Consider the following 70328-nt stretch of genomic DNA (forward strand, 5'->3'; position numbering starts at 1 on the left):
GGATTCGAACCGGCGATCCCCGTGTTGGTACGCCACCCGGACGCCAACGTTATCAAGGGTTTGAGCGTCTCATATGGCCTGGGTGGGTCATATAAATAGAGATAATAAAACAGTGATCCCCACAGACAGAGCTGGAGTACACATTTGATCATTTTGTGTATTGTCTTATATATTGATAATGTACTGACTTCTTCTTCTTCTCTCTCTCGCTTTCTCTCTTCTGGCATTCAGATAGAGTGGTTATCCCTCTCTCCGACAGAAACCGAGCCCAGGGTCCTGCCACAGCAGGGGTCTCTCACCAGCCACCGGCAGAACAGCGACGGGACGTTTTCTCTGTCGTCTCACCTCAGCCTCACACCGTCCACCTTCCCCCCGGACACCACCGTCATGTGCCGGGTGGCCCACCCTGCGCTGTCCGCACCCATCTCGGTCAGCCTGGTGGTGGAAAAACCCCAGTCACGTATGTGCCGTGTTACCTATCTGTATATTGCCGGTTGTGAAAACGTTGCATTTCTTTCCCCCCCCCCCCTTATTCTCCCCAGTCGTATCTGGCCAGTTACCCCACTCTTCCGAGCTGTCCCGGTCGGTTTGGACCGTGGTCCGGGAGAGGTTTCCCAGTAATACTGGTTCAGATCAAACCGAAAAGTCTGAACGTGTATAATGTTCTGTATTGAACCTTCGTTTCAATATCACGACGACAGAGGCGACTCTAGAATCACGCTTACGTTTTATTGTCTTCTTATCTAGTTACAACTTATTCTCTTGACCTGTAGTGTAGCGCCCCCTAGAAGCCCGACGTTCCACTACACAAGGTAGGCGTGGAAGAGCCCTGAGTTGTACGTTGGCTAACTAACCCTGCCGTGTGCTCTCCTCAACAGCTTCCTATTGGATGTTTCTGGGCTTCCTCATCGTCACGGTACTGTTTTTCTACCAGGTCATGAGCTAAGATTCATAACCGACTTCCCTGGAATCCACCGCTGATACGCGTTACCCCCTCGAGGAAAGTAGACCGCTGGAAACTCAGGTGGAGGATTAACGAGAGAGAAGACGCGCACTGAAGTGAATTAAGTCTGTTCTGTCCAACGTGTTTGTGTCCATGTATAAACAGGCCGACAGATAGCCAACGTGAAGAATCCCAAAGAAATACAGAGTCCCGGTCCAAGTTGAGGAACTTTACTGAAGAACTTTGAGAATTCGACCTTTTTTTGTAAAACTGTATAGGGGGGCAATACAGATAAAGAATGTTTCAATAAACATTGCATAAATTATAAAATGTTATCACATGTCTGTGACATAGCTACATAACACATGTAAATAACTGCACATGACTGCATGTAAATAATAATTGTAGGCTACATAACTGCATGTAAATAGCTGTACGTAACCTAGGAATTACGAAATCACACATGACTTATGAACCAATTGTAAATAATGTACGTATAACATAGATCAGTATGCTCTAATATAGGCGGAATACGGGCAGACAGAATAACGTGACATTTCTACCACGGAGCTGACACGGCTAACTAGCAACCGAAAGCCTGGCTGGCTAACTAGCTAACAGAAAATGGGAGAAGCTAACGTTACACATAGCTATTTTCTTGTTAACATGAATACAACGACGTTCTTATGACGGACATCATCAATCACTTAAATAATGTCGCAACTGAACTTACAGACGATGCTCTCCAAGGCACAAACGTAGATAGAAGCAATAAACACAGGAGCTGGGCAAACATATGAAACTCCGCATGGAAAGCTGGACCGTAACTGTTACCATGACTACCAGGCAGGAAACTATTTCCTGAATTTAAGTCACGTGAGGAAGGCTAGGGGGAGCAAATAAACTTCAAAATAAAAGTACTCTTCTCACGTTCTAATAAAGTAACGTCACAAAGTCTGTTACTGGAATTTCAAGCCACGCATTTTGTTTTCTTTATTCCTAATAAACTCTTCTTTTTTGTATCTGTACTGGTGGTTCATTTAGCATACAGTGTAACGTGCATGGATAAGTAGACACGTTGGTCCTTGACTAACGGCTTGGACCCTTTAGTCGACTGGTTAACGTTGTCGCTTGCGGAGCGGGAGACACGGGTTCGCGTCCCGGCCGTGGCGACGGTCTCCCGGACTGCCCCCCCGAATTCGCTACAATACGAAAGTCCCTTCTGTTGGGTACCCACGAGGATTAGCCATCCCCCAATATTTATACCCACTTATCCTGGTCAGGGTCACGCGGGTTGCTGCAGCCTCTCCCAGCATGCACAAGGTAGGAGGCAGGATCAGCCCCCCCCCCGGACCAGGCGCCGGTCCATCGCACTCGAATTCACAGCCAAGGGCGTTTTGGGCCGCGTTCAGATTGCAGAAAAGTGTGGGCAGAATCTGGGTCATAGTTCCTCTTTTTCTGCTGCTGATGCCTTTCCCACCTGTAAGGTGGACACTCTCAGAGGTAAAATGGTAAGTTCTGCCTCATACGCCTCTTTCAGTACCTGCAAAGACTCACCCATCACGTGGGAACCCTTTTACTACGTCACAACTTAACTTTCATACTCTTACTTCGTTGGTTTATGCAGCTACTCACTGAGCCAGTTACACGGGGGGCGGGGGGGGGTGATTAGGTGGCCAGATGGAGAACAGCGGGGTATAAATACCTGGAGGACTTCAAACGTTTTGCTCCTGAATTCTGATAAAACTGATTTGGCTCAGTTTTAGGTCTACAGTTGACCAGAGGGCCACAGTCAGAAATGTTGGTGTTGCACTGAACTATTATTATTATTATTATTATTTCTTTTTAGATTTTGCCCCCTTTTTCCTCCCCAATTGTACTTGGCCAATTACCCCACTCTTCCTAGCCGTCCCGGTCGCTGCTCCACCCCCTCTCCTGATCCGGGGAGGGCTGCAGACTACCACACGCCTCCTCCGATACACGTGGAGTCCCCAGCCGCTTCTTTTCACTTGACAGTGAGGAGTTTCGCCAGGGGTACATAGCACGTGGGAGGATCACGCTCCCCCCCACCCCCGAACAGGCGCCCCGACCGACCAGAGGAGGCGCTAGTGCAGCGACCAGGACACATACGCACATCCGGCTTCCCACCCGCAGACATGGCAAGTTGTGTCTGTAGGGACGCCCAACCAAGCCGGAGGTAACACAGGGATTCGAACCAGCGATCCCCGTGTTGGAAGGCAACGGAATAGACCGCCACGCCCCCCGGACGCCCGTGACAGCTGTAGTTCTGTCCTCTCTGACTTGCCCCACTAAATGCCTCCAGCTTGCCCAGGATACCGCTGGCAGAACTCTAACCAGAACAGTACGTCACATCACGCCCAGGATACCGCTGCCAGAACTCTAACCAGAACTAGAACATTACGTCACATCACGCCCATTTTAATCGCTGCTCACTGGTTGTCCATACAAGCCAGAGCGGACTTCCGGGTCCCCACCTCGATTCACAAAGTCTTCAGCGGACAAGCCCCCGGCTGTCCGTCAGCTCTCATCACACCCCACAGACGCGCGCGCTCCCCGTGTCCATCCGCCTCTGGTTATTCAGTCAACGTGCGCATGAGCACGCTAAACTCTGGGGTTTCGGACCGGGTTGGCGGGTGCCGGGCCCAATAAACCCGCTGCCCCCTCATGTTGACACGGGACAGCGCTTGCATTAATCGTTTTATTGTTTTAAATAATCCACAAACATTTTGGGGAGGACGCCGTTCTGCACTGTGCTACTGACATACGATGTGCACGTGGGAATGTGCACATGCGCATTGCATGTCACGCATGTCACTTGCATGCTGAGGGGGAGCACGTGTTGAAGACTCACATGTGCACATTTTATGTTTCTAGTACACTGAAGTTGGGCATCTGGCCCAGAACGTTGGCTCGCCCGCGGTGCGGGAGACCCGGGTTCGCGTCCCAGCTGAGGCGGTTCGCAGCTGCCCCCTGGAGTCGCTACAGTATACCGCTTTGGGGGTTTTCTGTTTGTTGTTGTTTTTTTTTTACAACAGACCAAAGAAGTCTTTAAAATGTGTCGTCAGTGGTGCCATGGCTCTCAGGGGGATCTGGAACAACTTCACCAGCCTCCAAAATAATGTCTCCATCCATCCGTCCATTATCTGAACCGCTTATCCTGCTCTCAGGATGCTGGAGCCTATCCCAGCAGTCACTGGGCGGCAGGCGGGGAGACACCCTGGACAGGCTGCCAGGCCATCACACAGGGCCCACACACACACACACACACCTAGGGGCAATTAAGTATGACCAATTCACCTGACCTACAGGTCTTTGGACTGTGGGAGGAACCGGAGCACCCGGAGGAAACCCACACAGACACGGGGAGAACATGCAAACGCCACACAGGACGACCCGGGACGACCCACCAAGGTTGGCCTACCCCGGGGCTCGAACCCAGGACTCAAATGTCTCATTTGTAATAAATTCAGTATGTAATAACACACGTGGCACATGGCTCTATCCATGATTTCTTTATTAGCATCAGCAAAAGTGGTAAGCATGCATTTTAGAGTTCTCATAATCTAGTTGCATCTCTCTCTCATATCATCTCTCTCATATCGTCTCTCTCATATCGTCTCTCCCATCATCCCTGTCTGCAGGATCATGTCGCACAAGCCTTTTACCAAATGACACTGTTGCACAACATCATCAGATCATTTTAATTTGCCCGCTCTCTTTGTTCACATCAGCAACACACACGTAAGGTTTAAAATCTCGTCAACTCTTGAAATCAGCTTCATGAGACATAAATCCACTGGTTCATCAACATCCATCACCCCCCATAAAAGTTAAAAACAACTTAAAAACATCTCTTTTTTTTTTTCTTCAGGAGCATAATCTGACAGAGGTGTACTGTGATTTTGCCCATACACACATCTACACGGTTTAGTTGAAACAGTATAAGTATTGCAGCAGTTCTTCTCAGTCTGAGCAGGGTTTTCTTTTCTTTTTTTCCCCCGTAAGCGAGTGAGTTTAACAAAATTTTGGCAAACACTTGAATATCATTGCATTGCATATGCAGTAGTTACCGGGTAAGAGATACGATATACACAAGGTCCGTTAAACCACTAAAAGGAAGGAAATGTACAGTCGGCAGTTGGTCTCAGAAATGGCAGATACACAGGTCACACAAATAGGCAAAACTATGGACACCGCTCGCCATGCAGGTTAGAAACAAACACCGCCTTTGGGCTCTTACCTTACCGTAAAGTGACAGCGAGTGAGTCTGTTTTCTGTCTGAGTGGGGATGGCGGATGGAGGGAGGAGGGAGGAGGGAGGGAGGGAGGGTGGGGGGTCAAGCAGGTGGATGTGGGGTTTCCTAGTCGTATTCACACTCCCACCCTCCTGCTCTTGACGGGACTCTACCGAGGTACACGCAACAAACGAACGGACAGCAACCGAGCCCGGGGCCTCCTCCGCCCGTGTGAGACGTGACGTCACACATCCGCCCCCCCCCCCCCGTCCGCGGCTGCGGACGGGTCCGAGTCGGGCGTTTCGAGGGGGGGGGCCCTTCTCCGGGTCAGAGGGGTCAGCTCGCTGCGTGGAGGTTGTCTGTTGGCCACTCGACTCGTCCGCTTTTCTCCTGGTCGTGCGCGACGGCACGCCGCCGGGCCTGTGGGGACACGCCTGTCTGCGTGTGGTACTACAACGCTGTGCAGAAAGTGAGCACAGGTACACAACGACACAGCTCACGACTCGGGGGTTTGTGTACCTTTCTTCTTTTCTAGCACTACATTAGGTCTCCAACCGTCTCCGCGGGGTTAAAACGTCACATTGGTCTCACTGTTCCCAGTACATGTCAGTACTCAGTACATGTCAGTACTCAGTACATGTCAGTACTCAGTACATGCCAGTACTCAGTACATGTCAGTACTCAGTACATGCCAGTACTCAGTACATGTCAGTACCCAGTACATGTCAGTACTCAGTACATGTCACTACCCAGTACATGTCAGTACTCAGTACATGCCAGTACTCAGTACATGTCAGTACTCAGTACATGTCAGTACTCAGTACATGCCAGTACTCAGTCCATGTCAGTACTCAGTATATGTCACTACCCAGTACATGCCAGTACTCAGTACATGTCACTACTCAGTACATGTCAATACTCAGTACATGTCACTACTCAGTACATGTCAGTACTCAGTACATGTCAGTACTCAGTACATGTCACTGCTCAGTACATGCCAGTACTCAGTACATGTCAGTACTCAGTCCATGTCAGTACTCAGTACATGTCAGTACTCAGTACATGTCACTACTCAAGTACATGCCAGTACTCAGTACATGCCAGTACTCAGTACATGTCACTACTCAGTACATGCCAGTACTCAGTACATGCCAGTACTCAGTACATGTCAGTACTCAGTCCATGTCAGTACTCAGTACATGTCACTACTCAGTACATGCCAGTACTTAGTGCATACCAGTACTCAGTCCATGTCAGTACTCAGTACATGTCAGTACTCAGTACATGTCACTACTCAAGTACATGCCAGTACTCAGTACATGCCAGTACTCAGTACATGTCACTACTCAGTACATGCCAGTACTCAGTACATGTCAGTACTCAGTACATGTCACTACTCAGTACATGCCAGTACTCAGTACATGTCAGTACTCAGTCCATGTCAGTACTCAGTACATGTCACTACTCAGTACATGCCAGTACTTAGTGCATACCAGTACTCAGTCCATGTCAGTACTCAGTACATGTCAGTACTCAGTACATGTCAGTACTCAGTCCATGTCAGTACTCAGTCCATGTCAATACTCAGTACATGCCAGTACTCAGTCCATGTCAGTACTCAGTCCATGTCAGTACTCAGTACATGTCAGTACTCAGTACATGTCAGTACTCAGCCCTGCAGAAATACCAGACTAAGTGAAACGAGTGTAAGCACAAGAGGAAAAGAAGCGAGTACCTTTAAAGGTCCCCCACCTAATCCTGGGGGAACAGCTATTGGCTACAATGCTCTGGATTACAAACACACACACACACACACACACACACACACACACACACACACACACACACACACACACACACACACACACACACACATTACCATAATCCTAATCTAATCACGACCTCGTATTAGTAAATAGTAAGTAAGGATGGTAGCAGTAGTGACAGGAGTTGGGTTTTTTTTTCTTGTTTTTTTTACTTCGGCATGTCAGTTATCAATTTACAAATGGGGGGGGGCGCCCTGAAAAAGGGTAAAATGAGCAAGCCTCGGTGTATCTGGGATGGACGGGACTGCCCTCTCCTCTCGTCTCCCCCTCGCTCGGCTACACGTTCGCTACCTCTCTTGCTGTGCCTCCTCGCCCCCGCTCGTGTTCATCCCCTGCAGCTGAGTAACGCTCTCCTTTCAGCCGGCTCCAGCCCTGGTCCTACACCACCAGCGTTTTTCTTCTCTCTCTCTACCTCCCTCCCTCTCCCTCCCCCCTCTCCCCCCCCCTCTCTCTCTCTCCCTCCCTCTCTCTGTGTCTGTCTTCACATCCTGCAACCCACGTCAATAATGCATGAGATGCAGTTAGGAGCGAGTGAGCGGGACTCCACAGTGGATGAGGGAGGAGGCGACGGAGGAGCGAGGCGAGGGAGTTGCGGAGAGAGCGGAGGTGCCCGTGCACGCCACCGTCATGTGTGAGTGTAGGATGGGTTTGATGGAAGACCGCGTGAAGAGAGGGAAGGAGAGGTCGAGACAAAAAAGAAAAGAAGGGGGTTGGGGGTGGCGCTTGGATTTGTGTCTTTTTTTTTCTTCTTCTTCTTCTTCTTCTTCTTCTTCTTCTCTCCCCTCTCACGTATCTTTCTTAAGTCAATATCCTTCTGTGACGTCCGGAGGGGGGGGGGATCAGTGGAAGAAGTACACTGAGAGAGAAAGAGAGGGTCGTTAGTCCAACACGGCAAAAACGAACACAGCAACATGCAGGTGAGCCTCTCCTCCCTGCCAGCCAGCGCCTCCTCCGTGTTGGTATTCGGTTGGAGAACTGCTCGTGTGAGCACGGCATCAATAATTCACGGCAGCAACTTGCATCAGGGAGGCCGAGGTGGGCTCGTTGGAGCAGCGGAGCAGAGATCATGCGAGCCTTTCCCTTTATCTGCCAACGTCCATAAATAATAAAGGTCAAAATGTCGAATAAAAACCGAGGCTCGTTTCTCCTGTGGAATTTCTTTATATTTCTTAAATAAAACTCCTTTTTTTTAATCCCCCCCCCCCTCAACCCAGTTGTACCTGGCCAATCACCCCACCCTTCTGAGCCGTCCCAGTTGCTGCTCCACCCCCCTCTGCCGATCCCGAGAGGGCTGCAGACTACCACATGCCTCCTCCGATACACGTGGAGTCGCCAGCCGCTTCTTTTCACCGCATGGGAAGATCACGCTATTCCTCCCAGTTCCACCCCCCCCCCCAAACAGGCGCCTTGACTGACCAGAGGAGGCGCTAGTGTAGCGACCAGGACACATACCCGCATCTGGCTTCCCGGCCAATTGTGCCTGTAGGGACGCCCGTCCAAGCCGGAGGTTAACACGGGGATTCGAACCGGCATCCCCGTGTTGGTAGGCCACGGAGTAGACCGCTACGCTACCCGGATGCCGAAATAAGACGTGATGGGCTGCTTACAGTGACCCATTCATTGAACATCATGAGCGGTCCGTGGGGCCCCCGCTGTTTCAACCACATCTGGGTTCTCATTCATCAATTGTTCGTACCTAGAAATTTGTTCTTACACACCCACGGGATTTTTTTTAGCCCTGACAGGTAGCAGCAAAGCCTCGTGGTTATCTGTAGTTCCTTCCCCCTGACATCTATTGTCTGCCTCTTGCGACGAGCAATCACTCAGGCTTGCAAAGACATCAGCGTTAGCCAACTGGTGTCTAGATTCGGGGGTTAGCCAGGGTCTACACTGGTCTGTCACACAAACCTCGGGGCTAAAATATCCCATGGGTGTGCAAGACCAAGTCTGTAGGTACGAACAATTGATGAATGAGGCCCCTGGTCCCTGTGGTGACATCTGCTGCCCATGGCTCCTCACACGGTAGCATCACTTAAAGGTACGCTATGCAGAGTGGGCAGAGTAGCGGCGCTTATTTGCTGCGAGCGGCGCTTCCACGACTTTCAATAAAGAGCGCAAGGCTGCGGCGGCATACAGTCAAGGATGGCTCAACGCCAAATCAGGGTTTTTTTTTTGTATTAATCCATTCAAAACTACCGAAGTCAAGGCAAACTTAGTGCTTTTCCTTCCTTAGTGAGCGAGAGCCCTCTTTGTTTGTTACCGACAGTATTACAAGACCAAATATGCATGTGATATGTGAGATGTCCGGTCGCACCAGAACAGCTGAAGCTCTGGCAACACAACTATCTGTTGTATTAAATCCCTAGTGGGATGCAATTTGTGTGATGGCCTGGCGGCCTGTCCAGGGTGTCTCCCCGCCTGCCGCCCAGTGACTGCTGGGATGGGCTCCAGCATCCCCGCGACTCTGAGAGCAGGATAAGCGGTTCGGATACTAATGGATGGGATGCAGTTCGTTTTGTATGAACTAATATAAGTTCATATATGGTAGCAGACAAAAAAAATAGACATTTTCGGTGTCGAGGCTTTATTACTGTATGCCGCTGCACAAGTGCCACTTGCAGCCAACAAGCACGGCTACTGCCAAACTTGCATAGTGAAGTTGTTGAGTTCTAGCAAAGTACACAATGACTGTTTCTTTTTCACCTTCATAATAATCTCATTTATGAATTGCAACAAATTCACTGATTTACCAATCGTTTGATACAGCGGTTTTCAACCAGGTCCTCAAGGTACCAGCAGTACTGCTGGTTTTCTCTTCTGCCGGGTATCTAATTACATTCATCTGTTGTTCCAGGTGTAAAATCTCCCATATACTGGAGGCTGGAAAAACCTGAACAACAGATGAATGACCTGGCAGAGGAGAAAACCAGCAGCCAGCGGTGGTGGTACTCAAGGGCCTGATTGAGAAAACCTGAACATTTTGATATTTGCATTACAATATGTAAAAAGCAGTAACTTCTACTCACGGAATATTATTCCAACCACGATCACTCCGATGATACCCATCATAATCATCATCTGAAAGGAGAAGACATTTACTTCTACAACACTCCCCGTTGTACTAGGAGTCCATTCATAAGACAGGGGAGGGAGGTGTGCTTCCAGACCATACCTCAGCAGCATGCACACACATGCTACGTGTCTGTTCAACACAGAAACCCACAACAACCCAGCTGCCAAAGGAATGTCCACACGGGCATGACTAACAAGTAGTAGGCAAATGCAATGCAGATGAAGTCACTGATCTCCTGTTTTGTATATGTCGTGCTACAGCTAGGTGATCCCTTTGGTAATTTCCAATCTGTGGTGCAGATTCTGCTGCCGCGTTGGTTTCTGCTCCCTTTTTGTGCCCGTGTTCCCTGAAGCCTCGCTGCACTCCTTCGCAGCAGCTCATTAACAGATTAGTTGTGTGGAGAGCAGGACGGCGGCGTTCCTGGCACAGACGCTGTGTGTTTGCTTCAGTGCACCTCGGCTTGGCACAGGCGGTGGGTGTGCTGATGCGCCAGAGTTGTGGATTGGATTCATGCTTGGCATTTCACATCATCTATATTAGCTGTACTGTCTCCATGCACTGCACCATATATATGGACTGCCGCTGTGTTCATTCTGATGAGTCACATCCAGCTTTGATTCACTTCTCTTTATTTTTTGGCTGTGTTATTGTAACCCAACTGACTACGCTTACCTTGCAGTTCTTCCACCAGTACTTGTTCTTCAGCTTGGCTGCACAGCTCTCAAACTGGGAGGCTCCGGCCTGGAGGGCATCTGCCCTGTCATCCAGCTCTGAGAGCTTCTGATCCCTCTCCAGTACCTTGTCCACATTCACCCTCATGATGTCCACCACCTAGTCCACAAAGGTACAAAGACAGTGGGGGGAGGGGGGGCATGGACAGTTGGAAGTGTTGGGTAGTGCAGAGGAAGAGGGGAAGCATGGGTAAGAGGACAGCAACAGAGACACTGGTTCTGAAGTACAGCGAACCGAAGCTAACTTCCAAAGCTCCGTATAGGGTGTTTCGTAGTAGATAAAAGACTGATCAAGTAGTTGGTATCCATTCGTTACTGGCAGCAGAGCTTATAAGAAGATCTGAACTGTCCGCTTCGCAATATAAAGACAACAAGGCGGTGTAATTGTTGTGAAGTGCTACCCTGTGCAGGAAAACATGACGGAAGCAACGTATTGGGCAAAAAATTAGCAGCACAAAATGCTGTTGCTTGTCCCAGTTTAGTGCATTAAGGATCCCTGGGTTTGTTTTAATACTCATGAGGATTTATCTTTTGGAGGGCGATCTAGCCCAGACAGCAGACCAACAACTGCAAAACCATGTTGAAATCACCCAGGACACAGACGAACGCAAAATACAGAGGACAACAGTACACCCGGCTTAGGAAAAGCAGCTGCACTCTTTAATTGCCCGTCCCATCAGTGTGCAGGCTTTTCTGCACAGGTCTACCCTGGTGTGGCGTGGTCCAGCTCACCTCTTCCACCTGGGCCTGTGTTTGTTGTAGCCTGCGGTTGCTGGTGGTGTTAGGTGGGGCAGGGGGTCCGCCGGCTGGAGCACCATCTGCACCGGGGGCTCCAGGAGCGCCTGGGGCTCCAGCTGGGGCGGCAGCATCCGGGGCAGACCTGGGGGAGGAGGAGAAGGGAGAGGAGGGATAGCGTTGTGGGATAGATGGGCAAAGGTGGACCTTTTTTTTCCCTTTTCTTTCAGTGATAAATTAACACATTCACGTCTGAGCAGAAGAGAGCTTATACACGTAAGGGTCTGTAAGAAACCTTCTCCGACGAAGGACGTTTAATCAGCAGTTTCCGAGCAAAGACGAGGACGATTCATCAGCAGTGTCGGTCATTGCACAGCGGAAGAAAGAAAAAAAAACCTGTCCATGCAAGGAGGGGGGAGGAGGTAGTGGGAAGAATGAGAGAAAAAGAAAATCAGAAAGAGAGAAAAAGTGAAAGAAGGGAGAATAACAGGGCAGGTCAGAGGGATGGGGTAAAGGAGGAGGATGGAGGGAATCAGCAGCAGGCCTACCAGTGTGTCAGTGGGATGGACGAAGGATACTGGGAGAAGAGATTTGGGGTGACGGGCAGGGGAAAAGGGGGCCAAAACTTAGAAGAAAATGGCGAGTTTGCATGAAAGCCGAAAAGAGGGAAAGCGACACAGCTGGACAGACGCGTGATGGAGGAAAGGAGCGGGGGTTCGGTGAAGAAAGGGTTAATAGAGAGAGAGGGGGGGGGTTAACGGGTTAAAGCAGACTCGGATGAAGAAGATAAGCAGCTGGTTTACACTTTCACTCAGTGATGAACAATTCTTCCCCCAGAGTTAGAAATGAAGCGATCCGGGTAATGAATACAACGCGGGCCCTTTGCGCTTTAGACGAGTAATTGGATTGGCCTAAGCTCAGCTGTCAATCATCTGGCCAAAGCGTTTATTTACTGACTCAGAAGCCCTCACGTGACGGCACTAGCTCAAAATCTGTTCGCTCGTTTTTTTATATATCTATATATTCAGGTACGTTCACTGCAATGTATATTAATATCAATGGAAACTAAATTTAACCTTGAAAACAGCAGCGGAGAACAGCCTCATGCAACATTTAGTGTTATTTGGCGATGCTGTGACGGGGGGTGGGGGTGGGGGGGGATATCACTTGCGTCAGCAAAAACCCATCCAAGATGAAATAAACCAGTTTCTAAACCGCTCGCCGGAGGAAGATACACGAAGACCACATTCACTTGCCGAGACAGAAACTCAATTCATAACGAGAAGCGGGAAAAGCAGTTTCCCGCGTAACAATTAACAAGGGAGAGAAACAGAAAAGCCGCATTAATACTCACATCTTCTATGCAGCTGTTACGAACTGACTCACGGACGGAGGGAGAGGAGGAGGAGGAGGAGGAGGGGTGACGGGGTGCGCGAGAGGAGGAGGGGGGGAGGGTCTGATGTCAAAAAAAAAGAAGCAAGATCGCAAAAAAAAGGGAGAGGAATTTATCGGGCTGGGGTCCGAACGGAGTCCCGGTTTCTGTGGCGCGAGGGAAGGGCTCAGAGCGCGAGCGGCACCGCGGGTCCTCCAAGCAAGTGCCGCAGTAGCGGCTGCGCACGCCGGGTAATACGATTCACCCGCAGAGCCCGCGAGGCAGAGCGCGGGGGAGTCGTTCAATTTGGGGGGGAAAGCACTCCCGGCGTGTAATCCGTCCAAGAGAGGGGGCGGCGGCGAGAGGGGGGGGGCGAGGCGAGTCAGAGGATGCTCAATTCGGCTGCGAGACTGCGATGCCGCTCCGAGGGATGCAGGAGAGCCCCCGGAGATGCTCAGAACCGGATGCAGAACCAAAAAAAAACCAAAAGCGACGACGACGATCGGCCCCCGTCGCGAGTCACCCTCCTTTAGAAGCTAGAAGCGCGCGCGGTTGCTTGCGCACACACGTAAAAACCCCGTCCGGTCATGAAAACACCGCCCGGCCGGTCTAGAAGCCCCTCGCCCGGAGAGCGCGTCCTGCGGTGGTGGTGGTGGTGGTAGGGAGTGCGGTGGTTCCGCTCGCTCGCTTGCGCGTGTGTGCGTGCGCGCGCGCGTGGATGCGGGTGCGTGCGTGCGACGGTACCGCACTGCAATAATGCGTCGCTCTCCTGGCTTTCTCCAGTTGGACTCGTAACGACGGTGCGGTATACCTCTCTCCCCCCCTCCCCCTCCTCTTTTCTCTCCCTCTCTCTCCCTCTCTCGAGTGTGTGACTCCCACTCCCACCCCCCCTCTCTCTCTCTCTCTCTCTTCACTGACACTTTGCAGTACTGCAGTTTTCTGTGCCGGATAGGGCGGCAGGACGACACTGCGGTACAGTGGTTGCCTATAACAGAGTGTTGACTAGACCCCCCACTCCCCCCCCACTCCTCCACCCCCCCCGTCGCCCATCCATGTGGTTGACACTTACACTGTGGTCTACAGCAGTGTTTCTCAACCCAGTCCTCAAGGACCCCCTATCCTGCAGATTTTCCTTGCAACCCTGAATAGGTACCTGTTTGTAGTAATTCAGCAGTGAATGTCAGAGTTGGCACACCTTGCATAATGAAGTGCTGTGAGATGATTGGTTGAGTAAGTACAAGCAGAGCTACCTATGCAGGGTTACAATGAAAATCTGCAGGTTAGGGGGTCCTTGAGGACTGGGTTGAGAAACACTGTGGTCTACAGCATCCTCCTCCTGCTTGTTAGATCATGTCGTCTTTCGCCATTACATTTCCCTGACTTCGCCTGCCCAGGACCCCCCTCGCCTGTCAGCTCAGAACCTCGGCACGAAAGCCGGCTGAGAGACCTGCACACTTCACTGCACAACCCTCGCCACGGTCCGGATCGCACGAGCGCAGCCGGTCTTTGGTCCGCACCGAGGAAGTCCCTCGCACCTGTGGGAGCTAAGTCACAACATGTGAACGCCAGAGAAATAAACACAACACACACTGGCCTATCACGTTTCTGACCCCCCCACCCCCCTCGCCCCCCCAAAAAACTAAACCAAGAATGACCCTTGTTCATTAATCGTATTTCAAATGGACCCACGTCAACTGAATTACCTTTAAAACGGGTTTTATGTGGATTATAAGTGAAGTCTCAGTAAGGATGCAGCAAACGCCAGCAAACGTTAACGGCTTTATTGACACGACCGGCCTTCTCGCCACACTGACGCCGTTTGGGTCACACATCATTCGAGCATCGCCGCTACCGACAGAAGTCCCAAATCCAAAGTTATAAAAATCACCTCGAGGGTAAGATGTTGGGACACACTTCAGACCTTTTTACCTCTCGGTGGGTCGGGGCAGACGCCACAACCCTAGTCGGCCTCCTGCCTGAAAGTCTCGGGCCAGACACCAGAACTGACCCGCCACTGGTATTGTTAAAAGACATCCATCCATTATCCAAACCACTTATCCTTACTCGGGGTCACGGGGATGCTGGAGCCTATCCCAGCACTCATTGGGTGGCAGGCGGGGAGACACCCTGGACAGGCCGCCAGACCATCACACAGGGCCAACACACACACACACACACACACACACACACACACACACACACACACACACACACACACACACACACACACACACACACACACTCATACCTAGGGACAATTTAGTACGGCCAATCCACCTGACCTACATGTCTTTGGACTGGGGGAGGAAACCCACGCAGACCCGGCGGGAACCTGCAAACTCCACACAGAGGACGACCCGGGATGACCCCCGAGGTTGGACTACCCCGGGGCTCGAACCCAGGACCTTCTTGCTGTGAGGCGACCGCGCTAACCACTGCGCCACCAGTAATATATTACTTGCCCACATTTCTTTTAAGCAATACAAGCAAGATCAGCCTTGCAATTGGCCAGAATTTGTATTGACACCTACGCAACAGCCTTTATGAATGCAAAACAAATGTAATTGCAGTAGCCCAACTGTGACAGAACCCATCGCTGTACTGTTCATTACTATCTGGGCACCTCTATGTTTGAGTCCACTGGCAGACCTTCGATGGACAGAGACGTCTTCTTCTCTTTAGACCATTCTTTCAAAAAAAAAAGATATCCAGCAGGTAAATCAGGTGTTGGTAGGACTGAAGAGAGTCACACTTGTTTGCAGGAGGAACACACACAAAAACACACCAAGCAGTCGATCTACATATCTATATACATAACGAAGAGGCGACATAATGTGACGGTCGTACTCCCCCCCCCCCCCCCCCCGTGGTCCTTGTCGTTTGTTGGCCGGACGTGTCGGACGAGTCGCTCGTTCCCCACTAGCGGTGTTTGCCGTAGCGGTTGAAGCGGCGGTAGAGGAAGCGGATCCTCTTCTCCATGTTATGCTTGTCCAGAGTCATCATCCGGTCCCCCACCATCTTCTTCTTCCTAATCAGACGCTGCAGTTCGTTGCCCTGAAAACCCCGCAGCCAGCAGGGGCCCACGATGTTGTCTTTAGGATGGGCTTTAAAATCACCTGGAGGGACAAAGCACAAGAGGGAGTGTCAGTGTCAGTGTCACGATGGCGTTCAGATTTTCCTATAAATTACAGTTTGGCTCTCGCTGGCTGTTAGTGTGGTTTGCAAGTTCAAATTTAGTTTTTATTTTTTGAAAAATTTTCCGTTTTAGTTACTTTCATTACTAGTTTTTTTTTTCATTTTGGACCCCCCCCCCCCCTGTACCCATCCAATTACCACACTCTTCCGCGTCCACCTCCTCTGCCAATCTGGGGAGGGCTGCAGACTACCACATGCCTCCTCCTCCACATGTGGAGTTGCCAGCCGCTTCTTTTTCACCTGACAGTGAGGAGGTACGCCAGGGGGATGGAGCGCGTGGGAGGATAACGCTATTCCCCCCAGCCCCACACCCCCGAACAACCACCCCGACCGACCAGAGGAGATGCTAGTGCGGTGACCAGGACACATACCCACATCCGGCTTCCCACCCACAGACACGGCCAATTGTGTCTGTAGGGATGCCCGACCAAGCCGGAGGTAACACAGGGATTTGAACTGGCGATCCCCTTGTTGGTAGGCAATAGAATTATTAGTTTTAGTACATTCATGAAGGCAAGTCGGCCAATTTGCCATGGCAAAACGGTCAAAATTCAGATCAAGTGCGACACATCATCAGGTGTCAGTAGAGCCAGGATGTTGGAATGAGGATGTTTCTACATCATCAAATGTGGAGATCTCGAAGGAGGAGAATCTCCGGTGTTCATGCATATAGCCAAGTCTTCTCAAGCATTCTCAACAAGTTTTACGCTCACTTCTCGAGTCCTTACTAAAACCCAAAGAACATGGATCACATCACTCCAGTTCTGAGGTCTGCACACCGGCTTCCTGTCCGTCAAAGAACTGATTTTAAAACTCTGCTCTTGGTTTGTAAAGCACTGAATGGTTTAGGGCCAAAATATATTTCTGATCTTTTGCTACACTATGAACCATCCAGACCTCCCAGATGGTCTGGGACAGGTCTGCTTCCGGTCCCCCGAGTTCAAAACTAAACACAGAGAGGCAACATTCAGTTTTTATGCACCACATATCTGGAACAAACTCCCAGAAACCTGCAAGCCTGCTGCAACTCTCAGCTCTTCTAAACTGAGGCTGAAGACTTTCCTGTTTGCCGCTGCCACCGATTAAATGAAATTTGAAGCTTTTGATTATCACCTCACACGGCACTGTAACTTCTACACCTCTTATTCGTTTTAAATGTATTGTTATTGCTTTATGTTGCTTTTACATTGTCTTAATGCCTTTTATGTTTTATGTAAAACATTTTGAATTGCCCTGTTGCTGAAATGTGCAACACAAATAAATTTGCCTTGCCTTATGTGTAACATCTAAACTTTTCCGATGCATAATTCATTCATTCATTCATTCATTCATTCATTCATTCATTCATTCATTCATTCATTCATTCGTTCATTCATTCATTCGTTCATCCACTCATTCATTCATCTTCAGCTGCTTCTCCGGGGTCAGGTCGTGGTGGCCGCAATCTAAGTAGGGCACTCCAGACGTCCCTCTCCCCAGCAACGCCCTCCAGCTCCTCCTGAGGGATCCCAAGGCATTTTTAGGCCAGATTGGACACGTAGTCCCTCCAGCGAGTTCTGGGTCTACCCCGGGGTCTCCTCCTAGTTGGCCGTGCCCGGTAAACCTCCAAAGGAAGGCACCCAGGAGGCATCCTAATCAGATGCCGGAACCACCTCAACTGGCTCCTTTCGATGTGAAGGAGCAGCGGCTCTACTCCGAGCTCCCTCTAGATGTCCGAGCTCCTCACCCTATCTCCAAAGCTGAGCCCAGACACCCTATGGAGGAAACTCATTTCAGCCGCTTGTATTCGCGATCTCACCCTTTCGGTCACTACCCAAAGCTCATGACCATAGGTGAGGGTTGGAACGAAGAATGACTGGTAAATTGAGAGTTTTGCCTTCCGGCTCAGCTCCCTCTTCACCACAACGGTCCGGTACAATCTCCGCATTACTGCTGATGCTGCACCAATCCACCTGTCAATCTCCCGCTCCATCCTACCCTCACTCGTGAACAAGACCCTGAGATACTTTAACTCCTCCACTTGAGGTGACAACTCATCCCCAACCCGGAGGGAGCAATCCACCATTTTCCAGTGGAGAACCATGGCCTCAGACTTGGAGGTGCTGACTCTAATCCCGGCCATTTCCAAATCAGCTGCAAACCGCCCCAGTGCGCCCCCAGTGCCCCGGTGCATAATATGACTAGTAAATATCAGAGCCAGGCCAGCTAGGTTGTTTTTGATGAACATCCTGCCTCCAAAAAGACCTGTCACACATACCGGCCATCCACAACAAACAGTGCAGTGATCATAGCAAATGAATATCTCCTGAAACTGTTCAAAAACAGCAGATTTTGGCAAACAAAATGTGCATCTGTGACCTCCCTGCTGAAGTTGTCGTGCTTGCTTTGATTTGGTGTTGTTATTCAAATTTCTGAATGGCAGAGGTCAGGATTGCAGAAGGATTAATACAGAGCCCCTTGCTAAATAGCAATATATAAATGAGTTTGCGTACAGTGCCGTGAAAAAGTATTTGCTCCCTTCCTGAATTTTGCATATTTGTCACACTGAATGGTTTCACATCTTTATACAAAATGTAATACAAGACCAGGAGAATCCGAGTAAACAAAAAATACAGTTTTAAATGATCCTTTCATTTATCGAAAGAAGAAAAAAGTTATCCAACACCCATATCACCCATGTGAAAATGTAATTGCCCCCCCTGAACAACTTTGTGCCACCTTTAGCAGCAACAACTGCAACCAAATGCTTCCTATAATTGGAGAACAGCCTTTCACACTGCTTTGGAGAATTTGGCTCACTCTTCTTGGCAGAATTGGAGGGTTTTTAAACATGAACTGCTCATTTAAGGTCCTGTCGAGGCATCTCGATGGGGTTCAAGTCAGGCCTCGGCTAGGCCACTCCAAAACCTTAATTTTGTTTCATTTGAGCCATTCTGAGGTGGACTTACTCTTGTGTTTTGGATCACTGTCCTGCTGCATAACCCAATTATGCTTCAGCTTCAGATCACAGACTTTCTCCTTCAGAATGTTCTGGTTGAGAGCAGAATTCATGGCTCAGTCAATGATGGCAAGTCACAGGCCCTGAGGCAAAAAAGCATCCCCACACGATCACACAACCACCACCATGTTGACTGCTGGTATGATGTTCTTGCAGTGAAATGCTGTTCGCAGACACAGCGGGACCCGTGTCTTCGAAAAAGTTCCGCTTTTGACTCATCTGTCCGCAGGACACTATCCCAAAAGGTTCGGGGTCTTCAATGTGCTTTTTTGCAAATGTGAGACAAACACTAATTTTTCTTTTAGTTAGCAGTGGTTTCGCTGTGCAACTCTTCCATGAACTCCATTTTTGCCCAATCTCTTATTATCTAATCATGACGATGACCTTAGCTGTGGCTAGAGAGGCCTGCAGTTCTTTAAATGTTGTCCTGTTTTTTTGGGTGAGTCATTGCTGTGCCCTTGGAGGGATTTTGGTACACCAGCCACTCCTGGGATGATTCCAACACTGTTGCACATTTTCTTCATTTGGGGACAATGGCTCTCACTGTGGTTCACTGGAGTCCCAGAGCCTTAGAAATGGCTTTGTAACACTTTCCAAACTTTTTTCTCATCTCTTCTGTAATTTCTTTTGATGGCGGCATAGTGTGCTGCTTGTTGAGACCTTGAAGCCCACTTCACATTGATCTTAAGATTCTATATAAGTCATGTTTAGATTCATCAGGGCTGGCAGTAATAAAGCCTGGGTGTGTCTGCTCTTATTGAATCCAATGATCAATTAAGTTTGGTTAATGGTTGATTGAATAACTAAGGGGGCAATCACTTGTTTGCACAGGGTCAGTTGGTGTTGGATAACTTTTTTCCTTTAAATAAATAAAATTATAATTCAAAAACAGAATTTTGTGTTTATACAGGTTCTCTTCATCTTATATTACATTTTGTATGAAGATCTGAAACAATTTTGACAAATATGCATAAGTAGAGGAAATCAGGAAGGGGGAAAATAATTTTTCACGGCACTGTTCATCTATTCTTGGAAAATAGATTGTGTTCTTGGACAACAATATATGTAATTTAATTTTCCTCTGGTAATATGGGTAGATTTTTCTCCCACGTTATCAAATAGTGTTATAGACATGGACAGTTCATTAGCAGTATCAACGTGATTACAAGTCATGTGTGGCTGATATAGGTTGTCGGTCCTATCAAAGGCTCAAACAATCACTGAAAGGGTGAGAAAACTCATTAAAAAAAACAAAGAAGGCACATAAAACCAGGAAATGGACGAGTAAGGCTTTGAACTTGTCGAAGAAACTCACCTAGAATGCCAATGTTGTCATAGACCCCAAACATGGTCCTCTTCTCATTCCAACTGTCTACGGGCTTAAATTCAGGAACACCAACCATCCGGATTCGGCAGCACATACCTGAAAGGAACACGTTATTTAAACACTAAATATTTGGCACAGCTGTATGACTCATCCAAACTAAACAAAGTAACAAATACATCAGTTGTATGGAGAAATAGCTGCAGAGATACAGGTGCTGTAACACAGCCAATTAAATCCAAGTGATTTGATTCATTAGACAATTAGCATTTTAATCAAATACAACACCAGGCAGCCAAGTAGCAGCACCTACCAGTAGATATGTGTCTGGCTGCTTGCATGAAAGCTCCAGTGGACTGACAGATGGATACCCCAGCTTGAAGTAGCCCTCCCAACACAGACATGGTCTTCCTTACCTTGGCAAAGTCAACGGACACTAAATCATTTTCCTTTTTGTCAGTGACAAGACATAAGTTAGTCATGTGTACTCATCATTCGTAGCTATGCGGTGAACCTGTAACAGGGTTGATTATTCCCATAGATGCTTATTCCATTATCCAATCCAATCCAATATAACGGTAGTTCTCAATTCGGTCCTCGGGTGCCATCAACACTGTCGGTCCCCTGTTCTGCCAGGTTTACACGTAGTTCCTGTAGTCTAAAACCTCTTATGATTGGAGGATGGGGGGGGGGGATAGAACACCGGTTGAACGTAATTAATTTAGCAGGAAACTAGAAAAGCAGCAGTGCGTTGGCACCCGAGGACCAGATTTTGAAACACTGCGATACAAAACAGCTTGTTAGCTTGTCATGACGTACACCCTGACATTGACCCCCCCACTTAACTTCAGGTAAACTGCGTCGGGAGAATTTCGCAGACCTTGCAAGACAAAGTAATGAGAATATTTACCTAATTAGGATATTCAAGCGCGGAGATGTTTGTTATGAGCCACAGTTTCAAAAATCAACGGCCACTATCGACCTTTAACGCTTTGCAGACTGCGTTAGGGACAATTCTACACGCCGACGACGGCGGCTTCCATCTTGCAAAGTAACCCAGAATTCATAGCGCGCAGTTACCGTAAACTTCCTAAACCAAGCGCAAAACCAAATGTCTACGAAGTTCGGTAGTTTCACGCCCAAATGTCCTATCGAAATGAAGAACAAAATTAATTCAAATTGCGATAAAACCCAAGACAATGTGTTTGTTTCAATTAATCAATTCGTTCATTCACAGCTGACTCGAGCTAGGTTGCATCAGATGTAGCTAAATGTAACTGAACGTGGCTTTCGAAAGATTTCTAAAAGCTTTAATGGGGGGGGGGGACTATATTCCACAACGTTAAAGGTATAATTTCTGTGGGTTTATCCTCCCTGACATATATGGCTATGCTGATAATAGATGTTGGCTATAAACATCATTCAACTTCACATTACGATTATAGCTTCATCGCACAAAATGATACGTTTGTACTGCCAGTCAGCATAATGCGAACTCGTTATTTCTCTGTTTGTCTCTGTCTGCCTGTCTGTCCGTCTATCTTCTCTTCCCCCCTCTCCCCCTCCCCCCTCGCGCTCTCTCTCTCTCTCTCTCGCGCGCGCTCTCTCTCTCTCTCTCTCTTTCTCACATACACACACGTTCACGTTCGAGGTAGTTTCATTCTTACTGATAAACCAATTAAATGGAATAATTTGTCATTTTCGAAGTAACAAGTGCAGTACAAATTAACATCATTCGTATTTGCTTTGACGTCAGCGAATCTGTGGAATTTTAGATCAACATAAAATTATTAAACATTGGATTCCATGACCAGAATCACGCCGCATGTATTACGCAACCGCGCCAGCATACTTAATGATCTGGGCAGATTCCTTAATCGCATCGCACTGCACGCGGTGGGACTTTTTGACTTTCTGTTAATTGTGCAAACATTGCCAAGAAATCTTCTTTTTTTTTGAAGGGTGATAATCAGTCTCCGGGTCGTTTATTACTTGAAATACTGTTATGATTTGATTCAGGCTCCAAACTCATTGATAAATATCCTCGGCATATTAGAAATTTTGATCGAAACAATTGTTGAAATTGAACTTCAGCAAGTGTTTCCTAAATCTCCGGATAGCACAGGGCGCTTTATAAATGCAATATCAGAGCACAGTCGTTGATGAGTGGAAAACAAAATCCCTTGAATGTGTCGGACATGTGCAGAGCTGCGTTGTATTGAACGAGGGGTTGGGGAACAATGATTCATTCGATGAAATTCTACAGCATATCGTCTGCATATTTTCCAAGATCATCCAATTAACATAGTATTCATCCCTATTAGCACCCCCTCTGAGCTAGTCTTTCCATGTGAGGGGTTTCACTTGTACCTCCCTTCCCCCCTGTTCACAGAGCTTTCTAAAGATCAGCTGTAGGAAAGACCACCTCATAGCGGGGGGCGCGCGCGCGCGCGCATTTGCATGAGAAATACAGAAAGCGTTTGGTGTTTGGTGTGAAGGGGGGGTCGTCGATGGATGAGAAGATCAGACGCCATCACCGAGCAGCAGCAGCTCAGCGACTGGAAAAAGTTTGGTTCAAGAGAACAAAAACAGCTCGCAGGTTCTGCCTACACATTCTCACTTCTGCCTGCTGTTTCTGAACATGTCTCTCACCGTGTACACATATACGCACGACCCGGTCTGCCTGTTTGTCTGTTTGCCTGCCTGTTTGTCTGTTTGTCATATATCTGTCTGTCTGTCTGTCTGTCTGTCTGTCTGTTTGTCATATATCTGTCTGTCTGTTTGCCTGTCTGTCTGTCTGTTGGTCATATATCTGTCTGCCTGTTTGTCTGTCTGTTTGTCATATATCTGTCTGTCTTTCTGTTTTCTGTCTGTTTGTCATATATCTGTCTGTCTTTCTGTTTTCTGTCTGTTTGTCATATATCTGTCTGCCTGTTTGTCTGTCTGTCTGTTTGTCATATATCTGTCTGCCTGTTTGTGTTTGTCTGTCTGTCTGTCATATATCTGTCTGTCTGTCTTTCCGTCTGTCTAATCTATCTTCTGTCCGTCCGACCGCCCGTCTGTGTCTCGTCTGTCTGAGTCCGTGTCTCGTCCGTCTGTCTGTCTAATCTATCTGTCTGTCCGTCTGTCTGTGTCTCGTCTGTCTGTCTGTCTGTCTGTCTGTCTGTCTGTCTGTCCGTCCGTCTGTGTCTCGTCTGTCTGTCTGTCTGTCTGTCTGTCTGTCTGTCCGTCCGTCCGTCCGTCCGTCCGTCCGTCCGTCTATGTCTGTCTGTCTAATCTACCTGTCTATTTTTTTTACAAAGACCTACTCCGGATATTACGTTGCAAAAACTCTTACCGTTGTTATTGTACTTTAGAAATAAAGTATGTGAATAACACACACACACGCAAGAGAGGGGACGTGATGAAGACAAGAAGTCCCTTGTCCTCGTGTGCGTCACTCACAGCGGCACACAGACGTGTCGGTGGTGCGGGCCGAGGCCTCGCGCCGCCGTCCTCGCTGCCAGGCAGCGGGGAAGAAACAGCCGCGCGGTTTCAGCTGCGCGCGTTTTCCAGCAGCGCCGCTCGGCGCGACGCGTTTCCGGTAAAGAATGTTTACCTCGACGCTCAGTCAGGGGCACACGGCACCCGTCAGGAAGACACGCGCGCACACGCATGCCCAGTGGGACGACAACAACAACAACAACAACAACAACAATTTCATTGATGTTGCAGCTATACTGAAAAAAGGGACTCCAAAGTGCTTTACAAACAGCAAAGGAGATAAAAGTTAATAAGACACCAAAGTAACTAAAATAATACAGAACGGAAGTTTATAACGGTCAATGAAGGTGAAGAGACGTTACGAAATGAGCAAATTCAACTGAAAACAAGGCACCGCAGTACGTCCGGTAAAGAAGTGAAGGTCAGCTGCAGTAAAGTTGTGTCGACTAAATAAAGCTAAACCGAGTACAAGAGGCGCGGGGCCCTTAGATAAAAGCCCGCCTGTAGGAACACTTTCAAGATGGAGCCGGCTTCTGCAGGCCTTTGCAAAGTCAAAAATAGATAGATAGATAGATAGATAGATAGATAGATAGATAGATAGATAGATAGATAGATAGATAGATAGATAGATAGATAGATAGACAGACGGAAAGCTAGATAGATAGATAGATAGATAGATAGATAGATAGATAGATAGATAGATAGATAGATAGACTGAAAGCTAGTTAGAAAGAAAGAAAGAAAGAGGGATAGATAGATAGATAGATAGATAGATAGATAGATAGATAGATAGATAGATAGATAGATAGATAGATAGATAGATAGATAGATAGACTGAAAGCTAGTTAGAAAGAAAGAAAGAAAGAGAGATAGATAGATAGATAGATAGATAGATAGATAGATAGATAGATAGATAGATAGATAGATAGATAGATAGATGGATGGAAAGCTATCTAGCTAGGGAGAAAGAAAGAGAGATAGATAGATAGATAGATAGATAGATAGATAGATAGACAGATAGATAGACAGATAGATAGATAGATAGATAGATAGATAGATAGATAGATAGATAGATAGATAGATAGATAGATAGATAGACAGATAGCCAGAAGAGCGTGGGCAGGCATGAAAGAAAGAGAATCCGTGGGTGGAGGTGGGTCTCCCTGTTTGCATGTCTTCAAGTTTCCAGTCTGTGTCAGTGACAAAAGTCTCAGACCGCATCAAAGCCTGGATTGCGGCTGCAGTCACGTGACTTAGAAGCGCACCTACTTCCTGCCCACAGCGCGTCCCACATGCACATATACACCCCGGGCCCCTTCACACACACACACACACACGCACACACGCAAACACACACGCGCAGAGAGCGAGCGAGCGAGCGAGCGAGAGCTGTCAGAGGAGGCATCGCGCTGACATACCTCAACGGAGGTGCAACAAAAGGAGGCCGATTCAAAGCCAAAGCCGAGCAGACGGAGGAGACCCGGGCCCAGCAGGAGTCGAGGGGTTGGTAGCAGCACAGACGGCAGGACGGGACGGGACCTGATCTGGAGACATGTTGTGGGGTTGTCTGCTCTTTTGGGGGACCGCACTTCTGGTGAAAGGTGAGGTGTAGTAACCGGATCCCTGCGTTATTCAGATATCTAGTCGTCGCATCGGGTTTTTCTTTTCTTTTCCTTTTCTCACTTTTGTTTTGTCTTGAAAGTTTTGCTTAGTTTGGATTTGAGTGATAATGTGTATAAAAGAAAAAGGTGTGGGGGGGGGGGTAGGACCAGGAAAGTTCTTTACCTCATCCGACGCCCTTTTCGAACACGGCCCAGTTGTTACTTGCGTTGGTACGGAGAGTTTGCAAAATTATGTTCACTATTATTTCCATTTGTTCTTGTTTTCCCCCTGCCTTATATGTTTTATGTGGTTATTTCAACACGTTCGAAAGGAAATCAGTTGTTTTTGGTGACGTGTTAGAGAGTCGACGACTCGCGGTGGAAGCCGTGAAATCAAATTGCACCTTTGGGGCAAAAGTTGAGGTTTTCCTGTCTCCTTCCTGCAGGCTTGAGGTGTAAGGAGGCGGAGGTTTTGGTGGAGGTGGGCTCCAACGCGGTCTTGCCATGTGACTATGCCCCCTCAACTGCTTTTGCAGAGAAAATCAGCTGGAGCAAGGCCAGCAGAGGGTAAGAAACAACTTCTCATTTCTTCAGTGTGTTTATCCACTAGTCCTACCCTGTATATCTTGTCCGTCCAGCTCGCTCGCCATACCCCTCCGTAATGTCAACAAATCCCCCTCCCCACCTCTCCCTCCACGATTCAACATCTCCCCCCTGTCTCCTACTGGACTGTTGACACGTCTCGTCAATCTTCTCCTTTCACCAACAGCAAGGTTTGGGAAAAGCAGAAGAGTGGTCTGGAATACTGGGGCCACGGCTGGGCACGACAAGGGCCACGTCGGGTTTATTGCCCCCACTCTGGGTTTGGAGCGGGCCAGTGCAGCCTCCACATTGAGGATGTGAAGGAAAGCGATGGAGGAACGTACACCTGCAGAGTGACGGATGGAGACCAGCTGATTTGTAATGTGGTCACGCTCCGAGTCGTCAAAGGTCAGGAAACCAGGCCAATATTTCACCGTAGATGAGTCTGTTGAGCCTGTTTTCACAATACACACACATCTGAACGAGCCCGAACGAGTCTTATCATGCTGTGTGACTATATGTAAGATGATTTGTCATGATTAAGAGTCTGTATCTTGAGTTGTGCAACTTAGTTGCTTAGTTATGTCACCTTGAGAAGAGCATTTTATAAGTAAAATAAGCAAAGCTTTTGTGGAGAACTGCTTCAGGTGGTTTTGTCTAGTAACTGCAAGATTCAAATCAACAAGTTATGCTTCACACTAGAATAGAATAAAATAGAACAGGACAGAACAGAATAAAATAGCACAGAACAGAACAGAATAGACTAGAACAGAACAAAATAGAATAGATTAGAATAGAACACAACAGAATAGAACAAAATAGAATAGAATATAGAACACAACAGAATAGAATATAGAACACAACAGAATAGAATATAGAACACAACAGATTTCTTGCTGTGAAGCTGCCCCGTCTTTCACAAGTACAAAAGTTTAAAGGGGACATCTGTAAATATGTCCAAAAAAATCTCAACCCCGGCTTGTGTCTTTTAACAGTGTCCATCTACCCACCCATCCCAGTGGAGGGCAATGATGTGTCCTTTATCTGCAATGTGACCCCCTGGCCTAAGGGGGCCACGGCCAGCTGGGGCTTGAACGGCACCCAATTTATGCCTCAGATTCAGAGCAAAATAAGTATGATCAGTAAGAATGCGATGAACGGAAAGGCTTCTCAGAGCCTGGCTGGAGACTGGACCTGTGTCGTGCACTACAACGAGAAGGAGTGGTTCACCACGCAGTCGCAGCATCTATCCGTGAGAGGTGAGGTTACGCACAAAGGATGACTATATTTCCACACGACGGACATTTTCGAAACCATCTCCGGCGTCTTCTGTCCACGTCTCACCTTTGTATTACCCCCTCCAACAGGGATCATCGTCATCCCTGCCGACGACGACACCAGGGTGTACGCCGCGGTGGGCTCTGCGGTCACTCTCCCCTGCGTGTTTGCCCCCGGTTATAACCCCTCCGACCTCGTGTGGGAGAAAATGAACACCGCACCCCGGTCTCCGTCCACGGCCTCCGCTCTGCCTCCCTCGTTCGATCTGAGCCCCCTGACCCTTCAGCGTCCCTGGGATAGGTCTGCACGTGTGATGGAGGTGGGACCGGAGGATGGGGGCCAGTACAGATGCTCTGGGACGATAGAGGGACGAAGTCTGACTCGGGGTCTGCGGCTTGTCACTGCCAGCGGTAAGCTCCAACCATTTCACCACGGTCACCACGTCATGTTATGGAAAGACAAGATAAACGTTTACTCATGCCAAACATAGAAAGTGAACTGGCAACCCCTAAAATTACATCCACGAACTATGGTGCCCGGTAACTACTAAGCAATATATGAGTTGAGGAGGGGCTTCTCTGTTAATTACAGTTATTTCTGTGTACTGAATACCCAGTAATTCCAGGGTCGCCAGATAAGATTCTGATGCAGTGTCTGCATATTCGGGTTTAGGTTGTGTGACACCAGCTCATACCATCGATATTTTTCTTGCTCTTTTTTGCAGTTGAGAGCAAAGCCGTGAACACCAGAAGAGCCCCCTCCATGACACTGACCTGCCACCTCAGTGACCCCAGCGAGGTCACTGACTACGAGTGGTTCCACGTGACCTATGACCTCAATGGCACGCAGTCGGCGACTTCCATCGGGAAGGGGAACGTCGTCAGCGTCAACGGGGTGACAGGAGAGAATTCTGGGGAATGGACGTGTCGTTTCTACGGAAGAGACGGCATCCTGGGAAACGCAACGTACCACTTGCACGTAATGGGTAAGCTCACTTATCTTGATACAGTTCTGATACTGCTTTATGGTGTTAACGCACGAAGAATATTGATCACCGCCATCATAATTACTGCTAAAACAATGACGGCTTAAAGCTGAAATGCGTGTTGACCCTGACCGGGCCCTCATCTGGCAGCAAGGACTGCAAACAAGGCGTAGCAGCCATTGTGGCTCGCGCACCGTCAGCTTGGCAGTAAACAGTTCCCACCCGTGTAAAAATGGCCTCCATGGACCAAAGCTGACACAGGCAAGCAAACGTATTACAAACCACATCGGACTATATGGAAACACTGTTGTACAGTAATATTGACGGTAGAACTGGTAGCTAGATGCAACGCCACATCATCATCACATCAATGCCGCATGTGCCACATATTTGCCAAAGGTGGCCCATATTTGTTTTGTGATATTTGGGCCATATTCACCATTTACCACACGGGCCACTTCAGGGTCACATCCATGTTGCCGAGAGCACCGCATCTTTGCCAAAAAATGGCCCACATTTGATTTGGTGTATTTGGGCCACATTTGCTATTATACATGTGGGCCACTTCAGGCTCACATCCATTTTGTCAGGGCCAGAAGAAGGCCGTCAGTGCCGCATCATTGCCTGAAGTGGCCCACATCCGGATGCTGTCTGGGCACCAACATACAGCTTCCCAACCGCAGACACGGCCAACTGTGTCTGTAGGGACGCCTGACCAAGCCGGAGGTAACGCGGGGATTCGAACCGCCGATCCCCCGTGTTGGTAGGCAACGAAATAGACCGCTACGCTACCCGGACACCCTATGATAACTATCTATGAATGTAGGAAAAGCCATGGATTTCAGCTTCAACAGCGATGGAAGATAGACATACGGGGCCTTGGTCGTAACTTTTTGCGTATGTCCTGCAGGTGGTCTGACCGGGCACAAGAAGACGGGGATGTCGAGTGACGCCGTCACAGTGATCGGCCTCAGCGTGCTCCTGCTGGTGCTGCTGCCGGTTCTCGTTAAGAGTTATAAAAACTACCAGAGAGTAAGTATCCCCCCCACACACCCACACACACCCACACCAGTGGCAGCTGGCCAGTAGAGGGCACTGGGGTGTCGCCCCCTTCAAATATCAAGAGATGAAACTCTCCTTAAACATGTTAAATATAATTTAGTTGTATAATGCAAATAATTATGAAATAAAAGTGTTTTTCAGTCTGTGAGCGCCTGTCAGCAGCCATTAAATATTGGTTCCACATGGTGTTTGGTTGATTTCCGTCTGAATACATATACTTCCTGGGTGAGGGGCACCGGCCAAACGACACCTTATGTAAGCCCTCAAACTTGTGGTGAGCAGGTGACCTGAGGCTGCTGTCTGATTGGTTTCTTCAGATTTTCCAGGGGGCGCAGTTGTGTGCGCCCCAGACACTCCCACTTTTATTGGCAGTGAATTGGTATTGTTTAAATGTTTGGGTTTTTTATCTAATGTGATTGGACAATCTTCGTGGCTGTCAATCATGTTCACACCCACCACCACGCCTCGTCTCAACTGTCAATCATCCACCATCTATACAAACCCTGATAGAATCGGTAGGCTACATTGTCCTTCTTAATGACTCTGTGACTGTGTGGACATTAAAGCAGCTGTCGGGTGTGCTGCACCAAGGTAAATTGTGCCCCCCCCCCTCCAAATTTTAGCACCAGCCGCCACTGAAAAACGAGATTGCATAAGTGAATGGAAGACTTTACGGCTCCAAACAGGATCGCTGCCGGTTTTCTCCAGGTTGTTTGTTGTTAAAACTTGGTGCGTCTCTTCTCCACAGAGGAAGAGAATCTTCCAGTACCCTGCAATGGAGACCATTGTCCACGCCCTGTCCAACGAGCGGGAAGAGAGAGAAAGGAAGCGAGTGAAAGAAGACGACGTATCCAAGTAGAGATGCTGCGAGCAAAACTCCATAAATCACTGTAGCGCAGTAAGACGTACGTTGTAATTGCCTGTAAGAAGTTGGGAGAAGCTTGTTCACACGGAGGTTTTGCACATATCCAGAGCAGACACATGTAGCAGTATTTGTTGTTTTGTATAAATGCATTTGGAAAGTTTGCAAATTGCTTCGTTATATCAGCTGTAAATATAGAAACGGTTTTATGAAAAATACTACTTTGTACAGATTTCTTGGAAATAAAAATACTTAACAAATAAAACTCACTTCCCTGGATTAAATCACACTTTCCTCGTTATACACGTTACGGCTCTTTCCGCTGCAATGAGCAAAAAGAGTGATATCATTATTACTCATATAAATAAAATACTATTATAACAAGGTGTGGTCGTACTTACACAAAACTCGGACCATGACTGTACCGGCATTTTGTAAATAACAGTGTGACATTATTTTACATGCCACTTCATAACTACACAGTCATCAGCATCCATGAGTTCAGATTCAGGCTCTTTAAGTCAGAAGGAGCCAAGGAATATACGTGCTTTTGGACGCCAGCGTTTTTTGGTGGATTTGATATCATCTCACCAAATACCAGCGCTAAGGCAAAATCTTAACCCGCTTGCTGTAGCCAAGACCCCCCTACCCTTTCACAGGTTGAACGTAAGAGTTTAAGTAGTATAACTGTGGTCTTGGGACCCCCCCCCCCTTTTCACCCCAATTGAATCCGACCAATTGCCCCACTCTGCCTGGCAGTCCCGGTCGTTGCTCCACCCCCTCTGCCGATCCGGGGAGGGTCGCAGACTACCACATGTCTCCTCCGATACATGTGGAGTTGCCAGCCACTTCTTTTCACCTGACAGTGAGGAGTTTCACCAGGGGGACGATCAAGCTATTCCCCCCCCACCCCCCAACGCCGTGTATACAGAGAGTCTGGCCCGCCTTTCTTGTAACACGCGCTGTGATTGGCTGAGAGCCTGTCACGGGCTTGATGGGCGCCATGTTGCCTACCAACGTCTGGCTCTGTCATCATGACATTTTGGGCCCATTTCTCGCCGATTTGCAGCAGTTGAAGGAGAAACGGTGTGTTGTGCGGCTTGGGGCTGTTCCGTTCGGCCGGAACAAGGCCGTATGATGCATCGATTTCCACAGGATGCCCAAAGGAGGGCAGTTTGGACCGTGAAGATTGGCAGGCTGGGCTGGTCCCCCTCAGCTTATTCCTACTTGTGCTCGGGGAGTTAATTTCAGTGTTCACGATTTTTCGATAAACTAACTACCTAATAAGGTATTGTTGTGTGGAAATCAGTTGTATGGCACATCCAAGCCATGTATAACCGTTGACAGAAATCAGGCAAATGTAAACAGTGTCAGATTGTCATATGGGATGGATTGAGTGACAGGCCTGAGCCTGAGCCTGAGCCGAGGCAGTGTGTGAGTAGTGTTGAGATAAACTAGACAAGAGCCTCGATACAGAACTGACTAAACCTCGAAACTGGTAGGCCTAATATTTCTCAAGAGTCCCTGAGATTATTGCTCATTATCATTCGCTAGCAGCCTACTGAACGTTGCAAAATATGTAATACTGGTACTGATCACCAATCTACCCACCACACCAGTAGTGTAGTGGGTAAAATCTAAAGTCTGTGGAGTAAATTCTTTGGGTTGAAATCTACATGTATGCAGCAGAGGCCCCTGCTCTGTGCCTGCGACTGTGTTATGGCCGCTGGTGGGTTTCTTCCTGAGCTCATCACCTTCATCATGGACTGAAGAAGTGAAACATGTTAGTACCATAGCCTCTGCTCCTGATCTGGTATTAAACCACCTGCTCTGACTACTGGTACGCAATGATAAACAAATTTCTGGTTCTCTGAATCTGGGATTGAATTGATGGAAAATCCATAATTTCTGGAAGCCTAAATACTGGTACTGAATGATGTAAAATACACAAAGTGCCTCTCAAAATTATTTATGCAGTGGTGTGGCCTTAAAAGGCCAAACCCCTTTCTCAAGAGCTTCAATATGTTATCTAAATTTTTAATCTAGTAAATTCTTGTTTCCTCTAAGTTGAGGTCAAAGTCTGGTACTAGAAGTTACCAGAGTGATCCATTCATGGTACTTTACACCCACAAAACAGGGTAAACTGTGAGCCTCATTTTGCCATGTGACCAATTAATAAGGTTGACAGACACAATAGTCATGTTAAATTCTGATTTAACAGTAGTCAAAAGTGAGGCGACTGTCGGTCAGTTATCTCATTAAGCTGGTCACACGACATAACGAGGCTCATAGCTTACCCTGTTATATGGAGTGCTTCAATCGTCCTCCTGGTTTCTATTACCAGTTGGTAGGCAATATGGCGCTCGTGTAGCCAGTTGGCCAGACTCTCTCTATACACAGTGCCCCCCCCCCCGAACAGGCACCCTGACCGACCAGAGGAGGCACTAGTGAAGCGACCAGGACACATACCCACATCCGGCTTCCCACCCACAGACATGGCCAATTGTCCAATTGTGTCTGTAGGGACACCCGACCAAGCCGGAGGTAACACAGGGATTTGAACCAGCGATTCCTGTGTTGGTAGGCAATGGAAGAGACCACTACGCCACCCAGACGCCTGGTCTTGGGTGGCGTAGCGAAAGTTTGGATATGGAGGAAGTGTTGCACCCCACCGAGCACATGCAAGCACATCAGTTACACCTGGCTGCACTCCCCGTCGTCTTGCTCTGCATTTAGTTTGAAATCGCATGAGGTCAGAGTCCGACGGATGCCTTCCAGTAGCCCTTCATCATCAACACTACACACGTCAGGGGTGAGCTGATCCATGACCTCCTCATCGTCAAAACACCAGCCTGGCCAGTCCACATTTACTCCATCTGTAAAGACAGCGCTAGAGAAGGAGGGAGATAGAAACAAAGAAAAAAGTAGATTATCTTCTATATTTACCTACCAACGTGGCCCCTATAACTACGCGGGCCTGCTCAATCTCGGACAGTTGCCACGCTGCAGCATAGAGATATAACGTGTTTTCATTTTAATGGGGGGTTTTCGGAGTCCCATGGTGCGAACGCTTTGCAGCAATTCATTAATATTATAACAGATTATGTAATACATGAGAGACGGAAAAAAAAAACCAAAACACAAGAACATTTAACCACCGCAAACAGCGTTTCATGAAATATGGAGTGCAGGAAGCATAAGAGAACGATGAGATTAGCTTTGTGTGTGTCACAAGATTCAAATCGAGAATGAGATAAATCGAGAGGCTGGCAGAAATAGAGCAGACACCGACACCAATCTGTCTAAGAAGGAAACTGTGATGTTTCCATTTTAACACAGCTTTCTGGTCATTAGCCAACCCGCCAGTACTCAAAACTCACTGCAGAAGAAGAGATTTGAGAACTAACACCAAAATGTCCCTTCTCTATTTCTTAGTGAATGGAAAAAATTAGTTTGTGAAAAAATGAGTCTGTATTGTATTGCTGACCATGGACAGGGCCAGCTAGTGTGACTGATCACGGATGACCAAAAACCAAAGCTAAGCTTTGACTCATTCTACGGAAAAGCCTGCGCTAAGCGTAAATGTGACACTCAGATTTGTGTATTTTGTGTGACAGTGTCTGTTAAGCACTATTTTGATATTGCAAATATGACTAATGGGTTGTCTGTCACAGTGGTGGAGCAGTGAGATGGTGAGATATAATAGGTCATTTTCCACCAGCGGAACGACCCGAACCTTTTCGGGGGCCGGCAGCTTTGCTAGTGTTTCCACTAGAGGAACTACCCCTGACCGGAACTCTTACTAGGACTTTTACGGGAACATCTGTAGTCCCTGCTCTGGGGTGGGTACTTCTGAGCAGCCCTGAAAACCTGCTGGGCGGGGCTCGATGCTGATTGGTTGAACGTCAGAAGCAACCAGCCTATTACTTCGGTGTTCAACAAGTACCGTTTTATCAGCCAGCAACCAACCTGTGTGGTAGCAAGCACTAAGACTAGAGAGTTTCGATCAAGCGAAATGGAGAAATCAGCCGAAAAATGGACAAAATGTCCAATGACAAGCTGCCTCTGTATGCTGCGAGTGGTGCTGTGTGAGAAGGCTAATAAATGCAGAAAACCTGCTCTGCCTCAACCACCATCAGGACTCCTGTCTCCCGTCTGTACAACTGTCTTCTCCCTCCAGAGACTGTTCAAGGGGTGTTGGGGCCGACAGACAGAAGAATAGGGTTACATCTTTGGATGTAGGAACCACCGGGCTCATGACGACAATTCATGAGCCCAGTGGTTCCTACATCGCAATGGAAACACGCCACTCGAGAGGGCCCACTACGGGGTAGTTCCACTTGTAGTTCGCGCCAGCCTGGGAGTTTGTGTCGTTCTTCCCATGGAGAATCGCCTAATGACTGTACAACCAGGTCCTCTGGTGTCCCTTCCACCAGAAGACGTCTGGAGGGAGGGAAACTGCCCTTGGCTATCTACCCTGCTGAAGTGTGCTTGAGCAAGGCACTGACTACTGCCAGCTCCATGAGCATGTTCTGTAGGAGACCTTATACTATGGCCTCTACGTGGAGGAAGGCAAAAGAAAAGTTTTCTTTCTCGGATAAATTAATTGTCACACAGCTATTATTAATTATTAAGTAGTAATATTCATTTTTTTGGTTTTCTCCCCAATTGTACATGGCCAACTACCCCACTCTTCCGAGCTGTCCCAGTCACTGCTCCACCCCCTCTGCTGATCCGGGGAGGGCTGCAGACTACCCCATGCCTCCTCCGATACATGTGGATTCGCCAGCCGCTTCTTTTCGCCTGACAGTGAGGAGTTTCGCCAGGGGGACGTAGCGCATGGGAGGATCACGCTATTCCCCCCAGTTCCCACTCCCCTCCAAACAGGCGCCCCGACCGACCAGAGGAGGCGCTCGTGCAGCGACCAGGACACATACCCACATCCAGCTTCCCACCGGCAGACACGGCTAATTGTGTCTGTACTGACGCCTGACCAAGCCGGAGGTAACGTGGGGATTCGAACCGGCAATCATCGTGTTGGTAGTCAACGGAATATACCACCACGCCACCCGGACGCCCAGTAATATACATTCTTTTGTAGAAAATGTGACTTAATTCCAAGAAAATCATTTTGGCTCATGTCAGATTTATTCTTTCAATTGTCTTAAATTTGAGACTTTGACAAACTGTTCTCACCTATCTCTGGTGAATGTAGAGAAATAAATAGAGTAAAAATATTGAGCTGGTCAGGAGCCTACATATTTGTTTGTGCTCTGAGGTAAAAAGAATTTGGGTAGGTAGAAGTATATTCTTTAATTTGTAAAATGACTTCAGATCCATCTTTTTCCCCAGTGATAACCATATTCGCACAATGAAGAGTATAATGAAGGGTGTAAGTATTGCAGGATGATGTAGTCATTCTCACCTGTGCTTCTTTTCCTCTTCATCTCCATCTACCAACTGCTCCTTCCATCCCATACTGACTGTAGGGGCTCTGCATCTCATAAGCTCCACTTCCGCCCACTCCGTCTCTCTATCCCCGTCGCTGGGTGATGGGGAGGGTGTGGTAGACAGCGATGGAGACGGGGGCGGGTTCAATGTTCTGACCTGGCGCATTTTCCCATTTTTCTCTCGTTTTACTTCCTGGTCTCTCAGTCTCACTTTGGCTCTCTCTAAAAGGCCATCTAGTGGGGAGACGTTCCTTTGCAAGTGGTGTCCTCGTGAGGGAGGGGGTGTGACCTCTATTCCAGGTAGTGTGGAGGTGGCACTCATGTGAAGCCTGTGTGCTCCCTGAATGATGATGTCAGGAGTGGAAGCGCTCCTCTGGGTTTTCAGTTTGGGCCTCCTTATATTATGGAGGTTTTGACTGGGCGCTTCTTTGGGCAGCTCAGGCTCAGAGTATGTTTGGGGATCTGGGGAGACTCTCTCATCAGACATGCTCCTGAACATAGCTTGTTTATGTTTCACGGACATCAGCTTCAGCATCTGGTGCGAATCGAGGTCCTTCTCAAAGGAAGGAAAGTTTCTTTTGACCCTCTGGTTGCAGTCGGAGTCTGAGTTGGAGGAGGAGTTGGTATAGGGAGCAGACCAGGCCACCCCTGAGCCCTTGAAGCCCGGCTTGTACATCACAGTAGAGGCACTCTGGTGGCTGCTGACGGGCCTCCTCCTGCGTAACCTGGGGGACTTTAACTTTCTAGAGAACCTCCACACTTCTGAAAGGGTGTCCTCCTCTTCAGATGGGCAGTACCGGGAATGCCTTCCTGTTTCTTGGTTGACAGACTGGGTATCCAAGTCTCTTCGTGTTGAACTCTCCCATGCTCGTGGAAATCCTTGAAACTGAAACTCAGAACTCCCCATAGAATCTGTCGGTAGGTGCTCGCCGTAAGTGGAGACAAAAGTGCTAGGTTCGGTAGATGGGTAGTCCACGTCTGGGTATCCATCGACTAAGAGAAGTTGTGATCTGTCAAGCTTGTACCGTAAGGGATCTGCCATGTTTCTCGTCAGTATATTTTCCCCTGAGTCAGAGGGTGCTTGTCTGTTACTATTCCAGGTCACTCTCCTCTCCATTGTTCCTCGAAATTTAACCGCTGACTCTTCATCCTCCCTTTGGACCTCAGCTTGCTCGCCTCTCACATTCATTTCTATACATTCTCTTCCCTGGACTGCCCGTGGGCGGGGGATATAAAAGTGTCCGTGCTCTGATTTGCTGCAAGTTTTGCTGAAATTGTGAAGCTGGCGAGGCAACCCAGAGCCATTAGTATCCACCTGATTTGAAGGTTGATAATTTGTCTCCGTTACCTTTGATTCCATCGTCCCATTCTCTGATTTGGGGATAACGGGTTTTTCAGTGAGTTCATCCACAAAAGTTTCTTCTGATTGTTCAAGAGGAGGATTGTTAGTCTGCACGTCAGCTATCTCAGCTTCCATAGCAATTTTGGCCTCAGACTGCTGGAGTCTCTGATTTTCCAGCTGCTTGTTTGTCTCTGTCTCTCTCAGGCCCTTCAGTGTTTCCTGTCAACAGGACACAGGACTTTAATTCAGCTACACTTCAATGAATGGTAAATACAGTATTGAACAATTAATTTCTATGTTATTCATATAATGCAACTTATTATCACGTAAGTACATCTGGACCATTGCTATTTTGGAACATGGAATGATACGTTAAGTTAAGTTAAGTTAAGTTAAGTTCAGTTAAGTTAAGTTAAATTCAGTTCGGTTAAGTTAAGTTAAGTGAAACTTTATTAAATATCATTGTTCACCTTTGCCAGGTGAATGGTAGATATCCAGGTGGAGCAGCTCTCGGAGGTGGCTGTTGTAAACACGTAGACATTTGCAGCACAGCCAAGCTCAGTTGCTTCCACCAGAACAAATGAACCTGACACGAAAGGGAGGAATGACAAAGTTTTACAAGCTATGTGGACAGAGTATAACTGGTATCAGTAGTGAAACAGAGGTTTGCACTCACAGCCATCTCTGAGCGCCACACAACACGTTCTGTCCAGGGCTAGAGGGGGTCGGACCACCTTCAGCCTCTCTGCCTTCTTCTGGACTTTGGTCAATAGCAGCACATCTGAGAAAAGTAGAGCCACCACGTCCAGCTGCAGGACACAACGTCCAAGGAAACATGTAATTCAAGAAAGATAAGGCGTTCATTTCAAAGAGATGGAGTCCAGTGTGTATGCTAGCCATGTGCGCGGTCACGAAATACCTTGCTGTCTTTTCTGCCTCGGGTCCTCAAGTTCTCCTCCAGCAGCAGCTTACGTACAACTCCGGGACCCACTCCTCTGATGGGGCATGTCAAATCAAACCGGCAGATTTCCCGGACATGCTAAGAAGGACGTCCGTGAAAAATAAATATCAATGTAGTACGATATATTAAAGTGAACATATGTGCATTTTGACGTCATCCCCCCCCCCTCCTCTTTTCTCCCAGTTGTACTTGGCCAACTACCCTATTATTCCGAGCTGTCCCGGTCGCTGCTCCACAGCCCTCTGCCAATCCGGGGAGGGCTGCAGACTACCACATGCCTCCTCCGATACATGTGGAGTCGCCAGATGCTTCTTTTCACTTGGCAGTGAGGAGTTTCGCCAGGGGGACGTAGCGCGTGGAAGGATCACGCTACTCGCCTCAGTTCCCCCTCCCCTCCTGAACAGGCGCCCTGACCGACCAGAGGAGGCGCTAGTGCCGCAGCCAGGAGGCATACCCACATCCGGCTTCCCACCCACAGACAAGGCCAATTGTGTCTGTAGGGACGCCTGACCAAACCGGAGGTAACACGGGGGTTTCGAATCAGCAATCCCTGTGCTGGTAGGCAACGGAATAGACCGCTACACTACCCGGACGCCCTATTCTGATGTCATTCTCAATTTCACTTTTTTATAACACCTTTTTACCTCAGCTTACCTTCTTTAATTATGTCTGCTCAGCTAAAACAGCATTGACATACACTGCATAGCATATGCTCTCCAGTGCTGGAGCTCAGTTTCGGAGGAAGTTGCGTGGTTGTTAAGCACAGATAAGTTGGCAGTTATGGTAGTCATAGACAGATGTCAGTTTGTTAAGGACGCAAATGATGATCAGGCTTTTTTTCCTGCTGTGCAAAAGAAAGATCTTTTTTTACTAATTCTTAAAACATGTGCGGAATACCCACCGTCCTTCTTATTCTTTAGTAGGGAACCTGTTATTTAAATTGCTGCTATCCTACACGATCAGTTATCTCTTGTAGCGATACATACTAAAGCTGTCATATTATTCAAAAAAAAAAACCAAAACCCCGTTTGACATTTGGAACAGAATGGTTGGTGAGTCTGAATTCATATTCACATTTGCATATCAAAAATGTCTGAAAATTTCAACGCTATCCGGGGACCCGTAATTAGCTGCCCAACATGGTTTTTCTATGGGCGTAAGGTGGATTAAAGCGGAGACTGAGACACCTTTCAGAGGAATTCCTGAGCAAAAGGTGCACGACCAGATGACCGGGCCCATTGTCGTCGCCCTCCACTTCGCGAAGGCCTACAATTACATTTCTAACTTTATGTCTGCATCCTGACTAAATTGAGTGATCTGAGTTTTCATAATTTTTGCCCCAATTCTCAGCATTCTCTCATTTATTCATTTATATATTTGTGTATTAATTTCATCTGAATATAGAGTTCATTTGCGAAACATATGTTGGTATGCAAATTTGAATTTAATTTCTATATCTGAATTTAAGGTGACAGGTCTAATTAACGCAGGCAGATCATCATTCAAGCTCATCTCGAAAGTTTGTCGGACGCGGTAACTAAACATGGTGGGATTTTGGTGTCCGGGTGGTGTAGCGGTCTATCCCGTTGCCTACCAACACAGGGATCGCCGGTTCGAACCCCTGTGTTACGCCCTGCTTGGTTGGGCGTCCCTACAGACACAATTGGCCGTGTCTGCGGGTGGGAAGCCGGATGTGGGTATGTGTCCTGGTCGCTGCACTAGCGCCTCCTCTGGCTGGCCGGGGTGCCTGTTCGGGGGGGGGACTGGGGGGGAATAGCGTGATCCTCCCACGTGCTATATCCCCCTGGAAAAACTCCTCACTGTCAGGGAAAAAGAAGCAGCTGGTGACTCCACATGTATTGGAGGAGGCATGTGGTAGTCTGCAGCCCTCCCTGGCTCAGCGGGGGGGGGGGGGGGGCAGCAACTGGGACGGCTCATGAAATAGGGTAACTGGCCAAGTACAATTGGGGGAGAAAAGGAAGGGGAGATGGTGGGATCTGCTGATGTTTTTCAGAGAGGGGCACTCATCCGTCAACGGGCACTCGTTTGTATTCAAGTATTTCTGTGGAACTATTTGGATCTTTTACCTTGTCGATTTCTTCATTTATCCCCTCCACCTCATATCCCTCCACCCTCTGAGCAGAGATAGAGAGCGCGAGCTCCTCATCTTTGAACCTTAAGTAGTCGTTGATGCTGTCCAAAAACGCATTGACACTGGACAACTGGGGAGGAGGCAAATTCAGTCACTGGTTGTTAGTTTGCAGTGGTTTTGGTGATACTTTTGCGTGCATGCTGGGTGAAGTCAAGAACAAGACAGGTTGCCGTGACACCTCAAGATCCATACCATGCCTCTGAGTCTGTGTTGTGTATAGGGATCCTGGGTGGTGCTGAGGACAGCCTTCAGCAGCAGCGGGTACTTGGTGATCCTCTGGTGGGGTTTGGCTTGCATGTCCCCCAGCCGCATCCGCTCACACTGAGGGTGAGACTCCACCCACTGAAACAGGACCAAGACACGGGGGATATTTGAAACTGTACAAGTCTTTACAGGTCACAAAAGGAATTAAAAATGTCTATTTTAACTCTAGGGTGGTAATGACGCCACATTTTAAGACATTTTGAAAGTACAAAACAAAGATATCAGTGTAATCATATCCTCTTGGACAATACCATCACACACAGCAAACCTAAAAATATTTCCTCTCCCTGCTCACCCTAGTCCTTAAATAGTCTCCAAGCAAGAATCGTAAATTGACTGATGGCACTTTCTAGTTAATGCTATTTTTGATGTTGCCTATCACTACTGTACCTTTACTTGCTTAGAATCAGAACCAGAATCATGTTTATTGGCCATGTAGGTTTGCACCTACATGGAATCTGACTCTGGTTTTGTGGCTCTCTCGGTGTACATAACATTGAATAACAACACTACAACACAACAATCTCCAGCTATATACACAAGGATTGACTATATACAGGTGAAGTAAGAGGTCATAAAGTGCAACGGTGCAGAGAATATATCAGAGATGCTGAAATAGATGTTAGCGGGTTACTTACATACAAGCCTGAGGTAGATGGACATGACAGAGCGCACCAGTATATGTACACCATTACACACCATTATTAGCACTGCCTGCTCTTGTGCCCCCTGACCTGCTTGACAGTTTGTGCTCTGGTGACGAGTATTTACTGTTTATACTCATATGTGGTCATGTAAATCTACTTTGTATTTTGATTCTCCTATTCACTGCCTCTTGATGATCGAAGATGCATCTACACTAAATGTACTTGAAATGACATGCACATTTGGGTATGGTATGATTACTCTGCAGCAAATGTACAACTACAAACTACTACTTCATATAATACTACTATGATATGATTACCATGTAGCATTCTATGATGTCAGCTGGTAACTTTCGAATATATCTGCAGTGTTGGGATGGTTACTTTAGAAAGGTAATGGGTTACAGACAGTGCTGGATTTACCTATAGGCCTGGCAGGCTGAAGCCTCGGGCCTCAAAATCTACGGGGGCCTCTGGCAAGGCATATAATATTTGAAAACAGCTGCGCAAGTATATGCAGAGGACGCTGCCGTTTTCAGCAGTCAGGTTAGTAATAAAACTACGCTGATTTATAGCGTCTTTGTTAATGACAGGAAAAAGCAGACTCGTTTTGTAAACGGTTTTTGGAAGCAGATTTCAATTCAATTCAATTCAATTCAATTTATTGTCATTAAAAACAATGTGCAGGCACATGTTAAAAATGAAATGAGGTCTGTGCCTTCACCAAACAGTGCAAGACAGACACAGACAAACACAGCAAACACAATATAAGATATTGATTCGGATTTTGCAATGAAACTGTCAATAAGGAACAATTCTTTAAGAAAAGTTGCACAAACATTATACAGAAAAAAAGTGAATTTTTTGATTTTTTTCCTTCATTGAAGTGGACCCCATTTTGTGAGAGCACCCCTTCACGTTTTCCTTTCTAATAACTGTTGAAGATTAGTTTTACTTTTTATTTCCAGATTCTCATCTGAGCATGAGGAAAAGAGTTGAAAGTGGTGCAAGCAAGAGCAAGAGAAAGAGGCTTGAAAATGATACGGTGAAGAAGTTAAGTTCAATCACTGCTTTCTTGCATCAGCCACTGACAGAAGAACAAGCACCAGCGGTGAAGCAGATCCATCGATACCAACACAAGGAGATCTGTGTGGTGGAGCTATCCAGCCGACTACTAACATTCAACCAGAAGAAAATCTCCCAAAAACAGAAACAGCGAAGCAGGACGCGGAACAGCGAGCTGATTATGAGGAAGCAGCCATGATGCCAGCTCAAAATGAACATATAAAACTAATTCAAGAGTCACTTACTGGACAGGGAGAGGCTAAAGAGCCACAAGAAAATAATGCGGATAGTCAGAATTTTATGCTCACACCTGGTAAGATAGGCCACGTCCAGGGTATTCTGGATGCAGATATAGACGAGGCCAAACATAGATCTACTGTTACAGACGTTGGTTTGTGGACAGAATTATCACATGAGGAAGTATTGGGTAGAGAGGGGCCCCTCCCAAGTTCAGCACCGTTGTGGACCATAGTCCAGGTTTGGCACGAAAGCTCTTTTTTATTCAACAAAAGTCAATGGGGAAACATATAGCAGAGAGGGGCTTGTGTATTCTCCCTCAAAAGGCCAGATTTATTGCTTTGTTTGTAAACTCTTTCCAAACCTGGCATCTTCTGCTACAGCTTTAGCTTCTGAAGGGTTTGATGACTGGCAAAACTCCTATCTTATCCAAACTCATGAAAACTCAGAGAAGCACAGGAATGCCATGCTGACCTACCTAACACGGAAGAGAGGACAAACGTTAACTTAAAAGCTAGAGGAACAAATAAAAGCAGAACAGCAGTACTGGCGGCATGTCATGGAGAGAATTATCTCTGTAGTAGGCACTCCTGCAGAACGAGGCTTACCATTCAGATGAGGCAATGAACAATTTGGACATCCAAATAACGGCAATTATCTTGGTCTTTTAGAACCAGTAGCAAAATTTGATCCATTTTTACTGGTTCATATCAATCGCTATGGAAATCCCAGATCAGGAAATCCCTCTTATTTGTCAAAAACTGTATGTGAGGAAATGATCTAACTCATGGCAAAAAAAAGTTCTGGCTGACGTGAGAAGGGCTGGATATTTCAGCTTGTCAGTAGATTCTACCCCTGACATTTCACATACTGATCAGTTGACTTTAATTATCAGATATGTATCACCTGAAGACGGTTTACCAAGTGAGAGATTTTTAACTTTCCTTGAGCTAAAAGACCACACAGGAGAAAGCACGACTGACTTAGTTAGTGTTTAACTATCTCACTACTGAGCTTTAAATTGACTTTAGAAAATGCCGAGGGCAGTCTTACGACAATGCTGCCTACATGGCTGGTAGGTACAACGGTATGCAGCAAAAAAATCATCGAAAAAAACAAATTTGCAAGATTTATTTCATGCCTTTTGGCTGTTGATTGCTGCCTTGATGCACTGAACCGTTTTGACATTATCAATGAAATTTATACCTTCTTTTCATCCTCCACAAAGCGATGGGCAATTCTAAAATCATTTTTGCAACCTCAGTCAAAAGTGCCTAAATATTTATCAGACACTAGGTGGGAGGCACAAGCAGGTGCGCCACAGAAGCTATTTTGGAAAGTTACAGGGCTATCACTGATGCCCTCAGTCATTTGTACTCTGATGTTAATGGGAAGGGTGATACCAGGCTTCACACTAACAATCTTCTGCAGAAAATGGAAGAACTGGAATTTGCATTTTTGGACCCGTGTGCTAGGTCATGTTCACAAGGTCAGTAAAGCCATTCAGATATCAGGACTGTTATTGAGTACTTGTGCAAGTTTGTACAGTTCACTTCAGGGTTTTTTTAAGCAAGATTAGAGAAGATTTTGATGAGCTTGAGCAACAAGCAAAAGCCACCTTGCCAAATGTTAATGACAGAACTATCACAAGGAGACAAAGAGTAAGGAAACGGTAAGGAGATGATGGAAGTGCACCTGGTCCTGTTGCCTTAGATCAGTGGTTCTCAACCTTTTTGGGGTCCTGGACCCCCTGCGTATTTTTGATCTACCCTGAGGACGCCTCCACCTGATCTTGGGGGAGGGGGGTTGCAATTTGATAGAAACAGTAGAAACTGCATTTTAAATTGCATTATAGCATTTATTCACTCTTCGGGGCAAAAATAAGAGCTTTCAGTTGTAACTTAGATATATGTAACAAAACAGAATTCTTATGCAGTAACTTTCAGATATATGTAACAAAACAGAATATGTATTCAGTAACTTTCATATATAAGTAACAACAGAATTCTTATGCAGTAACTTTTAACAATGCAAACGGGAGCGAGATCTCTTATTAAAATACAATAAATTACACTTGTGAAACAGATGTAATTAGAGAAAAAAGTCCGGTTACCCTTTATAGTTTAGGTAGATAAAGGTCTCAGTCACATTTGAGTAAAATAATCCTATTTCTATAAATGTCATAGGATCTTTTTTTTAAAGATATTTTATTTTCACGGACCCCTTGCAATTACACCACGGACCACTAGGGATCCGCGGACCCCCGGTTGAGAAACACTGCCTTAGATGAACTGTCTTCAAGAGACAAGTTTAGGATCAAATCCTTTATTCCTATACTAGATGCACTTGAAGCCAACATCACTGTTTACAGTGATGCTGCACAGATGTTTCCCTTCCTTGCTAATCTGACAGCATCTAAGCAAGAAATTCAGCAAGGTGTTGAACTGTTGATGGCAGTATATCCAAAAGATGTTGATCTGAAACTTACAGATGAACTTCTGCACTTTCACTTGTACATGAGACAAAGTCATAGGACTACAGAAGAGCACTCCCTGTCTCATAAAGACGTTTACCAAATTATATACAAGGAAAAAATTAAGACGGCCTTCCCTAATGTGGAAGCAATATTGCGGCTATTTCTTCGCTTAATGGTCACTAACTGCCCAGGAGAGAGGTCTTTTTCAAGACTCAAAAGAATTAAAAATGAATCAAGGGCCACAATGTATCAAGAGAGGGTGTCCGCATAGAGCATTCTGTGCATTGAAAGTGACAAACTTAGATGAACAAATTTTGATGAACTTTTGGATGATTTTGCTACGAGGAAGGCTAGAAAAAGACTTTTTTAGTCTTAGTGTATTTGATGATTGTAGTTTTTTATTTCTTAATATGTATCTTGAAACCGACTGTTTAATGACAACATAAAGTGAGATCCAAAAAAAGTGTCACATTGTCACTGCCAGGTAGCCATGATCATCTCGTTAACATTTTCCAGGCAAACAAAATTTTAAGCGCAAGGTTGTTTTTTTTTTTTAAAGAATATAACAGTAAACTTACAATTTCGTTTTCCTAAAGATTACTGTTTATTCCACAAAATGTTTACGAAGTTCAGTTATTGCAACAGTTTTTCATAGTGTTCATTTTGAAATTTATGAATATTTTTTCAATCACTATGGTTTTAAAAAACAACATCTTATGTCCTTTAGAGGAGGAATTGTGAATTGCGGAATTTTAAATAGCCGTCATCGTCCTCGGCTTTACTCAATTTTGTTTAAAACACTCTTCCATCTTCCTCTAGTCGTGAGGGTGGGGGATTGGGAGGGGCCTCACAAGTGGAATAGCTTAGGGCCTCCCTTCATCTAAATCCGGCACTGGTTACAGATTACTAGCTACCCCATTAAAAATCTCATTCGCAATGTAAACATTTTAATTACTTCGTCAAAGTAGTGTTACTTATTACATTTGATTACCTTTTTTGCGGAAAAGAATACATTCAGATGTAACCCCTTTGTAATCACCAACCTTTTGATTAGTAACTGTAATTTAATTACATATTTTCTCAGTAACTGTAATGGATTACAATTACATTTCTTTTGTAATTTAATGACGTAACAGCATTGTATGTAACATAGTCACTCCCTAACACTGTACATCTGCAAATTGTTGACTGTCTCTTAAGTCGCTTTGGATAAAACAGTCTGACAAATGACTATATGAAAATGCAAAAGTAAACTCAGCAGTAAAATATGCTTAGACGACAGAAAATGATATTGCCTTTGCGGTTGTGATTGATTCTGAATCATTAGACAAAGACGTTCTTGAGAAACGCGTCTTTCTCTCAGAAACGGACGCCCACAGGTTTACTGAAAACTGCCCAAACCACAACTCTGCCATGAAAGTTGCTCATTACATCATATTCCCGGCTTTGGTACCATCAGTGGTAAATTATCAAAAGTCTGTGTGGGAACCTGTGTGAGTATGTGAAAGATGTTATGCTGTGTTTATATTTGGCAGACTGTTGTCTGCAGACTATTGACGAGGGGCTTTCGATGTGCAGAAATGCTGAAGAAGAGGGCAAATAAATTAGTGAGTTTAAAGGAATCACCTGACACTGCTTATCCTAAATATGTAGGTGTGTATGCATATCTATATGCATGCAGGTAAAGTTTTTTTTTTTTTGGAGATACTTTATTGAGCCCCGTGGTGAAAGTATGCTCTGCATTTAACCCATCCTAGCTGTGTAGCTAGGAGCACTGGGCAGCCACCGCGCAGCACCTGGGAACCAACTCCAGTTCATCTTGCCATGCCTTGCTCAGGGGCACACACAGGAGTGTTAACCCTAACATGCATGTCTTTTTGATGGTGGGGGAAACCGGAGAAAACCCACCGCAGACACGGGGGAGAACATGCAAACTCCACACAGAGGACGGCCCGGGATGACCTCCAAGGTTGGACTACCCTGGGGCTCGAACTCAGGACCTTCTTGCTGTGAGGCGACCGCGCGCTAACCACTGTGCCACCGTGCCGCCTTAACTATAAAAGTATTGAATATAACATTTAAATATTAAACATATATGAATATGAAAATGGCATAATGGTATGATGTACCTGGAGGTAAATGAGGAAATGAGGGTTGGCCTCTGTCTGTCTTCGTGTAAACTCCAGAGTGTTTTCCTCCTCCCAACAGTATTGTAGATAGGAAGAGAAACGTTTATCAAACTATGGGAAAATAGAGGGAAAAATAGAATGTTAATATAAGCAACAAATAGAGACAATACTACCACCATATATTATCACTACTACTGTAACCGATTATTTTCTTGCCCGGTGCGGGATTCGATACGAAATGTACTGCACCACAAGGCGACATCACTAACCGCTCGGCTAAAGCATCACTGCTATTGCTACTAAGGCAGGCTGTTTTATCGTTTATTCATTTTAAGGCACTAGTTACTTCAAATTAAACAGTAATACTTATTTTTTTTAAACACTAGTCGCTGCTGTAAACTCACCGGTCGGCAAAAAAATTAGAGAGCAATTCTATTTGAATATCAATTTGATTATGATTAGTCACTTTTCTAATTTACTAGTAACAATTCAATAAACACTCGTTCTTTTACTTTAGTTATTATTACCTAACCTAGAGGCACTAGTCAATGTTATATTCTTACTGGTGTGGGAAGATGGCGGTAGCCGCCTCACCCACTACTGTCGATGCAGCGTCTTGATCCACGCTGCGTCCAACCTTTCGTCTTCGTTTGTTGGCTGCGAGAGCCTGGTCTGCTGTGGGCCCAGGGACCGCGGCCTTGCCCGGAGCTGCGCCCGAGGAGGAGACACGGAGGGCGGTCTGACTGGACGCGGAAGCGGGGCAGGCTAAGCTAACGGCTAGCCCACGCAGACCGGAAGTGCGTAACACCGAGGGCGGTCTGGCGGCGGCCTCACCTGGCGTTCACTGTGGTGTTCTTGGTGTCGTCGTGTGGAGTGCGGGGCGGTGTGTCGAGGGTGTCTGGCTGGGAGAGCTGGCGCTGAATCGGCTGGGAGGGCTTGGTCTGCTTCGTCCGGTTGCCACAGCGACCACGGCCCCTGCCTGGAGCTGCGCCCGAGGAGGAGACACGGAGGGCGGTCTGACAGGACGCGTAATCGGGGTAGGCTAGGCTAACCGCTAGCCCATGCAGGCCGGCGGTTCCGATAGTCATCCTGGCTGGCGTTTGTTCCCCTGGACAGGGATTTTTAATTTTATTTTATTTTTTTTAAATTTTTTTGGGGGGCGGGGGCGGGGTTTGGATATATGTGTTATTTTGAATATGTGTGTTCTTGTAGCTCTTGAATGTGTTTTTGTCTGTTTGTTCCACTGCTGTGGGCTGGGGGAAACGGCGTTTCGTTTCACTTCCATGTGCGCACGTACGTGAGGTGAAAATGACAAATAAAGTGTTCCTGATTCCCGATTACTAGGAACATTCCACATTTCTTATCAACCCTATGATCACATATTAGAGAGCAACCTTTCATTCCGGACTCGTCCATTTAAACAGCACTAGCTGTTAATCCAGTTCTACTTGTCATCATATATTAGTTACTAGTAACTAGTCTGTCAACCATTCAGAGAGGAAAATGAAAATATTTCACCTGCAGTATTATGAAAAATGTGCTGCAGGGCAGAGCTGAAGGCAAACGGATATGAGGCAGACCAGCAATCTCGTACGTGGCCAACATCTCAAACTGGACCAAAATGGGTAAAACAGACCATCGAGCATGTTTTTCGGCGGCCTGACTAGTAACTATTCATCAATGACTAGCTGCTATCCTGATTTTCACCTGCCACTATTACATTATTTATTCATCTTTTTATTTGCTTGTTCCATTTATACAGCTCCTGTCTCAAACTCAAGGTCACTTTAACATAGTCCCACAAATTAAACAACAATCAAACCACCGCCCATATTTGACAGACAGAACATGGGGGAGACAAACAGGGCAAGACACCCTGATTGAACTGCACCACTGTGAAAGGCCCGGCAGTAGGTTAATAAGCCGCGCTGTGAAAACAGATGGGTTTTTAGCCGAGTTTTGAACGACGAGGCGAGTGCGGTGTTGCAGACGATGAACTGACGGAGTAAGTTCCAGAGTTTGGGGGGTAGAGATGCCGAATGACCTTCCAACCACAGAGGAGAGTTTGAATCTGGGAGCCTTTAGTAGTCCAGAGCTTGAAGACCCAAGTACACAGGAAGGGGTGTAGGTCTGCAGCACTTCTGCAGCTAGACCCTGGAGAGCTTTGACGATAGTCAGAAGGATTTTGTGTCGTAGTCTGAATGAAATAGGTGGCCAATGAAGTTGGTGGAGGACAGGTGTGGTGTGGTGGGCGAGGGTGGTGCTGCCCATAAGGGGGTGAAAGAAGGAAGCTTTCTAGGGCTCAACCGCTTGGGGGGGGGGGCTGATGGAGGCCAGCAATAATCATGTTCATCCTAACTATAAGCAATGATAATGGCATTACTTAGCACTGAGTGTGAACTGGCTAAAAAGATGGGCCTTTAAAGACATTATAAAGGACTTTGCATCCAGTCAGATGATGAAGAGGGCTGTTTAAGAGGCAGAGATGAAGCCATAAGGTAAGAAATGTAATTTTCTACTAAGAAATGTGTGGTGTAAGAGTAGCAGATCTTTATTGACCTTGGTGTGCTTAAGTCTCAAAGAGTTCTATTATGGGGTGTGTGTGTGTGTGTGTGTGTGTGTGTGTGTGTGTGCGTGTGTGTGTGTGCGTGTGTGTGGAAGCCATTTTATTTTTGTCATTGTACGTTACAACGAATTTGTTCACTGCGTTTAAGCCATCCTATTTTATAGGGGCAGCGGGCAGCTGCAGCGCCCGGGGACCAACTCCAGTTCTTCTTTCCACTGCCTTGCTCAGGGGCACAGACAGGAGTGTTAACCCTAACATGCATGTCTTTTTGATGGTGGGAGGAAACCGGAGCACCCGGAGGAAACCCACACAGACACGGGGAGAACATGCAAACTCCACACGGAAAGGACCTGGAATGGACGGGCTGGGGTTCAAACCCGGGACCTTCTTGCTGTGTGGCAACAGTGCTAGCCACTGGGCCACCGTGCCACCCGTGTGTGTGTGTGTGTGTGTGTGTGTGTGTGTGTGTGTGTGTGTGTGTGTGTATGTGTGTGCACGTGCACGCCTATGGCTATGTAGACCCCGTTACTGAGTAAGTGTCAGTCTACATGTATGTGTTTAGTAGGAGAGAGTGAGCATGCAACATGCATTGTTATGAGTAAAGCAGATTGGGGGGGGGTCCCGTTGACTGGAGGTTTTCAGGGGCCCAGCCATTTCTCTGGACGGGCCTGGGCGAGAGTACCCGAGCTGCTGCATTCTGAACGTACAGTGATCGAGAGTAGGTTTTAGGGGGGAGGCCAACGAACAGTGTTACAACAATCAAGACGGGGCATAATGAAGGTGTGACGCAGGGCTGCGGCATCGTTTCGGCTGAGAACGGGACTAATGGGACAGTGTTACTCATTGCTATTCAGTATTGACAAGTAGCTTTGACTGAGATCTACTTTCTCTTCCACATAAAGACATCAACATGTAGGGTTTCACTTGACACATATTTTTTAACACTAGGGAATTAATATGACTAGTCACGACTAGACGTTGATGTCAAAATGTCAGATTTGAGTCAAGTCTGACCTTGGGGGTCGTCCTCTGTGTGGAGTTTGCATGTTCTCCCCGTGTCTGCGTGGGTTTCCTCCGGGGGCTCTGGTCTCCCTCACAGTCCAAAGACATGTAGGTCAGGTGAATCCGCCTTACTAAATTGTCCCTAGGTATGAATGTGTGTGTGTGTGTGGGCCCTGTGGGATGGCCTGGCGGCCTGTCCAGGGTGTCTCCCCACCTGCCACCCAGTGACTGCTGGGACAGGCTCCAGCATCCCCGCGACCCTGAGAGCAGGATAAGTGGTTCGGATAACGGATGGATGGGTGGATGGATGGATGGGTGGATGGATGAGTGGATGGATGGATGGATTAATGAATAATTACTAGTAGAATTGCCTTAGAGACGAGTAAAACTGCATCTTTAAACCCAGTATCTGTTTTTTTAGCAACTAGTAACTTTACAATAGTGACAAGTGGCAGCCAGAATAGCGACTAGTGTTTAAGAAAACAAGTGCTAGTTTTTGCACTTTTAGTGACTGGTGTCTTATCACCTCAGTCGTCTTTTTACGGTGGGTTGCATTTAGCTGGTGGACTATGGGCCGTTCAGGCTCTAGTCACTAAATATTTAACACTAGTACTTGTTTTTTTTAAACACTCGCCGCTATTGTGAAGTTACTCGCTGCTGGGAAAAGGCACGCTTAGAGTAATGACCCGTGGTTTTTAAGCTGGTTTCTAGTCAAATAGAATTAAAGAGCTAGTGTTTACTGAATTGTTGCTTGTAAAAAGAGAAAAGTGACTAGTCATGATCAAATTACCAACTAGTGCTTATTCTGATAGAGCTAGTATCTGATTATTGGCAAATAGTGATTTATCATTAGCTACTGGTGACTGTTAGAACAGTCACAATCATTAACAAGTGTTAAAAAAAATAAGTACTCGTGTCTAATTTTTAGTGCCTTAAAATGAATATATGATAAAAAGGCCTGTCATACTGCTACTGCTGTTATTATTATCATAACATTGGAAATCTAACAGTATGAAAAAAGTAAAAGAGATAAAACACATTCTAATTACCTACCTACCTGCAGACCTATTTAAAATATTGAGCAACTAAATAAATATATAAACAAATTAATGACTAAATGTAGTAGGAGTTGAAAGATGAGTAAGAACAAGCCCATGTAAATTAAAAAAAAAAACTGGTCAGCGTAAAAAAGAAAAGAAAAGGGAACAAACATGAACAGGTTAATGACCTTATTTGTAACGTGTGTCTCTTTTTGCATACAGTGACCGGTTACCTGCAGACAACCGGCCTCTAACCTCAGGGGGTCAAAGGGTTTTCCTGTCCTGCGGGCCTCCTCCAACATGGGGTACATCACCTCCTGCCAGAACAGGCAGTGGGCGCTGAGGACGGAGGGAAGGTTAAAGAACAACAACTCCGGAGTCACCTGAGAATAAGTAGAAGGCGGAAAAAAAAGAGAAAAAGAAAACAGTGTAATTGCAGTTTTCTCACTTGCCCCGTGCAACATTTTCCGCTTTCTCAGTGGAAATTGCTGAAAGATTTGCGACTGTTCTGCAAAATCTTCCATTGTGTCTTCTGTTATTACGTACAGCGGATGCTCTCAGGGCGCTAGTATGTCAGTGGTATGTAGAACAGCGGAAAATAGGACTGCAGATGTTTTATGTTGCGCTGCAGAAAGCGTGCCACCCTAGTCTAGATATGCGTGCGCTTTAGACTGACCTCCAGGAGAAACCCATGCTGGTGCAGGTTGACAAGGGCTGCGATAACCAGCTGTGAGAAACAAGTACATGTATCGTTAAAAAGCTGGTGCAAATACACGTTTATTTGTGCAGCACATTTCACACACAAATGCAATTCAAAGTGCTTTGCATAATAATAATAATAATAAGGCATGAGAAGGCATTAAAGAAAAGAAAGGATGAGAAAAAAATTGCATGAAAAGAAAAAAGGGTCAAAAGTGCATGGCGAACAAGGGTCACAGTGAAATGCTCAGTAGGCTGAAAGTTCAGTCAGTGGCAACGCAGGACGCAACACTTCAGTCTAGCTTTACAAGTGGTCACGTTCGGGGGAAAGTTTTAATTGATTGCTGCTGCCCTGTGTTTCGTCTCAACCCCCGAGAACAGGTTGCAGGCTGTTCCCAGATGAGTCGAGAGGTCGAGAAGGTTCATACGGTGAAAGCGAGGCCGAGATGGGGTTTAGTCCTGAACCGCTGAGAGATTTGCAGAGGAGCAGCAGCTGTGTTTAAAGGTCTGTTCTGTGACACACCGGAAGTCCTCACATTCTTGCTACTGTAACCGGTTATTTTCTTGCCCGGTGCGGGATTCGATATGGGGTGTACTGCACCACTAGGCGACGTCACTAACCGCTCGGCTAAAGGGTCACACCCGTTAGCTAGGGGGCTAACGTGTCTTATTAGTAGTTTACAGTCGTCACGCTCCCCGGAAGCGCGCCCTCGCGCTTTGTTATTCCCGCGCTCCGAAGAGACTTTGAGGATCTGCACACTTCCGGATCCCACCGCTGCCACCAATGTAACCGGTACTAATAAGACCCGTTAGCCCCTAGCTAGTGAGTCTGACCCCTTAGCCGAGCGGTTAGTGGCGTCGCCTTGTGGTGCAGCACACCCCGGGAAAGAAAATAACCGGTTCCACAATATATCTAAGGCAGTATCCTTGTTTTTATTATTATGATTATCATCAAGATGCTATTTGTCTGATCTATTACATTTTACATCCGAGTCCGTGATAATAGCCTTATCACCTCTGATGTTTCTGTCAATGGAGAACATGCAGCAGAATTTTACCAAGTTACCGTTTTGTCTCTTGCTATGTGATAAACGTGTTTGGCGGCACGTAAGTCGTGATGCCGGTGGGCGAGAAGCTGCGCTGCACGACTACACTAACCGTAATCGCGATGACAGCCTGTGCGATTACATAACCACAAAAGGCCCCGAATTCATGAAATCAAACAACGCGTGTGTGTGTGTGTGTGTGTGTGTGTGTGTGTGTGTGTGTGTGTTTGTGTGAACATGACAACCCAGAGCAGTCCGCTCATCGTCTACGCCCATAATGAAGAGATGGCCAATCAGCGCCTGCTTCGGCCGTGACGTGTACAGTGCGTGGTCACATGACTATCCGGCGTGCAGACGACGCGGAAATGGACGCCGACGAGCAGGCGGGCGCTGAAGTTGCGGTTTAAAAAAACGAACAAACCCGGATTTATGGCGATATGTTGGGACTCAAGCTCAGCGACACTGAGCAGAAAGAGGTACTGTGTTAAACATGCCGAATTACAGTTACGCGGCAACGCGACGAATTTGTATCAGCGCCTTAAACAGCACAGATAACCAAGCGGCGGTACCGTTGGATACCATGTCATGAGCCCAGTTGGTTATTGTGTCACAATCGCAGATTTGCATTATTGCCCCACAATAACTGCAACCTGACTTCCCCCCGAATGGTGCAGCCCCAGTAACAAAACATAAACGACGCCTTACGTCTCTGATAATGGTGAGCTTGTTGATGTAGGCGAGCTCCGTGTGGACAAACTCCCACAGCGCCTCCTGCTGGTGTCTCTGCATCTTCACCATCGTCTGTAGACGGTGACAAAAACACATAAATAAAGGGGAGTGCAGAGAGGAGACTGTTGTGCACGGTAGCTAAAGACGGCCAAGGTCGAGTTGAAGATGACGTTTAAGTTCAAATTCAACCACAGCTGTGTAAAGTTTGCACACACTGGGAATTTGTCAAGGTGGGATGTTCGACGTGGAGACTCGATGCCATGAACAAAACATTTTAAAGAAGAAAAAAAAATATAATATCAATGGAAAGGGATTCAGTAAAAAGAATAGGCATTTAATTTCACTTTGTCTGCTGTAAAAGTCACTGAGAGGCTATACCGAATGGGAGTACACGATATCTGTCCAGTTTTTCTCCAGTGTGGTCCCACGATTCTCCTCTTCCCACTTCCATGTCAGACTGGCCGGCACAGGGAAAGCCTCCAGGACCTGTTTCAGGGCATCCGACTGACCCCGGTCCTGAAAGGTAAAGACGGACCGAGAGGAGGGAGACAAGGAGAAAGAGAAATGAGACAGAGGTAAAGAGGGAAGACATGATACTAAAAGGCATTTCTCGGAGAGATAGGCCAAGAAATAAAAATGGGGGGGGGGCGACATTTAATATCTACTTTTCTGCAGAAATGACTGTTTTCTATTACAGTACATTACGTTACATTACATGACATGACATTACATTCATTAAGAATTATGGCATGATTGTGTGTGAATGGGTGGCCACTACTACTGGAGCATGTCTGTAACTGTGCCCATGCGTCATATGTGAGACTACATGGGAGGAGAATACCTCAGGTATGGAGTTCTTGTCAGACACTCCCTGGCTGAACAAAACTTGTCTCAGCGCAGTTCGGGGTTTGACTCCGGTTGATGTTCCCTTACTCACGGTTGCAAAGTCAGTCACCACCTTTTGCACTGTCCGCCTCTGGAAGGATGATGCATGTATATCATACATAATTAGCCATAATTAGCCATACATTTCATACTGTGCTTTTAAATACATGCTTACCAAATTATTATGCACATTATAGAGACTGCAGCAAACTATATATATATATATATATATATATATATGGCCAAAATGTGTGGACACCCCTTCCAGTGATCGGATTTGGCTATTTCAGCCACATCCATTAATGGTAGCTGCATATAATCAAGCAAACAGCCATGCAATCTCCATAGACAAACACTGGCAGCATTATGGGTCATACTGAAGAGCTCGGTGACTTTCAACGTGACAGTCATAGGATGCCACCTTTCCAGCAAGTCAGTGGGTCAAACTTCTGCCCTGCTAGATCTGCCCCAGTCAACTGTAAGTGCTGTTATTGTGAAGTGGAAATGTCTCGAAGCAGCAACAGCTCAGCTGTGAAGCGGTAGACAACACAATACAGCAGAATGAGAGCAACAAGTGATGACACGTATAGCGTGTAAAAATAGTCTGTCCTCGGTTCAACACTCACTACCGAGTTACAAACTGCCTCTGGAAGCAACATCAGCACAAGAACTGTTCGTCGGGAGCTTCATGAAGTGGGTTTCCATGGCCGAGCAGCTGCACACAAGCCTAAGATCACCATGTGCAATGCCAAGTGTCGGCTGGAGTGGTGTAAAGCCCACCACCATTGGACTCTTAGAGTGGTGGAAACGTATTCTCTGGAGTGATGAATCACGCTTCACTATCTGGCAGTCTGATGGACCAAGCTGGGTTTGGCAGATACCAGGAGAACGCTACCTGCCCGAATGGATAGTGCCAACTGTAAAGTCGGTGGGGGAGGAATAATGGTCTGGGGCTGTTTTTCATGGTTTGGACTAAGCCCATTAGTTCCAGTGAAGGCAAATCTTAATGCTACAGCATACAAGGACATTCTATAGGATTGTGTGCTTCCAACTTTGGGGCAACAGTCTGGGGAAGGCCCTTCCCTGTTTCAGCATGACAATGTCCCCATGCACAAAGCAAGGTCCATAAAGACATGATATGGTTTGCTGAGTTTGGTGTGGAAGAACTTGACTGGCCTGCACAGAGCCCTGACCTCAGCCCCATCCAACACCTTTGAGATGAATTGGAACGTCAACTGAGAGCCAGGCCTTCTCCCCAACATCAGCGTCTGACCTCATGAATGCTCTTGTGGCTGAATGGGTGGATGCATGGGTGTGCTCCTCAGGTGTTAACATACTTTTGGCCATGTAGTGTATATACATATATACTACATAGACAAAAGTATTAGGACATGTGGCCATTACACCTACAGGAGATTTTATGACATCCCATTCTAAATCCATAGGTATTTATATGGAGTTGGTCCCCCCCCCCTTTGGAGTTTTAACAGCTTCCACTCTTCTGGGAAAGCTTTCCACAAGATTTTGGAGTGTGTCTGTGGGAATTTTTGCGCATTCATCCAGAAGAGCATTTGTGAGGTCAGGCACCGATGTTGGACGAGAAGACCTGGCTCGCAGTCTCCGTTCTAGTTCATCCCAAAGGTGTTCGATGGGGTTGAGGTCAGGGCTCTGTGTGGGCCAGTCAAGTTCTTTCACACCAAACTCACCCAACCATGTCTTAATGGACCTTGCTTTGTGCACTGGGGCACTGTCATGCTGGAACAGAAAAGGGCCCTCCCCAAACTGTTCCCACAAAGCTGGAAGCATAGAATTGTCCAAAATGTCTTGGTATGCTGAAGCATTAAGATTTCCCTTCACTGGAACTAAGGGGCCTGGCCCAACCCCTGAAAAACAACCCCATATCATTACCCCTCCTCCACCAAACTGTACAGTTGACACAATGCAGTCAGACAGGTAACGTTTTCCTGGCATCCGCCAAACCCAGACTCGTCCACCAGACTTCCAGACAGAGAAGCGTGATTCATCACTCCACAGAACACGTTTCCACTGCTCCAGAGTCCAGTGGCAGCGTGCTTTGCACCACTCCATCCAACGCTTGGCATTGTGCTTGGTGATGTAAGGCTTGCATGCAGCTGCTCGGCCATGGAAACCCATTCCATGAAGCTCCCGGGGCACAGTTTTTGTGCCGATGTTAATGCCAGAGGAAGTTTGGAGCTCTGCAGGGAAGAAATTTCACGAACTGACTTATTGCAAAGGTGGCATCCTATGACAGTACCACGCTTGAATTCACTGAGCTCTTCAGAACGACCCGTTCTTTCACAGATGTTTGTAAATGCAGACTGCATGGCTAGCTGCTGGATTTTATACACCTGTGGCAATGGGTCTGAATGAAACACCTGAATTCAATGATTAAGAGGTGTGTCCCAATACTTTTGTCCATATTGTGTGTGCGTGTGTGTGTGTGTGTGTGTATGTGTATTACCTACCTGATAGCCCAAAGTGCTGAACTTGTGTTTGTCTGCTGACCCCCTGTGTTGGACGATCGTCTCTGCAGCTGTTGTTAATCCATCAACTTCTACCTCTTTGGTTTCTGTTTCCTTCCACCTCTCGCTTTCTCCCCCGTCCCGCCAATGCTCTGCTGCTTCCTCCATGGGCACTTCATTTCCCTTGCCATTGTTTGCATCTGGCACTTTTGAGGGAAGGCTGAAAGTAAACACACCAAGTTACTCATTATCCCAACAAGGCGCGAGGAGGCGGCGGATAAAATAGTTTGCCAAAAGGGAAAGGCTTTACAGAAAGAGGAACCAGAGTTATGCAGCCTAGAGGGCGATACTAGGCATTTGCGCTGCTTTATGTCCATTATTTACGTGTTTTTGTTTTGTTTTTTTAAAGCCAAACTTTAATGAAGTCTAGATAAATGAGTACAGTGTTTTAAAAAAAAAAAAAGACAGCAGAGAAAGAACCACCTTGCCTTCACCGATTCATTGAAACTCGGCAGACCTTTATAGGTTGGCATAAACACGCGGCGGCAACCAGGTGTGACAGTCAAGTAGCGAGGGAAGCGCAGAGGAGCATTTTCACAAAAACAGTGGCATCTCCTTATCTCTGCGAGATTCAAAGAACGCCGGTATTCTCACACATTTTGCAGCTCCAGTTACCACCGGATGTCGTCTGACTAACCATCTGACATACCTGACATTACAACTAATATGCTGCTGCAGCAGCAGCATCGGGTTCTTGCAGGGCCCGCACACGCAGTTTTTAGAGACTCCAATCCACCCAACATGCATGTCGGTGGGCTTTGGAAGAGGGAACCGTGCCATGGGGCGGCACGGTGGCCCAGGGGTTAGCACTGTTTCCTCAGGTCCCGGGTTCGAACCCCGGGCCGTCCCAGGTCCTCTCTGCGTGGGTCTTCTCCGGGTGCTCCGGTTTCCTCCCGCCGTCAAAAAGACATGCATGTTAGGGTTAACGCTCCCGCCTGTGCCCCTGAGCAAGGCAATGGAAAGAAGAACTGGAGTTGTCCCCCCCCCCCCCCCAATCCTATATAGGAGCTGCCCACAGCTGCTCTATAAGATGGGTTACATGCAGAAGACAAATGTCACTGTGATGTGGCCGTCTTCCTCTGGGACGGGGATACGTCGAGGAAGTCCACACAAACACCGAGGGAACGCACACACCTCGTGATGCCGGAGTCGAACCCAAGGCCTTCTCGCTATGATGCAGCAGGGCTCACACTTAAGCAGCCATGCCGCCCTCCCGAGAGAACATTTCTTCGCTGTATTTTTACCGTCTTTAACGTGGAGGACCAGTTTTTTTCACATTGCACGCCGCGCTGCTGCCACCTTTTTTCTTTTTTTCTTTCTCCCGCCGCTCCTTCAGAGGAATTTACTTATCGATGAAGTACCGGCACTGACGCATGTGGTGATGGTGAACAGCAACAGTGGTCACTACCGAGTCAGACGGCAACGAGGAAGAAACAGACGAGAAAAAGACCTGACACACACACACCCACCCACACCCACCCACACACACACACACAGAGACATGCCAGATATGTATGCTGTAACACCTCTCTCGTGCGAGCTGTAGAAATAAGGCCTCTGCCTCGCCGACGGCAGGGATTTCCTCACCGCGCCGCGTATCGCTCCAGCGGGAGGCTCGCAACTAAGCCGAGTTTGTGCCCCTTCAGCTCGCCGGATTCAAAACGCCGATGCAAAAGCAAAAGCAGGCCCTGTCACATCAGCTTTTGACTCGAGCGAGTCGGTTCCTCACAGACCGCACAGGCACGGCCGCTCCTACTTTATAAGCACATTAAGCAAAACATGTAGTGCCCCCCCCCCCCCCCCCCATCTTATTTTACCACTTGTGTTTTGGTAATGACCACACACATACAGTTTACCTGGGCTTGGCAGGATCCATCTTGTTCCACCCGAGTCATCTCTGGTTTCGGCTTCCTCTCTCGTTGTTCTCACTGGATTCGTCCCTCCTTCTCCTCCTGTCACCTGCACGCCTCCCCTCTGCAACTGGCCCGACGGGAACAACTGGATTCGGAAGCCAGCAAATCAGTGCTGCGAGCTGGTTAATGTGTTTCGGAGCGGGCCTTTATTGAGGGGGAGGTGATGAACGTGTCCTCCGAGGATGATCGGCTGTTGATTTGCGTCAGTCTGGCTTATTGATCACCCCGAGCAGACGCTGGGGGGGGGGGGGGGGAGGGGGCTGTTTTAAGACAAGAGGGCCTGAGTGTCACGGTAAATCTCGTGAAAAGGACAGCGATTACATTTTTGTTTCTCCGCTGCACAACGGAGGGAATCGGGACGACATGCACTCGGCCGTGGAAAAACGGTGACCGGCGGGCCTCGGAACCGGAAAACCGATCAGCGCTCACAGCTGCCAAAAAAAAAAGAAAGGAGGTTGGTGGATAAGGTAGGGCAGGTGAATCGGCCATACTAAATTGTCCCTAGGTGCGAATGGGTCGGCCCTGCGATGACCTGGCGGCCTGTCCAGGGTGTCTCCCCGCCCCCACCTGCCGCCCGATGACTGCTGGGATAGGCGGCAGCATCCCTGCGACCCTGAGAGCAGGATAAGCGGCTCGGATAATGGATGGATGGATAAGGTCGAGGCACATCTGCCACAGGATGAAGCAAGAGATGAAAAGACGGAAGACATCTGATGAAACGGGCGGGGGGGGGGGGGAGTACACTTTTTAAGGAAGATGGTGCGAGTGACCGAGCGGTTAAAAAGGCCGTGACAGGTGGAATGTTGCATGACAATAAAAGCACAAGTTACAAGCACCATTACACGATCGTCAAAGCTCAAATCATAATTAAGTATACAAGGTACACACACGCACACAAGAGCGTGTCTGCTTCACACAATAGACGGCGCCGCAACTTACATACAAAATATTTATTGGTACATAATCACCGTATAAAATGACACATTTCACTCAGGATAATTTATTCTGCAGGCCCGTAGAAAATACTTCCCAGGAAAAAAGTGCTTAGAGTTGTTGATAAAAATGAACAGATTCTACAAGGCACCCCACTGATTGGTATGTTTCGACCACACGAGTCTTTGTTGACTCAGTTTAAATCCAGTCCTCCAAACAACTCCAGATCCCGCCGCAGGCCGCAACAGGTCTTATAAAAGCCTCTCTGGCCTGACCGAGACAGGGTGCGCCCTATTCTCTCCAAGTCATCCACGTATAATGCTTATGATTGGTCCTCTAACTGTGCCGCATGACACCGACAGCAGACGTCTGGGTGCGAGAGATATGAAGTGTAAAATCAAACTAAAGATTAGGATACAATTTTGACAAAAAAAAGAAGGAAAAAAAGAAACAATTACACTGAAATTGGGGCAAATCATCTACAACTCAAAATGATTTTTTACCAGTGAAGCGTGGAAAACAAGAGGAAATGACACCACGCTCCGCTCCAACCGTACAAAGATTTGATCTGAGGCGTCCCTGTGGTTCGGCCAGATAATCCCAGCTCTTCACTGTATGTAGCACCATGTTCTGATACACGACTGGTTGTGTATACCTCGGTCACGAAAGTCTCCAGCTCATTTGCAATACTTGGATAATATCAGTGTAAATGTGTTCATGTGAGACAGCAAGTGTATGCTGTATGAAGACAGAGATGGAGAGACAGCCGGGGTCAACCTTACTTGCCTTCTTTCTAACTCGCTCTCTCTCTCACAATCACACCCACCCACACCCACCCACACACACATACGCACATACACACACACACAAATACTCTCTATCAGTGAGAAAGAGACAGCAAGTATGAGAGATTATGAGAGGCTGTCTGTGTTTGAAGCATCGAGCAACAACAATATCAATGGTACAGGAGATTAATATAGCATATGCCTGTGTGCAACTGCTGACTGTCTTAAACGTGTCCTCGCTGAATGCCATACTTAATTTCCAGCTCCTCCGTCACACCTCCCAGGTTTATCTCCTTGAGTGTGTCCAGCAATTCCTGCAGCAAGGGCTGGTGCAGCACCCCACCCCGTACTGGGCCTCCATTTGCTCTTCCTCCTCCTCCTCCTCCTCCTCCCCCTGACCGTGACCCTCTCTCGGCCCACAACCTCAGCATCTGATAGTGAGCCTCCCTGCAGGCCCGGTGGTCAGACTCTGCCCGCTCAATCTCAATATCTGTGACACCCAGAGACCGTATCAGCTGCTTCATCTGAGGCACGGGCACCAGATCTAGGACTGTGTAGATCAGGTCAGGGACTGTTTGGAAGGAGAGGGGGCAAAAAAATGAGTTTAGTTGGGGGAAAGGAGGTGGGCGTGTTGAGGGAAGAGGATGAACAGGAGGTTAAGCACAGGGGAACAATGTATGGTTTATTGTGCACATATCATTTGCACAGGTGCATGCATTGGCACACACACAACAGTGGCAGACTCATATTCAAACACACACACACACACACACACACACACACACACACACACAAGCATGCAAAGCTACATACATGCATATATACACTCACTCTTTATCTCCAGCGGGATGCAGTCGGGTAGGTTGGTTGGCTCTGATTCACACACCGGGCTTTTGGGAACACACTTGTCGTAGTCATCAACGGTGGGACTCTCAGTAAGGATCAAGGTCTACAGCCACAAAACAGGGTTAATACATTAATATAGTGTGATGATTGTTGAGGTTGATCCAATACAGAGATATATCGCCGAGATCTGTTTCTCATATGTACCTCAGTTGATTCTGGGGAGGTTTTAGGCTGGATTGAGGAGTCGTTCATTCTCCTGTTGATACACAGCATTGAGACTTTGTAGGTGAAGAAGACCATCAGGACCAACAGGAATAGCACGCCGCCGACCAATATTTTAACAGTAGGATCCTCACTCTTAGCAGCTGAATGAGGAAAGAGGAATAAAGAGGGGACATGAAGTAAAGATAAATCCAATATAGAAATATTAATATTTTTGTGATCAAAGATGATACAATTCGCAACAGCCCTCCTGATGTGGTAGTTTGTATTTATGCAAACCCCAACTAGTGACAACCGGTTATTGAGGATCTGATTTAAATTGCGTCAGAAATCCAAGAAGGAAAAAACATCCATCCATCCATTATCCAAGCCGCTTATCCCAATTGGGGTCGCGGGAAGCTGGAGCCTATCCCAGCAGTCATTGGGCGGCAGGCGGGTAGACACCCTGGACAGGCCGCCAGGCCATCAAAGGGCCAACACACACACACACACTCATTCCTAGGGACAATTTAGTATGGCCGATTCACCTGACCTGCATGTCTTTGGGCTGTGGAAGGAAACCGGAACACCCAGAGGAAACCCACACAGACACGGGGAGAACATGCAAACTCCACACAGAGGATGACCCGGGATGCCCCCCCCCCCCCCAAGGTTGGACAACCCCGGGGTTCGAGCCCAGGACCTTCTTGCTGTGAGGCGACCGTGCTAACCACTGCGCCACCATGCCGGCAGAAAGAACATTTGTTTGAGAACATCTGCGATACACTGGGGACATCTGAGAGGCACTAAGATTTGGGCATTAATTTTCTCAGCTCTTTCAATTATGGTCTGCCAATTCCACACTGTAAAATGCAGTGCTATTTCTCTATGCTTGTTGGTATCTACTGTAAGTCTTGACGCTTCCCATGCATTCATATTGACAAAGTCACTGCTGAATAGCTTTCCAAATTTTTTTTTTTTACTTGGGTGAGTATCTTGGATGTTGTTTCATGTTTCATTCTTGGCATTCTTTTCATTTGACCTGTGCTTTGGCCCAATCAGATATTATGGGGAAAGAATCATGTGCGGACAGAAAAATGGACAGGAACACAGACTGAAAAGCCAGCTCAAGTCTCTTGCCAGTCTCTCTCGCTCTCTCTCGTTGATGCAAACTGAGAGAAGTGTCTGATTCAAGTTTCATAAACTCACGGTTTTTAACGTCATGAACTGTTGGGCAGTTACTGCAGTCAGATGTGCAACTGTGGAAAAGATACAGGAAATTTCACAATTATTGAGGAGGAAGTAGCACACTTGACAGAGGATATGATGGACTCAGAGGTGGTGGTGTCACGACCATGAACACCGAGGATTAGGAGCAACCCCTTAAACGGTCACACATTGTCACTTGAAGTGTTTATTATTGAACTCTACAGTAACTGCCATTGAAATGGCTACAAATTGAAAGACGGACAGTTTTTCAGTCCTGCTACATTCTTGTTTTTATGGTCTTAATAAAGCACGGTGAGTCAGATGTGAGCTGTGTGCAGTACAGTAAGTGCTTGATGACGCAGAGGTCAAAGACACCTTGATAATAATCTATTACACAAACAGGGCTTGGGTACACTTGAGACTTCTGGCGGCCCCATCTGTAATATTGTATATCCTACAAGCTTCTTTTAGCACTTTATGGAACAACTGAATAACATCGGAAACGTGCAGCAACTTGTAGACGGTTTCAATTCAGCTTCTTAACTTCCTCATTAATGTATTTAAACAAATTTGCGTCAAACATTAGTTCCAAAACAAAGGTTAAGAAAAGAGCTTATGTACTCACTTCTTGCATGGTAGACACTTGTTTTTGACTTCGAAGTAGTCTTTCTCACATACACACACAGTGTCGTGCTCAGGTGTACCTACGACAAGCAACAACCATCAAACCAGAAAAGACACACATTACAGTAAAAGCCTGACCAGAGTACACTAGTAAAACACATCATCATACAGCCGACTGATTTATCATAACAAGAAAAAGGCGACACTGTAGACTCTGCCTGAACATCAGAATTACTAACAAAAGCTGACCAGACTCAAAGAGGGATGGTAAATTAGAAATTGAAACATTATCAATCACACTGCGACTTCCTGTGACTCACACAAACACTCACATTTCTGAGTTTGTGTCTTCCCGGGCCCACATGTTGAACATTTGAGACACTGGTATGTTTCTGAGTCTATGCTCATTTTGTAGAGACCCTCTTTGCAGCGGCAGATGGTGTTATGGGAGCCGCTACACTCTGATACCACCTCCTCAAATTCTAATGGTGGAGGGGTGGTAGGGGGAGAGAAAGAAAAGAGAGAAGAAAAAAAAAACGCTTAACCTAATAACCAAATTTGCTAAATGGATGTCAGCAGGTCATCATGATGAAAGCAACGTGGGGGTGGGTTGGGGAATAATAAGCCTTTACTTTTGCATCGTTTACAACGTCTACAGTTGGGGGCGTAGTTCAACTGATCTCTGTACTCCCCCTGAGGGCAGCGCAGACATTTGGTCCTCAGACCGATGGCAGTACAGTCGGCCCCCCACTTGAAGCCTGCAAAACATCATTCATAGGGACACCAACAAAGTTAGTCCTCCTAATCTGGCATATGAACAGCAAAACAAACCGTTTCAATACAATACGCTGATGTTTAAATGCCACTGTGTGCTATTACTGACATTGTGAAGTAGCTAAACAGTACCTGCAGGACACATGTTACAGCATATTCCATTGGCCGTGCTGTAGTCCCCATGGGGGCACTCCACCCTCACTAAAGATGCTGGTGATGGTAAACCAAAGGCGTGGACGGACATGCACTGCAACACAGGATGTGCACGTGTACAGTGTAAATCATTCAGTAATCTACTTCTCTCGATGTCAACGTCGCTTAAAACCAGTATTACCGGAAGCGAGACCACTGTCAATATCAGTGTAACTTTACACAACATTACACAATACTGAAGTTTTCAGTGTAACCCAACCTCCGAGGATGCACAAGCCGGTGCGTTCCTCGTCATGTGTGCTCCTACGAAGGTCTGACGGAGCGAAAGCCTAAACAGAGCGACTACGGCGTAGAACTAAGTGGGCCAGAAATCTTAGCAGTCTGGACTCGCTGACGCTTCCAGCACCTTAGCAAAGATGTAGCCGGGCAGAGCGGTAGTCATCCTGCACTGCTACTCACCAGCAGCAAAACGCTAACGTAGGCTTTCTTCTTCCACTTTCCTCCGAGGTTAATCCCCTCCATTCTCTTCTAGCTTTCGCTCACTCCATCTGAGGCTACCTGTGAATCAAACCAGTGAGTGTGTTACGCCGAGTCATTCGGGGGGAGGGGAGGGGGGGAGGGTTTTCTTCATGAGAAGTATTCTCCAACACAGGTACTGAAAACTCAAAACATCATCATCATCATCATCATCATCATATGCCGCAATTAAATTCCAGGCCAGAGAGCTTTGCTTCTTTAGAGGGGCTCAGCTGTCATTTTAGAGGGGGGTGGGTGGGGGGTGGGTCAGCCTGAGTCCCGCTGCAATTAAGAAGTCGCGGCACGGTCACGTGATTTACGAAAACCTACCCCGCCAGAGGGGAACCGAGGAGGCAGGCCGTGCGACTCCTTACCCCTAAAAAAAAAGAAAAAGTCATTACTGAGTCCCGACTATTTAATTAAGTGGCTTTACCAACGGCAACGCCATCAATGGGAATGCCCGCTGATCGACAGCGTTACGTGAAACTGATACGTATTTTGATAACGATCCCGGATATTGAGGCACCTTGTAAAGTAAAGGTGATATATATATACATATATATATATGTATATACATTCTTCTTCAAAATGTAGTACTGTAAAGTTAACCAACTGAACGCTGACGAAAAGTGTCACATTTAAAAGGAAACGGCGAGCCGAAAAACGCGGCTAATCTAGATCGGATCAAAAAGAAGTCCCCCCCCCACCCACCCCACCAGTTTCGGTTTTCAACACAACACCCACTCTCCCGGCCTCGCTATGAGTCCGCGCCGCCACAGAAAAGCACAAACCAGCTTCGCCGTCACCTTACCTCGATCTTATCTCGTCTGTGCGGTTCGTGTTCGGGGTCCGGACGGTCGTTCAAAAAGCGGGTCTGTGCCGCCGCCGCCGCCTCCTCCTCGGGTTCGGCGCGTCGCCGCGGGGTTGCGCGAGGTCTGCGTTGCGCTGAGTGGCGGGCGACGCGTGCGGCGGAAGGGGGTTTGGCTTAACAGCGCCCCCACGAGGAAACGCGCGAGCCAGCAGCTCGCGGCGCGGCGGCGGCGGAGCAGGTTGAGGCGTTCGCGCTCACGCCGGCCTCGCGGACCCTCCGGGACCCGAAAGTAAAGTTCTGAGCTTCAGAATAAGAGCCACGTTTCAGCCACATTCTTTTGGAACAACTGTTGTGAATGATGTCGAACCCTAACCACAAAGATTTTTTTTAACAAACAAAGTCGGAGAGATTTCATTTAAATTGCTACACAAATTCTACCCTGCAAAACAATATTTATCAGAGTTTAAAAACGAGACAGATGTTGCATGTTCTTCTTGCCCAACGCCTCCTGAAACACGTGTCCACTTATTCTGGTCATGTCAGTTCACTTATCCATTCCGGAGACACTTCCACGAGTCTATCGCTGATTTTGTCTGTTCTGATTTTCACCTTCGCTATAAGAACGTTACTTTTGGGTTTCCTAATTTTAATCACAAAGATGGCGATGCATTCTTTTTTTTATAAATATGCTTTTATTTTTAGCCAAGTTTCATATACATAAATGTAAATTCTCCAACAGCAAGCCTCGACTCTTTGCACTTAAAAAAGAAGCTGAACAACATATAAGGACCATCTCTACTGCAAACAACACGAAGGCTTTAAAAACTATTGTAACGGGGGCAGTCCTATGCTGTTCTATGCTGGTCAGCCTGCTGCATGCCCGTCACTCTCATCAGTAGCACATTAATTTTAACCTGGTTACACTATCAACGTTTGCAAATCTCCGAATCTGTTTACATAAAATATGATCTCACCTTTATTTACTTATTTTTTCTGTTATTTATTTTTTTACAATTTACTTTCTCTTTTGTGTCTTTATTGTTTTTTATCTTCAATCTATTGTTTTTGTGGTGTCTCGTGTGTCTATTTTGCTCTGTTTGAATGTATTTGAAGTGTCAATAAAGTAAGAAGAAAAAAAAAAGACTCGAAAGTAAAGTGACTTGACTTAAGTTAAGGGGTCGCGGGGATGCTGGAGCCTATCCCAGCAGTCATTGGGCGGCAGGCGGGGGCGGGGGGCCACCCTGGACAGGCCGCCAGTCCTGGGGGGGGGGGGATAAACAAATAGAACAAAATATTTAGCTTGGCTACACAGACAAAGGAAGAGTAGTGATTGATTGATTGATTGAGTCAGTGAGTGAGGCCAAACATGTAAGAAACAATATTCAAGAAAAAAAAACCCCAAAACAACCTGGCATACAACAACTAGAGTAAGTCCTCCAGTAAAATAAATCCCAATTCATGAATCACCATGACTCCAAGACCAAACAGTCGCCTGATACGAAAAGTTTCAAGGGCGAAGGGTTGTGTGGGGGTATTTGGCTGCAGATACACTTTCAGCGTATGAACTTCATGTGATCCAGCTCAGCGCAAGACGCAGTTACGTTTTCTCAGAAAGACCACATACTTCCGTTCACCGGCCCTCTCATCATAAAGTCGTTGTCATGCTCCCTCGCGGTACTTGTGCCTGTTCGCATGCACGTATATAATAGAGATTGCTGAAATGTTTGTGCTGTATACACTCCACACACACACACACACACACACACACACACACACACACGTGCAGGCCTGTAGTGTGTGGGGGTTACATGAGTCCTTCTGGGCTTGATCTGGGTTTTGCACAAGATTTGTTTACTTCATCACAGAGCCGTCAACATGTTCCTGGCAAGCACACCTTTGATGTTCAGAGCCAATATACTAATACTTACGGTCAATATTCTAACATTGAAACTTCAGATAACCGTATCCTCTCTCCTTCTGACTTGGTTGAGAGCGCTGCTGAGTCATTTCCTTCTCTTACAGTCATCTGATTCAAACGATGGGTTCACTCAGAGACACAGGAAGCCGGAGCATCAAGCTGCGCCTTTTCATCTAAGAGAGGGTCGCCTGCTGGTCACGTGTTACGCCATGTTTGGTGTCAGCACCAGCCCAAACCTTTTTTGAGGGCCCTATAAGCAGAATTTGACCCCGCCCCCTTCTCCCCTGGAGTCTGAGCGCCGCTTTGTCGCCTGAGTTGTTGCTCGTGGTCACGTAAGCGTACGCCGTGGGCTGACCCCATGGAATGAATGCGCCATCTTTAATACGAGAGCACAAAAACAAGGGAGAACGGAGCAAAACAGCAATTATGAAGGTACACAAAATGCAGCCCTGTGCTTTTTTCCCCTGCATAGTTGTGCTCGGTTCTGCTCTCGCCCTCCCGATTTTTGAAGCTGCCACAGTACCCCGGGGACACTCTCTAAATTCAATTTTTAACGCAAGAAGTTTCAACTACATAGTCAGAATACTTCCACATTAGCTGAAGCATACGTGTCATTATTCAATAAACAAACGCCAGTGTTGGGGAGTGATTACTTACATGTAAGGGTGTCACATATTCAAATGACAAAATAACTGTAATTGTAATCTGTTACAGTTGCCGCGAGAAAATATGTGATTGAATTGCAGTAATAATCAAAATGTTGGTGATTACAAATGGGGGGTTACATCCGAATACATCCTTTCTGGGGAAAAGCTTGTGTGTTTTGGTGGTTGTGCTTTAAAATCAAAACATTCCAATCTTAACTCAAGTTTTACTGAATACGTTTTAATAAATGTTTGACAGTGTTGAGTACTGTTGTGAGGTTTACGCTGCCTGGTTTAAATTTATGTGTTTGGGTCTTTTCAGCTTTATTGCCGTTTAAAACATTTGTTACAAAAGTAATCAAATGTAATGAGTTACATTACTTTTAAGAAGTAATGAAATAGTTACATTACTTATTACATTTTAACAGGGTCACTAATAATATGTAACCTATTACATTTCAAAAGTAACCTTCCAAATACTGACAAATGCACATATGCAAACTAAAAGTGTTTCGCCAAGCACATACGCACACGCACACACACACACACACGCACACACACACACACGCACACGCACACACACACACACACACACACACACACACACACACACACACATACTCGCAAATCTATACTTGTGGGGCCCCCTCATTGACTACATTCATTTCCTAGCCCTTAACCCTAATGCAAACTACATACCTAACCCTAACCCTTACCCTAACCTTAACCTAACCCTAAAATAGACCCTTTTACTTGTGAGCTCCCAGAAAATAACCCCACAAACGTCCCCATTAGGATAGAAAAACATAGTACACACACACACACACACACACACACACACACACACACACACACACACACACACACACACACACACACACACACTCACATACTCGCAAATCTATACTTGTGGGGCCCCCTCATTGACTACATTCATTTCCTAGCCCTTAACCCTAATGCAAACTACATACCTAACCCTAACCTTAACCTAACCCTAAAATAGACCCTTTTACTTGTGAGCTCCCAGAAAATAACCCCACAAACGTCCCCATTAGGATAGAAAAACATAGTACACACACACACGCACACACACACACACGCATGCATGCATTACAATCTTAACAGCTTATTTCTCCAATAGTTGTCCATAGTGGGTGCATGAGCATATTCACTGCTACCTACTGTGTTTCGGGGCTCTCCAGCTTCAAAATGGCTGCAGTCACCCCCATCCAGATGACTTCACTAACTATCGTCCAATCTCCAACCTTCCATTTCTCAGTAAAATCCTGGAAAGAGCCGTGGCTGCCCAACTCGATCAGCACATGTTCAACCATGAGCTGTATGAACCCCTCAAATCTGGCCTCAGTGCACACCACAGCACAAAGACTGCTCTTATCAAAATCACCAATGACCTCCTCATTGTTGCTGATTCCAGCCACATCAGTATTCTCACCCTCCTGGAC

At 46.9% G+C, this 70328-nt stretch overlaps 6 protein-coding genes across 6 annotated transcripts in view; 2 read left to right on the plus strand and 4 right to left on the minus strand.

Annotated features, from left to right (window-relative positions):
* tapbpl (TAP binding protein like) overlaps nt 1-1228 on the plus strand; it is a 6530-nt gene extending 5302 nt beyond the window's left edge. Inside the window, exons 7-8 of the mRNA XM_056287087.1 lie at nt 232-460; nt 879-1228. Of these exons, the coding sequence (XP_056143062.1) occupies nt 232-460; nt 879-946 (297 nt within the window). The 3' untranslated portion in view covers nt 947-1228. The remainder of the gene's footprint in view (nt 1-231; nt 461-878) is intronic.
* Nucleotides 1229-10042: 8814 nt separating this feature from the next.
* Nucleotides 10043-14767, minus strand: vamp1b (vesicle associated membrane protein 1b). Its single transcript, XM_056286134.1, has 4 exons — nt 14733-14767; nt 11561-11708; nt 10770-10928; nt 10043-10102 (listed from the first exon to the last, which is right to left on the minus strand). The coding sequence occupies exons 1-4, from the start codon at nt 14765-14767 to the stop codon at nt 10043-10045; spliced, it is 402 nt and encodes a 133-aa protein (XP_056142109.1).
* On the minus strand, nt 14683-21493 carry mrpl51 (mitochondrial ribosomal protein L51). The gene is made up of 4 exons (XM_056287093.1): nt 21363-21493; nt 20766-20868; nt 20444-20551; nt 14683-16051 (listed from the first exon to the last, which is right to left on the minus strand). The coding sequence occupies exons 2-4, from the start codon at nt 20854-20856 to the stop codon at nt 15855-15857; spliced, it is 396 nt and encodes a 131-aa protein (XP_056143068.1). The 5' UTR covers nt 20857-20868; nt 21363-21493; the 3' UTR covers nt 14683-15854.
* A 3792-nt stretch (nt 21494-25285) lies between these two features.
* Nucleotides 25286-30546, plus strand: LOC130118644 (lymphocyte activation gene 3 protein-like). The gene is made up of 8 exons (XM_056287086.1): nt 25286-25536; nt 25983-26103; nt 26306-26526; nt 27114-27377; nt 27486-27806; nt 28121-28381; nt 29292-29413; nt 30192-30546. Exons 1-8 carry the CDS (start codon nt 25488-25490, stop codon nt 30300-30302), a joined length of 1470 nt encoding a protein of 489 aa, XP_056143061.1. The 5' UTR covers nt 25286-25487; the 3' UTR covers nt 30303-30546.
* Nucleotides 30547-32999: 2453 nt separating this feature from the next.
* On the minus strand, nt 33000-59488 carry plekhg6 (pleckstrin homology domain containing, family G (with RhoGef domain) member 6). Its single transcript, XM_056286135.1, has 15 exons — nt 59395-59488; nt 57482-57698; nt 54952-55086; nt 54489-54626; nt 54087-54182; nt 52313-52363; nt 51870-52019; nt 47029-47139; nt 40403-40552; nt 40146-40280; nt 38017-38136; nt 37774-37906; nt 37568-37683; nt 35731-37316; nt 33000-33195 (listed from the first exon to the last, which is right to left on the minus strand). The coding sequence occupies exons 1-15, from the start codon at nt 59412-59414 to the stop codon at nt 33000-33002; spliced, it is 3354 nt and encodes a 1117-aa protein (XP_056142110.1). The 5' UTR covers nt 59415-59488.
* A 1737-nt stretch (nt 59489-61225) lies between these two features.
* tnfrsf1a (tumor necrosis factor receptor superfamily, member 1a) lies at nt 61226-66464 on the minus strand. The gene is made up of 10 exons (XM_056287088.1): nt 66304-66464; nt 65436-65534; nt 64956-65070; nt 64682-64807; nt 64382-64531; nt 64051-64129; nt 63426-63475; nt 62220-62380; nt 62001-62118; nt 61226-61740 (listed from the first exon to the last, which is right to left on the minus strand). Exons 2-10 carry the CDS (start codon nt 65496-65498, stop codon nt 61394-61396), a joined length of 1209 nt encoding a protein of 402 aa, XP_056143063.1. The 5' UTR covers nt 65499-65534; nt 66304-66464; the 3' UTR covers nt 61226-61393.
* Nucleotides 66465-70328: the final 3864 nt, after the last annotated feature.

The sequence above is a fragment of the Lampris incognitus genome, chromosome 9 (genome assembly GCF_029633865.1).
Source record: "Lampris incognitus isolate fLamInc1 chromosome 9, fLamInc1.hap2, whole genome shotgun sequence".
Taxonomy (NCBI): Eukaryota; Metazoa; Chordata; class Actinopteri; order Lampriformes; family Lampridae; genus Lampris; species Lampris incognitus.

Excerpts from the sequence above, each read along its gene's own strand:
- LOC130118644 (XM_056287086.1), top strand. The coding sequence starts at position 25,488 with ATGTTGTGGGGTTGTCTGCTCTTTTGGGGGACCGCACTTCTGGTGAAA. Across the intron at positions 25,537-25,982 it reads GACCGCACTTCTGGTGAAAG|GCTTGAGGTGTAAGGAGGCG; the intron begins GTGAGGTGTAGT and ends TCCTTCCTGCAG. Across the intron at positions 27,378-27,485 it reads GCAGCATCTATCCGTGAGAG|GGATCATCGTCATCCCTGCC; the intron begins GTGAGGTTACGC and ends CCCCTCCAACAG.
- mrpl51 (XM_056287093.1), bottom strand. The coding sequence starts at position 20,856 with ATGTCTGTGTTGGGAGGGCTACTTCAAGCTGGGGTATCCATCTGTCAG. Across the intron at positions 20,552-20,765 it reads AGCCAGACACATATCTACTG|GTATGTGCTGCCGAATCCGG; the intron begins GTAGGTGCTGCT and ends TGTTCCTTTCAG. Across the intron at positions 16,052-20,443 it reads TGACAACATTGGCATTCTAG|GTGATTTTAAAGCCCATCCT; the intron begins GTGAGTTTCTTC and ends TTGTCCCTCCAG.
- plekhg6 (XM_056286135.1), bottom strand. The coding sequence starts at position 59,414 with ATGGATCCTGCCAAGCCCAG. Across the intron at positions 55,087-57,481 it reads TCAGCACTTTGGGCTATCAG|AGGCGGACAGTGCAAAAGGT; the intron begins GTAGGTAATACA and ends TCATCCTTCCAG. Across the intron at positions 37,317-37,567 it reads CTACCATTCACCTGGCAAAG|GAAACACTGAAGGGCCTGAG; the intron begins GTGAACAATGAT and ends TCCTGTTGACAG.
- tnfrsf1a (XM_056287088.1), bottom strand. The coding sequence starts at position 65,498 with ATGGAGGGGATTAACCTCGGAGGAAAGTGGAAGAAGAAAGCCTACGTT. Across the intron at positions 65,071-65,435 it reads ACGTTAGCGTTTTGCTGCTG|TGCATGTCCGTCCACGCCTT; the intron begins GTGAGTAGCAGT and ends CCTGTGTTGCAG. Across the intron at positions 64,532-64,681 it reads ACGTTGTAAACGATGCAAAA|AATTTGAGGAGGTGGTATCA; the intron begins GTAAAGGCTTAT and ends CTCCACCATTAG.
- vamp1b (XM_056286134.1), bottom strand. The coding sequence starts at position 14,767 with ATGTGTGACCCAAACGGCGTCAGTGTGGCGAGAAG. Across the intron at positions 11,709-14,732 it reads GGCGTCAGTGTGGCGAGAAG|GTCTGCCCCGGATGCTGCCG; the intron begins GCCGGTCGTGTC and ends CTCCTCCCCCAG. Across the intron at positions 10,103-10,769 it reads ACTGGTGGAAGAACTGCAAG|ATGATGATTATGATGGGTAT; the intron begins GTAAGCGTAGTC and ends TTCTCCTTTCAG.